The sequence below is a fragment of the Myodes glareolus genome, chromosome 4, assembly GCF_982192425.1.
Source record: "Myodes glareolus chromosome 4, mMyoGla1.1, whole genome shotgun sequence".
NCBI classification, from domain to species: domain Eukaryota; kingdom Metazoa; phylum Chordata; class Mammalia; order Rodentia; family Cricetidae; genus Myodes; species Myodes glareolus.
This window is the reverse complement of record NC_142029.1, coordinates 17145458-17216412: the sequence shown is the minus strand read 5'-3', so window position 1 is coordinate 17216412 and position 70955 is coordinate 17145458. Positions and strand designations below refer to the sequence as shown.

The 70955-nt window shown below is 50.5% G+C and overlaps 1 protein-coding gene across 1 annotated transcript; it reads right to left on the bottom strand.

Moving 5' to 3' along the window:
• Positions 1–12833: 12833 nt before the first annotated feature.
• Positions 12834–24788, bottom strand: Insyn1 (inhibitory synaptic factor 1). The gene is made up of 3 exons (XM_048423882.3): positions 23694–24788; positions 22550–23274; positions 12834–13687 (listed from the first exon to the last, which is right to left on the bottom strand). Exons 2-3 carry the CDS (start codon positions 22703–22705, stop codon positions 12968–12970), a joined length of 876 nt encoding a protein of 291 aa, XP_048279839.1. The 5' UTR covers positions 22706–23274; positions 23694–24788; the 3' UTR covers positions 12834–12967.
• Between the last annotated feature and the right edge of the window lie 46167 nt (positions 24789–70955).

Sequence of the window (70955 nt, the reverse complement as noted above, 5' to 3'; positions counted from 1 at the left end):
GAAGGAACAAAGAACTTAAGAAGAACTGGGTGGTGGTGGCACATACCTTTAGTCCCAGCATTGGGAGGAAGAGGCAGGTGGAATTCTGTGAGTTCAAGGTTATCCTGGTCTATAGAGTGAGTTCCAGGACAGGCTCCAAAGCTGCACAGAGAAACCCTGTCTTCAAAAACAAAAACAAAATTTCAGAATAGAAGCCACGGAATTTCAAATAAAAAGGACTTAACTATAGGATATTGGATGCTTTCAAAAGTCTTAGAAGAGATTAAATATGTAGCTTGGTTGGTAGAGTGCTTGTCTATGTCCAAAGCTCTGGGTTCAACTCCTAACATGATGACTCCAGCACTTGACAGGTGAAGGCTGGGGGATCATAAGTTTATAGTCACTCTGGTCTACATACCAGGCTTGAGGCCAGCCTGGGCTACACGAGACCCTGTTCCCCCAAAAGAGGAGGAGGAAAAAGGAAGGAAAAGGAAGATTGTTAGCTCTTAAGGAGCTTGAGGCTGGATCTCCAGCAATGCCTTCCAGAGCGCAGAATACCACAGAATGAACCAGTTAGAAGACTGCTACATTGGTGATGTAGTAGGTTGGGTACCAGTCCCCTAAGGTATCCATGTTGGAAGTATTAGAGTGTGTGGAGCCATTTTATAGGGCAAAAGAGATTCAAGCTTGTCCAATCTGAAACACAAGCTATTGTGCCCCAAGATAACTATGAATGTGGCCAACACAATAATAACAGACTTATTTAAAACATAATGGGATTTTTTTGAAATATTTTTTGTAAGTCGGTTATATGACTCTTGAATGTAAACTTCACAGAAGACATTATCATCAATATTGTGATGTCAGAAGGTTGGACATGCCTGTCTGGTAGATAAGAAGTCTTAAGACCCTGTCTGGATCATCCAGTGTGGGCCCAGTCTCATCATAAGTCTTCCTGGAAGAAGGAGGCAGGACAGAGGGACTGAAAGGAGAGCTGGGCTGAAGATGGGGGGAAAGGCCATTAGCCAAGGAATACAGGTGGCATCTAGAGCCTGGAAAAGCTATCAACGTGGATTTCTTTAAAATTCCCTTGAGAATTAAAGGGAATTAAAGGAATTTTAAAACATTCTAGAAGGAGCATACCTCTTCTTAGACCTTGACATTAGCCCAGCAGAAGGGTTGCAAGCTTCTGGTCTGCAGAACTGTAAGGGTTCATGGTGAATCATTACAGTAGCCAAAGGAATATGCATATGTGGGAGAGATCACTGGGACTTCTGAGGTTAAGAGCATGCTTCCACGGTTGGGGTGTAGCTCAGTTGGTAGGGTACCTACTGTGCAGGAAGCTCTGGGGTCAGTCCCTAACACCACATCAAACCAGGCACGGTGGTTCATGCTATCCCAGCACTTTGAAGGCAGAGGTAAGATGATCAGAATATGCTTCCAATCAGGAAGAGTAGCACCCACCTCAATTCCCAGCACTGGAGAGGCTGAAGACGAAGAGAGCTTTAGCCTGGTCAAACATCAGAGATCCGTTGCCTCTGCTTCCCCACACCCAGGTAATTGAGAAACACTACTTCATTTCTATGGTCAGTTTTGCTGGCTGAAAGTAGCCATAGGCAACCTCCAGCTCCATCTTCCAAACTTCATCATTATGTATCTAGTTGCTGGAACCCAGTTCACACACACAACCTCAGCTGCAAGGGAGCTTGGCGTGTTTAGCTTTCCAGCCACACCATCAAACCATCTTGGGCAGTGGTTCTCAGCCTGTGGGTGAAGATTCCTTGGGGGATCAAATGACCTTTTTTCAGGGGTCACATATCAGATACCCTGTATATCAGATATTGACGTTATGATTCATAACAGTATCAAAAGTACAGTTATGAAGTAGTAATAAAAATAATTTTGTGGTTGGGAGTTACCACAGCATGAGGAACTGTATTAAAGGGTCACAGCATTCAGAAGGTTGAGAACTGCTGCCCTAGGGGCTCAGTGTGAATACCTTGCAGCAACCCAGCCACAGCTGTGCAGAGTCCTCTGTGTAGAGACAGGTTAAACTGTTTATCCAAAGTCCCTTAGCAAGAGAGTGGTGGGGACAGAGTTAGGATCCAGTTTGGGTTACCTTTTTAGTTACAGCTTCTAACTGCCACACATCACAGCAGAGGGGCAAGGGGCAGTCCCACGAGAACAGCTGGTCACTTTGGGAACAGTCAGAAGCCCAGAGGCTGTGTACAAAAGGCTACCCGTTAGAGGTAACAAGAACGGAGACCAGCAGAGACCGGGTTATGGGAAGTAACGGTGATCTGCAAGGTGCTGCAGTAAAGGCCACAAGGGACCACTGAACATTCTTTCATGCTTTTCTTCCGCAGGATCTTTTGAAGGGAGGAGAGAAACAGCTGTTTTGCATTTCGTACATGAAGAATGGTTTAAAATAGAAATTGGAGAGCTGAGTCTGACAGAATATTAAGCCCTGGCCCTCATCACACACCCAACTCTCTGTAGCCATGCAGTGAGCCCCGATTCTGATCACACACTGATCCAGGTCACACACTGTCCCTTGCTCCTGTTCACACCCTGACCCCCAGTCCTCCTCTCACTCTGGTACGTGTGTAACGTGGTCACTCACTGAGCTCTGAGCCTAGTTATACACTAAGCTCCAACCCTACCAAACATTAATCTTGAACTTCCCATACACTGTGCCCTGACTGTCCCATACTGAGCCTGGCCTTTACCCTCCACTGAGTCCCACCCTCGGCCTGACCCTGATCACTTTGGCCATACACAAGCCTTTCCTGGAACTGAACTCTTGCAACCATGCTGGAAGGCCGCGATGGCCCCCTAATGATGGAGGCCGTCAGGAAGAAAGATTCATGTAGTGCTGCCTTTGGCATTGCTGTGTCTGCAGCCCAGAGCTCACGTCTTTAAACAGTTTAAACAGTGTCAGCTTCTAGAAGGTGAAGGATGACTGGCCAATGCTTGCTTAGCATTTGATAAATGGAGGCGGAGCAGAAGCAGGAGGAGCATGGCTGAGAAAGGAGAGGAAATGAAGGTGAGTTCCTAGAATATTCAGCTTCTCTTTCCACTGGGATGGGGCATTAGAGCTCCCCAATAACCAAGTGCATATTGGGGAGGATGTACTTGCAGCTTGGGTGGTATGCACTCTGGCCTTTTACCTGCAGGGCCTCCAGAAGAGTCATGCTCCAGGACCTCACCCCAGGCCCATGGGGTCTCAATGATGGCGGGGCTAAGGCGCTGGCTCAATAGGGTAAACCAAGCCTGTGCTGGCATCTGCTGGCCAGGCCCTAAGAGGCACGGCAAAAACAGTAGGATTCTTCCTGTCAGAGGAAGCTGCAGATAGAGCTAGACCTTCTGACTGGAAAATATCCTGTCTAATGGCAGGTGGGTAAGATGTTCACGAAGCTGGGGCAGCGGAAGCGTTTGGAGTTGTAGGCGCTTGAGATGTCCCTGGCTTTCTGGGTCCTGTTGTTTTTATTTTGCCTTCCAGCCTGGCTCACTTGGGCCATGGCTGCCCACCTCTGGGCAGATGCCTGTCAATCACAGGTCTAGTAGGTTTCTGTTCAGTTCCTAAAGCCTTCAGGGATAAGAAAAGGTTCCACCCAATACTAGGTGTGATCCCCTACAGGAGGATGAACCCTTTCTAACCAACAGCTAGTTACAGTTCCCTGGAGTCCATCTCCTGGGAGACTCTGCTCCCGCCTTGCCTTCCTTCACTCTGCTGTGACAACTGTCCCCCTCTGAGCTTAGCTCACCGGCCTGACAGCAGCCACAGAAACTTCTTCTGGGATCCGAGCTCAGGACATTTCCTAGGACCAATGGGGTAGGGAGGCAGTGAGCCCGTGAGCTGAAAGCCCCTCCAAGGGTCTTCGCATGTAGCTTGTCATTGAGCCTCCACAGTAGAGCTGTTGCGAGATCTTGTGACATTAAGAAATCAAAGTTGCGTGCCAGGTGGTGGTGTCGCACACCTTTAATCCCAGGACTCAGGAGGCAGAGGCTGGCGGATTTCTGTGAGTTTGAGGCCAGCCTGGTCTACAAGAACTAGTTCCAGGACAGGTTCCAAAGCTACAGGGAAACTCTGTCTCGAAAAACGAAAGAGAGAGAGAGAGAGAGAGAGAGAGAGAGAGAGAGAGAGAGAAGGAAGGAAGGAAGGAAGAAATCAAAGCTCCAAGAGATTAGCAGGAGTATGGTGTAGGAGGAGGGCCCATTTGTTTGTCCTGGCCACCCAGCTAGCCTGCCCCGAAATAACCACACAGAAATTGTAATCATTAAAACGCTGCTTGGCCCATTAGCTCTAATTTCTTATTGGCTAAAGCGAGATGTCTCTGTCAGTCTGGTCCCAGTTCAGACTTGGGTCTCTCTGAATCTAGTATCTGGGACTCTAGCAGTGGGTCACATGTCTGGGACTCTAGCAGTGGGTCACATGTCGTCTGTAGCTGTCTTACCCCCTAGTCCAGGCTACAGGCAGCTTCTGACTCTGACCATGGGGAATCAGTTATTGTGAGTGTCATGATCTGGGATAGCAATCTGCTGGACCTGAATTATCATGGCACCTGCTCTCTGCATCTGAAAAATTGGCATGAATTCTAGCCAAAGTCTAGGGGTGGGGGAGTGGGAAGGTAATTACGGTCCTCTTGGGACCAGTCTGAGGTGAGAGTATGGGCCTTGTCAGTAGGTCCTTCTGTGATGGTTAGGCTTAGGCTGCCAAATTGGCCACAACACAGTCTCTCCTGCGACGCCTCAATGAGGAATTATCCAAATCAGGTTGGCCTGTATGTCTGTGGGGGGATTGTTTTGATTGTTTACTGGTTTGAGAAGACTCACCCTGAATTGAGTGGCACCATCTCCACGCTGGGCCCTGGGTTATCTGAGTACAGATAGGTAGTTGAGTACACAGCAAGAAAGCAAACAAGCAAAGGTCCGTTTAGTCTCCCTTTGCCTCTGACTGTGGATTCGACGGTTTAAGTCCCTTCTCTGTCTGCCCTGCAATGATGGGCTGTAACCTGGAATTTTAAGCTAAAATACACTCTTTCTCCCCTCTGTTGTTTTTACCAGAGTATTTTATCACAGCAACAGACTTGACAAGAGAAACAACCCTCTTCCCTTTCTATTTTCTGTTAGAACGTCTCCCAACCTCTATGTGTAGGGTGAGGATGCTGAAGGCATCTGAACCACAGAAGGATTCAGTATGAGGACACCCTAATCTCATATCCAGGGTATTCTGGTAGTATCCTTAGAGTTGGGACTGGATCTTTGCAGGTGTTAGGATCCCTAAGCTTCCCAACTCCTGGAGACATCATTATGTGACACCCATGGGGCACTGGGCTGAGGGTCATTCACATAGGACCCTTAACACTTAACAGTGAAGGAAGTTCTGATAGGGTTGGGACAGAGGCATAGGGGAAGGGGTATAGATTTGCCAGTGAGGTGTCTCAGACGGCTTTGGGAACAACCTTCCAGGTCATCAGCAATGTGGGAGTGAAAGGATGCTATGTGGACATGGACATATTTAACTAGTGGTAAATGCTATGTGGACACATTTAATTAGTGGAAGGATGCTATGTGAACATATCTAACTAGCAGAAGGATGTTATGTGGATGTATTTAACTAGCAGAAGGATGCTATGTGGACATATTTAACTAGAGGTAAGATGCTATGTGGACATATTTAACTAGCAGTAAGATGCTATGCGAACGTATTTAACTAGCGGTAAGGTGCTATGTGGATATATTTAACTAGTGGTAAATGCTATGTGGACACATTTAATTAGTGGAAGGATGCTATGTGAACATGTGATGCTATGTGGTTGTATTTAACTAGCAGTAAGATGCTATGTGGACATATCTAACCAACAGAAGGATGCCAAGTAGATGTATCTAACTAGCAAAAGGATGCTATGTGGATGTATTTGGCTAGCAGAAGGAGGCTATATGGACGTATTTAACTAGTCTTTGTCTGGAGCTTCAGAACAGACATCTCATGGGGCAAAAGCACTGGATTCAGCTCACATTCACTTCACTGCATCCCATCTACTCCCTGATGACTGGCAATTGCTTGGGGAATGAGTCGTCTACATGGCTGGTATTCTAGTGGTTGACAGAGTTACAAGGGTTTGAAGTGAAGTTTTTGTTATTATTGAAATTATTATTGTTGTTATAAGGTGTAAAATCATTTCTTAGCTCTGAGATGATGCTCTAAATTAAAAGAAAAATTTAAGAAGTCAAATAAGGAAAAAGTGAAAAAAAAAAAACCCAGCCAATCAAAGCTTCAAACTGGATGTGGCCCTCTGAAATTTCTACCTCAAAGGGCAGGGATTCAGGCAACATGGCCTCATGTGCTCTACTCCCCTCAAGCCTCAGCATGGCATTTCCTTCCTTTCAGGAAGTCTCCTAGAATCAGAAAGCCCTTATGACCCTGCATGGAGGGCTGGAGTCAAGGCAACCCGGCAGCTTGTTTAATGTGGGCTCCTGGGAACCTGTCAAGTTCCCAGAAGTGCACTACTGACTGGTTAGGTATGAAAACAACACACCAGTGTTGTCACATCTACTAATTCCCGCCCCCACCCTGGGAAATACAAACCTTTGTAAAAATTATCCTCAAAAACAAAAACCACCAGGACGTAAAACAGGTATACAGGCTTCTAGAGTGTGAACTCTGACCGAGGGGCAGAGATGCGCTCAGGGGGCAGGAGAGTTATCACGGTTCGCTTGGCCATGGAGTGTCTGAGTTCTAGGGGCTATTGGGTCCTCTGGTCATGGGGCAGGGGAAAACCACCATCCTCAGGCTGCTTCCAGGCTCCAGGGAGCACCAGGGGCTCTTAAGTGTGTCAGGAAGCCTGAGGGAAGGGCCTCCTGGCGAAGCTGAGCCCCTAGGGCAGATGCACACCCTGAGTGGGCACTAAGGACTCCATGTCTGGGGATCTACGCTTATGCCAGGCTTATCTCAGGCCTGGAGGGAAGTATCGATTGCCAGGGGCTGTTGTCCTACTCTCAGGCTCTGGGAACAATTCAGTGGGTCCTCTTGTTAGTGTCACAGGCTGAGCGCCCCTGGGAACAGTCTTGGAGCCATGTGGGAGTTCCCAAGCTGAGCTTCTGCCTTGCTCCTGACCATATTCCTCCAGGTGCCTCTGGGACTTTAGGTCAGTGACATCCATCACCTTCTGCAGGCCGCTTTGTGACACTCTGCAGACTCACCCATCCTTGGTGACTTTCCCTCTACAACCCTGAGGCTTGGGGCAAATGGACCTCTTCCTAGCTATGATGTCAGGCATCGTTAGTTTAGGGGACTTGTCCTTTAGGGGACAAGGAACAGAGATCGTACCTAGATTGCTGACTCTGGGAAAGGGGTTCACCAGGGTTTGGGAGCTCTTCTCGAGTCACCTATTAGCTTCTCATTACAGTTTGGATATGATACGCCCCCTCAAGCGGCTCATGAGTAGAAGGCTTGGTCCACAGCTGATGAATCCAATCACTGAGACGTGACTGAAACATGAGGGTTCTGACCTAATCAATGGATCAAGGCACGGATAGACATATGTTCTGATGACATTACCAGAGGCTGCTGGAAACTAGAAAGTGGGACCTGATTGGAGGAAGTAGGCTCTGGGTGGTGGTGGTGGTGGTGGTGGTGGTGGTGTGTGTATGTGTGTGTGTGTTGCTTTTGAAGGGTATATCTTGTATGTGGCCCTTTCCCATTTGTCTATGAACTGGATCCTCCGAAACTGTGAGCCAGAGTTCCCTCCCTCCCTTAAGCGTTTGTTTCAGGTGACTGTCACACGCACAGAGACGCGATCAACCTCCACAGTGGGCTCAGTCTTTGCTACCACCATTTGCCTGGGAAATTTCTCCAGTCTCACAGGAGCATTCCTGACTAGGACGAGTCTAGAAAACCCCACGGAGGTTGGGGCTCCCAGAGGGGCTCATGGAGCCCCAACCTTTCCCTTGGATCTAAAAGCAGCTAATGGTTGGTGAGGAAGGAAGGAAGATTTTTTTTTTTCAGTGATGTAGCCATTGGTAAATTTCCCATGCTCCTGTAAACGGACCTAATTAAACAGTCACACATGCACACACACAAGAAAAAAAGAAAGAAAGGAAGAAAGAAAGAGCATGAGAGCAGGAGGAGGATTAGCTGTGATGAATAAGGGGATCAGCAGAAGGAGGGGCCAATAGAGGGTACCAAGGGATTAATATATTATATATATTAATCAAAATACATTATATATGTATACAATGTCATAATGGAACCCACTATTATGTATAATTAACATGTTAATAAGAATTTTTGAAAAAACGAAATGAGAAAGAACCAAAAGGCATCGGGGCCCCAGACCTCTGTCCAAACCTCTTCCAAGGGTTGTACCTTGTTGTGAGCCCCGTCTGCCCTGTCTTCTGGGAAGCAGAGGTGGGCGGAGCAGCCCTTGAGTTTCTGTAGCACGTCTGAGATGACAGCAGGGAGGACTGATGGTGAGTCCCTGTCACAAGGTGAGCATAGAACTCCTGACCCTTGCAGGTCCCAGCAGAGACAGGAGTGACAGCAGAGCTTCAGGCAGGTATGGTGAGCTTAAATATCCCTGGCAGGGAGTCAGATCTGATCAGTATGGGGCTCAGGCCTTAAGCAATGTTGGCCTGAAGTCAACCAAGACCCTACCACCTCCTCCCTGGGGACCAGAGAAGGAGGGGAGGTAAATGATAATGGTGACTGAGGTGCAGGGCGGTCAGGTGGGCGGAGTCAGGCCCCACGAAAATCCCAGCTGGCTCATGTGTATCACAGAAACACAGCTCAGCATCCTGCCTAGCTGGCCTGTGGGGTAGAAAGATAGAATGCAGTGGTTTTCCAGGGCTTTAGTATACCCACAATTCCAAGGTGCTAACTGTGCCGTTTTCATTTATGCATTGAATGAATCCCGACTATCACGATAGTCTGCTGGATAACACTTGTCTTAGAGATGGGCTCTCCATCTCAGACTAGGCAGATGTTCTCCCTCCCTGTCTCAGCCCTTGCCAAGAGGATGGAGAGGATTGGTGAGAGCTCGGGGGGAGGGGTCTGAAGTTCCTACCATCTTTTCCATTTTGTGCCCCTCAGATTTTGCATTTTGCCCCATTTTTGCTCCAACATTTACTCTCTGTTTCAATAAGACCTTACTCTGTTACCTAGAATATGGTCACTCCAGCCATCTTTGTTTTCAAGTCCCAGCATCCCCAAATGACCCTCATCCCCCTGTCTAGGTACCCAGGGGTACCCCATTCCAAAGGAGGGGCCATAAACACTGTTCTCATAGGTTTCACAAACTATAGTAACATCAAGTTCCTGCTTTGTAGCTCTGAAAGGTCCTTTGTTCATTCGTTTCCCTGCCTGACCTGTAAAATGATGGTTGTGGTTAATCCATTTGCTCAATAAATAAGTATTGAACAACCTGTTCTGTACAGGGCCCAACTGGATCTGTTATTTAGTGTTGGTTAAAAGACATGGCCTGGTGCCTGGCATGCACCAGGTTGTCAATAAATGCCGGTTTTCTTACACAAGTCTCGGTTCTGTAAGGAGAAATGGGTAATAGGTGGAGGTGGGAGAGGTGGGGACAGAGAAAAGGGAATTCAAGAGGGGGTGTGGAGGGCTATACCTGCTGCTTCTTGGATTCCCATCCCCTAGCCTCTTCCCGTGTTAACATGGCCTGGCTCTGTCTGTTGTTGTCTTTGAATGGTATGCCCAGCTTTCTGTCCCTGGTTTCTTCAAATCACCTCTTTTCAGCTTCATAGTTGGCCCCTTGTTCCCACCTCTAGACAACAGAGACAAGGTTCTTCCTTGCCCACAGGCATTCAAGGACACTGTGGTGTGCCTGTCCTACCGAGGCGGTGTCTGCTGGAGGAGCCTCCAGCCCTGAGGATGTGGTTCTGAATGGTTTCCTCACCAAACTGGCTTCCCTGGCTTCTGACATTTTCTTCTTCTAGGCATCCTGGCAAACACCTCTGACTTGTCAAGGCTGAAACTTCACATTCTTCATTCCTGTCCAGCTTCCAGACACCCCACAGGGGAGACTCTCACAGGGCAGAGAGGGAGCTAATGTGGGAGTGTATGCAGGTGCATGACTGTACATGTATGTACACATAAGCAACATGAGATCTGGCAACATCTTCAATGTTGGCTGACTGAATGAATACACAGTGGATGTTCCTGTTGCAAGTGGGGGGGCTCATTAATACATTTGACAAATATTTATCAAATCTATGATTCATTCAGTTTCAGGCTGAGACAGGGCCTCTGACATACAGGTTGACAGCAGCCAAGTTCTCCCCAAACAGAAGGTTCACCAGTCTCCTCCTTCCAACACATTTCTTACCTTCCGAGGCTCACGGGGTTCTTGGGCCTCCTAAAGTCTATCCTTATGCCAGGACATACTTGAGTGCCGAGAAGCTGCGTTTGGGGTTGAATACTGGGTTCCTAACTCACATTGCATGTCCTTTAGTTGGTGACTTGACTTCTCAGAACCTCAGTTTCCCCGTATGGGGAAAGTTAAAATGACATACCTTGGAATTTCTGTGAGCAAGGAATGATAAAAGGCACATGCTTACACAACCCCAGTGCATAGTATGTGCTCATTAAATGGAGTTATTTATTATGCTTAGCCACCTCTCTGGCTTGGATCCCTCCCACCTTGTCCAGAGCACCCACAGGACAAGAAAGTGCACGCAGCAGGTGGCAGGCGAAATCCTACTTCCCTGGAGCAGACCTCTCCCCAGGAGAGAGCCAGACACCAGCCAGGCCTGGAGGCAGGGAGGAGTAGGAGGCACCGCTGACTGGTGGAGGAGGGGCCCAGGATGGCTTTGTGTGCTCTAAGGATGGGAGCATAGGCTCTGACGGTCAGAATGCCTTTTCTCCCTGGGTGCGCAGGGTCTGGGTTTCAAGTCTTAAGCCCTTGGCAATCCTATCCCTCTGTCAGTGAGGTCTGGATCTGGTGAGCAGGCCAAAAGCTTTCTGGACCTTCACCACGGTAAACCTATATCTAAAGCCAGGACACACTCACTCTACACGCCCACCTGGGCACAGGCGGCTGAGGTTGTCTATGACCTAAGACAGTCATATGAACCTGGGTCAGAGGAGGGATTTAAGAAGGGAAAAAGAAATCCCTCACTCGGGACTCTCAGAGATCCTGGCCCTGGGCCTCTTTCTTCCCCTGTGAAATGAGAACTGTTCTGTAGGTTTCATCTCCATAATGGTTGCAAAGATGAGAAAAACAGTCTCAACACTGCTGAGGGAAAAACCAGTCTCAGAGGGAGAATGGGATGTATGGGAACTGTTCAGCTCATGGAGGCCAGGACCTTGCTGGCCCCCTGGCGTGAGCTAGCCCCAGCTGGCCACCACTGGACTTTAACACTGGTGGCTGCACCACACTGACTTTGAAGGGTTCTGTCTCACCTGAGGTGGGACAGGTTTCATCCTGTGATACTGTAGGTCTGCCGGAGTCTCCAGCCGTGCCCTCATATTCCCCCTAGACTAGCTTGGGATTCGTCCCCACTCTGGGATTACACAGCACCTCCCCAAGCAGGGACAGCAGGTGCTAGCAGATTCTAAGGCCCCTCCTGGTGGGTTGTGGTTTTGCATTAATAGAAATGTGTCCCAGGAAGGCCTCAGGACCCAAGCTTTCAGCAGTGAACCAACCTTACCCCTCTGCTCCAGGTGGGGTAATGAGTCACGCTGTGGCCATCTTCTGGCCTCAAGTTGTTTGTAGGGGCAAAGCCATGTGCATGTGATACTTCTGACTCAGGATGACTCCTGACCCCATGGAAATGGCTTCTACTTGGCCCCTCTACCCTGGAAGTCACTGGAGATGTGGGCTGGCCCACAGACCACAGTAGGCATGTAGTGCCTCCAAATTATCTCCAGCGTGTACACTCACCAATTACTGAATCCCTGTGCCAGCTATGGAGGTGGTAAAGACTATCAGACCCATTTTACAGCTGAAGTAGAAAGAGTCCAAGAGGCAAATGGATTTGCCCAAGGTGATATGGCTGCTGTATAACAGAGATGGGCATAGCCTGGAAACTCTTTGTTCTTAGGGGCAGGAAAGCAGAGGCTAGGTGACCTTAGGCCACTTACTTCACTTCTCTGAACCTCAGCCTTCTCATCTGAAAAATGGGGCAATAAGATAATGCTACATGGTGTATTCAGCACAGCGGCCTGCTCAATAATGGGGAACAGTGACTAAGGACATTTGGGTGCTGTTGCTGGGGGAGCACATTGCAGAGGAAGTTCTGTTGTTATTCAGGACGTATTAAGGAGAGCTAAGGGGTTGGAAGCTAAGGGGTTGGAGCTAAGAAGAAGGAGCCAGTTGGAGACACTGGGTCCCCTCTCCCCACCGCCTGCCTAGTGTTGATGGTCACGTACATCCGTATCTTGGTTCCCAGCTCTGTGATGGCTGCCATCACAAGCCACAAACCTTGGATCCGCTCAGAGAATTCTGAACTCCAGAGCTGAGACTGGGAGCTGAATCAGAGAGGATTGGGTTCTCAAATTTGCTCTGTGGCTGCCAGCCTCCCCCAGGGCATGGTATCCCTCTCAGTGTTTGGGGCAATCCTAAAATGCAGGGTGGGGGAGGGGTGTGAGGTGGGGCTGCCTCTCTATGGAGCTCTGCCTGAGCAGGAGGATGGAGTCCTTTTGGGTCCAGTCACGGTGATGCCAACCCTGGGTTTTAAGTTCTTATATCCCTGCCTTAGCTTGTCTCTAGGACATGGCCCAGGCCAGCAGTCACAGACCTCTGTGGTGCTGGGGACTTGCAGTGGCATGGCAGGGTTCAGCTCCCTTTAGGAACCCTGCCATATGAAGGAGAGGGTAAACTTTGGACATCTGATTGTTTTAGGATGAGCTTTCTTGAAGGCTTTGGGGCCTGTGGGCCCGGATCCTTAGTATTTATGAATTTTATTATGACTGTTTGTTTAAATATATATATATTTATAGCTCTATGCATTCCCCCCTCCCCAGCCCCTAGTTCTTGCCCTTGGCTTTCTGCTTGGTGGCCGTATAGGGCAGCACGGTCTGCGTGCTCTTGTCTGATACTGTCTGGGTGCTGCTGTTCCTTGTGACCCTCCGGGTCTGTTCTGGAGCCAACGTGGGGCCCAAGCGTCGGGTAGTCAACGGAGAGCGCCTGGTTTTGTGGGGGGCTGGGGAGGGCTTGAGGGGGCCTGTGTGTGGCTCCACATGGGGTAGCTCTGGGGTCAGGCCTGCCTCCTCCTCTACCTCCTCCTCCCCGTCCCCCTCTTCATCATCACAGCACAGAGCGTGGTAGAGCACTTTGTCACTGAATCGTACCCTTTCCCTCGTCCCTGGGGTCCGCTGGGGTACCTGACCCTTTGCAGGGCCAGCACTGAAGGCCTCTTCACTGGAGGAATCTGGCGTCTCCACTCGTGGCCCGTTGGGGATGGGCAAACCACCGTTCATGAGCTGGTAGTCAGGGCCTGCGCCTGGCCGCGGCGCCTCAGGGCCATCCACAGAGTCCGATGGGGTGGAGACGTCCAGGAAGGAACAGAACTCCCAGCTGTCTGAGAGGATATCAGCTGTCATGAAGTCCAGGTGGCCCATGTCAAAGGGGCCGCCCACACCCGCCTTGTCACTGCTGGAGGTGCTGCTCACAGTGGCCGTGGTCCAGTCGTCTGGCTCCAGGTCAAAGTCAAAGTCAGAGGTGAGCTTGTCGATCTGACTCACCACCTGGCCAGGGAAGGGAGAGGAGGTGAGAGGGGCTGGGGCTGGGGCTGGGGCTGGGGCTGGGGCTGGGTGTGCCTGTGCCTCTGCCCTGCCCTGGAGACCTCCTGGCAGGTGACTCTGGAAGATGGTGGCTGAACTGAAATCACAGGTTTGTTTGCACTGTTAAGAGCCCACATTAGGGCTGAGAAGATAGCTCGGTTGGTAAAGAGCTTGCTTTATAAGCATGAGGACTTGGGTTTGATTCCTAGAACCAATCTTAAAAAAAAAAAAAAAAGCAGGACATGGTGGTGCATGCTTATAACCCTAGCCCCAGGGAAGTGGAGACAGGAGGATCCCTGGGGCTTTCTGGCCAGCCAGCCAAGCCTACTTGGCAAGTTCCAGGCCAGTGAGAGACTCAGTCTCAAACACACAAGGCCAAGTTGGACGAGGATGGACAGCTTGTGCTGTCCCCTGGAGGGAGGGGCACCGCCTTCCACCAGGCACCCTGTTCATTCACACATTCTTCTCTCTCAATACAGCTGCCGTTTGGAGTGAGGACAGTGTTGTGAACAGGGCTTCAACTTGTACTGATTGAGAGGGGGTCAGATAGAAGGGTGGAGGGACTCCAGCAAGCCTGGGGGCGGGGGGACCTCCCAGCTGTTGACTCTATAATGTGGTAGCTGGACCTGAAGTCAGGAGAGAAATGACAGGCTAGTCAGAAAGAAGACCCTGCCCAGCTTCACTAAAGCCTTCCAGACCCATCAGTTGGTGACTCACTCAGGAATCTCTTTCCAATCCTGGGGACTGGAACAACAGGTGTGCCGCACTGGCTGAGTCACCCTCCCTGGCTACCCTCAAGCTCTGGAACCCCCGCCTGCCTGCCTTGCCTTCCCTGCCCACTGATGAATGGAGAGCAATCTCAGCTTGTTGGGAAAAGGAAAAAAAAGCCAGAATTCTTTGGGAAGCAATAAAGAGACCATCCGCCCTGGCCCAGGGATGATTGTTAAAGCCACTCATGGGGCAGGCAGCTCATCTGTGGAGGTCACTGTACCCTGCTCTGCCTGCCCGCCTCCCAGTGACCCAAAGGGAAGCCCTTGGCCTCTGAGCAGGCAGCTCTGCCTGCAGATATACACTTGCCTGTGCTGTCGTGTGCACATATATTGGGGTAGAACGCCACAAGAGAGGGAGGCAGACTAGGCAAAGGCCTAGGTGGAGGGCAGAACATGAGGATAAAGCGAGCGGAGTCAGGCCAAGACTCAAACATAAACAATAAAAACCAGTGGGGGGAACAAGTGTCTGGGCCACAGAAACTCGGAGACAAAGACATCAGGAACTGTATCCAGCTCCCTGCATTTGGCTGGCATTATCTGCCTGGGCTCAGGGCGGTCAGTTAATAAGGTAACTAATCAAGCCTTAACCTGATACTCATTCCTGGGAACTGTTAGCATGAGCTGTTGTTCCATGTATGGGGCGGGGTAGGTGGCAAGCGCCCTGAGGTAAAAGAGAAAGACACTGCCTGCAGCATGTGGGCCAGTGGGAGCTGGGCTCTAGCTGCAAGTGACCTGTCCCTATCCCTCTTAAGGTCTGTGTCTCTACCTCTGAGTGGGTGAATTAGTTTACTTCTAAGGGAGACTCAAGGAATCTGTGTCTGTAAGAGTCAGCATGGGAAAGTGTTTAGGTGGTGGCTGCCCTAAGTCAGGGACAGAAGAAATTCTCTGCTGAGGTCTGCAGCAAATTGGAGGAGTCAGGACACACGGGGGACAGACAGACTTTGGGCAAGTCACATAAGATTGCCGGAACTCAAAATCATTTGTCACTGAGTGCCTGGCCAAAATCATTAGGGCTTTGCGGGCAGCAGTAGGGATGGTGGGAGGACTCAGGAGCCCGGGGGTCACAGTGACATTTCACACCTCGGATGACCTACGACCTATCAGGCTTTCTAGTCTACACTCATGAGGTCATCATGTTCCTTGATGTGTCTTGTTTTCAAAGGCACTGGCCTGGTGGCCTGGGTGCTGGGGCAACCTAAGATGGGTGAGAGCTGTCCTCAGCTGTTGCAGCCCCAGGCTAGGGGCGCCAGGAGGAAGCTGGAGTTGAGATCTCACAGTGTCAGCAGAGGCCAGGCTGAGCAGAGATTTCTGGCTTCTTGAAGCTCAGTAGGAATGAGCACCGTCGGGGCCCCAGGCCTGAGGGATAGATAGCAGGGATATCCCAGGTATGCCCAACAGGAGCCTAGAAGCTTGGGAGTCCAGACGTGTTCCTTTCAGTGAGGAAGCCCGGGCTAGCCTGTTCTACAGGCTTTCTCATTGGGTCCCTTCCCTTCTTCATTAGCATCCTCTTTTGGTTCTGCAGGGGATGTGGAGGAAGAGAGAAGGAGGGGGTCTTTAGGTCTGATGTCTGGCCCCTCCTGGCAGTGGAACTGAAGGCAGGTGATAATCCACTCCCCAGCTGTGGCTCTAATTCTGACATCCCTCTCCTTGCTCAGGGAGATGACGATGGATGAGCTATCACCATATTTTAAACTACAGTGTCAGGACAGCCAAACCTGTCCGTACCTGGGTTCCGAAGCTGACACTGGACTCCAACCCTGACTGTACTACTTTTGAGCTGTGTAACCTTAACCAAGTTACTCTGCTTTTAGCCTCTGCTTCTTCATCAGAGAATTCTAACATGCTTGAGAGCCGCGGTGAGGACTGAACCTACTGCCCCCGGGAAAGCATGCAGAACCATGAGAAGAGCAGCATCTGTCTCGCACCAGTGAGCGTGAGCACACACCAGGCCCAAGAGCAGAAGGGAGACAGGTTTTCACCTAAGGAATGCCACACTGATGGGCAGCTTTCGATACCTGTTCAAAATGATGCCAGGATATGGTAGGTGTGCCTTCCATGGCCCCATGTGCCAATACTGCCCATTTTGCCTGAAGTGTGGGTGTGTTCATTCAGAACAGAACTAGAAGGGGTCCATGAGGCCTAAGGCTGTGAGGCTCACAGGCAGATCTGGTTTCCCAGTGACTTGATAAATGACGGAAGTGAGAGTGAGAAAGAGAAGCCATGTGCCCACAGTATCCAGCTTCTGTGTAGGGCCATGATCAGCTCATAAACCCGCTAATCCTTCCCTAGTGTCTTGTTTCACAGGTCAATGTGCAGAGCAAGTATGGTACAGGCCCGTGCTACCTGCCTCTCTGCTCTGGCTGACTTGAAATCTGTGATTTCTCTCCGAGATTTAATAATCATTTTGCCTACATGTAATTTGGGATTGTCTTGGAGTGCAGAGAAATAATTATATACACAGAAGAAAAGAGGGGGAGAAAGGAGAAAGAACCAGAAAAATCTCTAAGCCTGGGGGGGGGGTCTAGAGAGACACTACCTGTGCTATTGCGCTTGCTGACAGGGAAACTGAGGCCAAGCACCTGAAAAGAGCTGAGTTAAAGTCAGAAGTGGAGTCCTGACTCCTGGGTCTGGCGTCTTATAAACAAGACTAATCTGTTTCAGAGGGGCCAAGAGTGGGTGCCTGGGAGGGAGGACAAGACTGAGAAGAACCTAGCTCCTGTTCCAAGAGTATCCCCAGCCTCTGTCTTGCTCTCAGCCTTGCCCACCAACAGGGACTTCCCACCAGCGCCGCCTCCAGGCTCTGCAGTAGATTTCCTCATCAGCATCAGGACCACATCACCCCTCTGCCTCCAACCCTTCCCTGTTCCTCAAACTTCTGAGCCTTCCAAGCGCCACCCCCTTTCCCCTCCAGCAAGTGGCCTCCCCCTCATCTCTGCACATTTTACAGAGCTGGAGCTCCAGCTGCCACTGGGCTCACCTGGTGTGCCCTCCCTCCCACCATCCATCCTCACTTCCTGGAAGAACCCAGCTGAGGGCGGTGTTGGTCACAGCTATACTTCTATGCGTGTATGTTGTGATGTGGTTGATGTCCGCCTCCCTACTAGACCCTAAGAGAGGGCAAGGCTTGGTCTGTTTCACCTACTATTGTGCCCGTGGCTTGACACAGATACTGGCCCACTCTATAAACACAGCTATAGATCACCTGAAAGAAGACTGGGAGGCCTCTTTGTTATAGACCTGGACATCAGTACTGGCTGAACTCCCTTCAGATGAATGCATGCATACATGCTTGTGTCAAGTGTGTGCGTACATGCATGAGCACATGTGTGCATATATGTGCATGTGTGTGTGTGCATGAGTGGGTGCACATCCCCTGAGGCCCAACAGCCAGTGCTGAGGGACCCAGAGTCCCAGACCCAGTGTCCCCACTCCTTCCTTCCCTCTTTCCCAACTCCCTGGGCAGCTGGTTACATAACTGGGGATCCTGCATTATTTATGACCACTGATTATTTTTTAATTCTGTGATTACATTGTTTATTATCTTCCTGGGGGGCTGTGGCATTGGGGAGATGGGGAGTGAGCTGACCATGATTCATGGCTCTCATCCTGCAGTTTGGCCTAATTGGCTAGGGAGCCTCTGTGGATCTGTCCAGAGGAGGAGAAGGCAAAGGGAAAAGGGAGGAAAGGAAGGCCTGAAAATAATAATAATAATAAAAAAAATCCACCCAAGTTGTATTGAGCTGCGGGTACCGAGCTGACCCACTTTGGCACAGCCCTGTGGTCCCAAGTTTTTCCTGCCCCAGCTGCTTTCTGGTAGGCCACACTTACTTAGCTCTCACCAGCAAGGTCTGTGGCTTTCCCTGCCATCTTTACACATGGAACCTGACTGATGGACAGCTGGGAAACAGGCTGCCACAGAGCCTGCTTTCTATGCAAACCAGGTTGCAGGACCCTCCACCGCCACCTCAGACTGAGGACAGGCTGTGCCTACCCCGTTCTCCTGAGGTTTTGGGGATATAGGGATGACAGCATCCTTAAGTTAGATTCTACTCAAGACTCACTGATGATCTGGGGGTACAGGTGGTCAATAAAGGATCACTTCTGAACCCCCATGGGTCAGGAAGAAACAAGTACATGTTCAAAGAGAGCTCAAAATCTGATGGGCCAAAGATGAGGACCCTTCACCATGCCTGAGGGAGCTCTGAGTCTGTGGGCAGCAGTGGGAACGGTAGGAAGGCAGTCTCGCCCAGAAATGTAACCAAGATGCATTAAAAATGTGTGGGCTTCTCGCTGACAGCAAACACGAGTTCCACACTCGGATGCACAGGCTCCATGGGACACTCTCCCTTGCCCCACCCCTACACCTCTGTCCCCCTCTGCTCTACTTTCTACTGGCTTCCTGATGATCCCGTACATTTCCTCCTCCCGACCCTGGTGGCACAGCTCCAGCCACCTGCAATGCTCTTCCCCCTAGATGCCTGCGGACCTCGTCCCTCATTTCTGTGCATCTGGGCTTTAAAACCACTGTAGAAGAGCCCCTTAGTACTACCTCCATCCCTGCAGTACTCTCTGGGCAGGGGATGGAACTACTTTTCTGCAGGGGACCTATTAGAGGTTTCTACCAGGCAGCCAGGACCTGGCCCTGATCTCCCTGCTTTTGACTAAAAAAGTTTATGTGACTCTAGAAAACAAGACTGTGCAGGGAAGTAACAATACCCCGTGGGTGGCAGAGCCCTAGCTCCATGGGAGAACATCTGCCTCACATGTATTAGGACCTAGGCTTGATACCTAACACTGCAAAGCAAAAACAAAACGGATATGGAGCTGGCTTTGTGCATATAAGGGAGCATAGAATGAGTTGGTATCTTCCTCTTACAGATGAGCCAACAGAAGCACAGAGAAGCAAAGTAACTTTCCGAAGTTCGCACAGCTCAGGAGGCAGCTGTACTAAGGACTGAACCAGAAATCTCTGGCTGTCTGACATGTGCTCCTTTCCCCTGGGATAGTCTATGTCTCTAACTGAGATCCATGGAATCTGGGGAGCTTAGGGAGCCCGCTGTGATTGGCCTGGCATCCTGGGGTATTGGGGAGCCTGGGAGAAATGAGGGCTAATTAATGTCTGACTATCATGTCACATCCCTGGGCAGTTCAGCTTCAGCTTTCACAGTATGTTTGCATTCCTTACCTCACTTTGTCCCCACCCCCGACCCAGGGAGCTTCAGCGTGGGTTGGGAGGATGGGGAGAGGGAACTCCAAATCCTCTGGAAGTGTGAGAAGGTATTGGCCCTCCTCCTTCATGGGAAGCCTCCAAAAACCTTGCAGTATCACTGGGAGGGACGACTCATCCTCATCCATAGCCCATTCAGAGAGGAGCAAAGGGAGACTCAGGGAGCAGGCTTTGGTGGCTTTCCTCTTCTGGTTAGTTTCAGGCTTTGTGCTCAGGTGTGTGTGTGTGTGTGTGTGTGTGTGTGTGTGTGTGTGTGTGTGTGTCTGTGTGTGTGTGTGTGTGTGTGTGTGTTTGGAATCAGAGGTGTGTCAGGCAGGGAAGAGGAGGTACAGGCAGGAGGGTGGTGAAGAGAGGACAGAGAATGGCAGAGCCTGCTCTTTGCTGCCTAGCTCCTTCAACAAGGTTCCTGTGCAGTATCCCCGCCAACCCTGTGTGTAACTCTAGTCTCCATACTCCAGAATTTGGTCTGAGCTGGCGGAAATGAGCAGGTGCGGCCCAGGGAGTTGGGTATGATGAGGGAATAGGGGCTTGTTCACTTTATCATGGGCCTACCTGTAGCCCTGATGGCGAAACACCACAAAGGGCCTGATTGGAGCCAGACAGATCAGCTTTATGTCCTCCTGAAGGACCTAGAGCTACATTACAAGTTTGAAGCCAGGACCTGATATCCACAGATACTCCTGTCCCCAACAAACCCCAGCCCAGAGAAAGTTGGTTATGACAGCTCTTCTGCTTGGGTCTCCCTTCCTCTTTGCCTATCACTCTATGTACACATCTACTTTCTGGGGGACTAGGGAGCTCTGAGGCTCAACCCCCCACCCAGCTGGGTACCATTGGCAGCGGGCAGGCAGTGGCATACGGGGTAGACTCTGGTTTCCATAGCAACCTGCCAAAGTCTTGGGTGGAGACACATGGCCTACAGATGTGGGGGAGGGGACTCATCACTTTATCCTGGTTCAGACCTCTCCTGTGTACAGACTGTCACCTGGAGCTCTGGGGTGAGAGGCGCGGGAATCAGTGTGTAGAAAATGGAAGATGGGGGGCATTTAAAAAGCTCCACAAATTAACCCTGGCTCTTGGGCATCACATCACAAGCATCAAGCATCTTTGGAAGCTTCTGTCAAAATGCTGAGATTACACAATAGCCCACCTGCTGAAGCTTCAAATAGGCACTGGGAATCTTGAGATCCAGGCTCAATTCTGTCATGGGTGGGTTGTGCAGCCTTGGGCAAGCCCCTATTCCTCTCTGGACCCCAGTTTCTTCCACAGGAAGTGGACAGAGTTTGCCTGGACTAACTGTGAGATCCCTTCAAGTTCTGGATGATTATGCTGAGGGAGAAGAGGCAAGGGCCTACCCCACTAGGAGTTATACCAAGGCTGACTTCCAGGATTATAGACAATACCAGCTCTGGTTGGGGTCCCATGACCCTGCCTGAGACCAAGATTTTGGATAGTTCTCAAGGCCCCGATTAAACCACAGAGGATCCAGAATAAGACAGGGTAGGAGAGGACAACCTAATCCTTTGGACTCATGAAGTCAGAGGCAGGGTTGTTCAGGGACCTGTGGCCTTTGGCTTCCAAATTGTATTATGGAGTCTAGACCATAACAGCCCAGCTTACGGGCAGGAGCACCACCACCTCTACCTCTGCCTGCCTGAGGCACCCGCCATCCCTACATCTGGAGGCAGGACCTCCTGGCAGGTCTCATGAGGCAGACCTTGGACGCCCAAGGTCTACTCTAACAGGCCTGGCATCTCTGTCACCCTCCAACTCACAGCCTCCCTTCAAAGAAGGAACCCCTCTCCGAGTCTTGAATCAGGTCAGGTTGGAAAGCCACATTGCTTACAGCCTGCTCCATCTCCACAGCCTTCCAAAGCCCTCTCCCCCGATACGCAGCTGGTGGGGAATTTTGGGTTCATAACTCAGAATGATCCATTCTGCTTCCATCTCTGCAGGGGCCCTGGTTACAAGGAGTTGAAAGTTGTCTAAAGCCCACCTGGCTGTTGAAATGGGACCCAGCGGGCAAATTCAGGCCAGCGGCTCAGAACGCTGGTCATGCATTTTGGACTTGAACACAGCCCAGGGGGCAGGGTGGAAGACATGTGTACCTCATTACTCCAGCAATGTGGGAAGCAGTAATTAAACTGGGCTTCGATTAGAAAGCCAGAGGGGGCTTCTCGGTGACTTTTTGGTCTTTGCAAAAACCATCCAGAAGCATGCCTGTGGGGTGGGGGGGGCACATATGCATAAAAGATCTCTTCTTTAACGTCCAGGACCTCTGATCCCCACCCACACTTTCCAGTCACATCCTTACCCTAGGACAGGGAGGCCACAACTGGTTTTAACCCCCTCCCCTTTTGGAAATTAAGGTTCGGAGTATCTGTGTGATCCTGGAAGGAATACTGGATCTCAAACGGTGGGGATTGGTTAAGGTGAGCCATCCACACGCTCCTAGAGCCCTTGCTCAGAGTCTGGGAGGTAAATAGTGGGGTCAAAGGACAGCTCTGGTTTTTGAAGAATGTGTCCCACTAAGAGTGGAGTGGGGCAGATTTAGTCCTCATTGGACACCCTGAGTGCTAACGATAGAGCACTGGCACCTGCTCAAACAGTCACCACCACACGAAGGCCCCACCAGCTCTAGGGACAGTAATTTTTAGCAAAACAGACTTGAGGAAAGAAGAATGAGAAGGGTGGGCCTCTGTGGAACATGCCATGTGCACATAGCATTGCACACTCAAGCACACATAAATGTTTTGATGCTGAGCCCAGTCAAGCAGGGCTAGGGTCTGTGTGCCCCCCATTCTCCCCACCTTGCTGCCTCTCACTCACCTCCCTCAGCTCCTTAGCCACTTCTTTGAGTTCCCTCAGGATGCCTTCAAGTTGCCCGATGACCATCTTCATGCGCTGTCGAATCCGCTCTCTCTCTCCACCGCTGTTGGGGTCGTCACTGGGCTGCCCGAGGTCCGGGGCACCCCGAATGTTCATCCTTCACCACGTGGCCGCAAGCCTGCCCATACTCGCCCCAGCGGGGCACACGCTTTGCCTGCCTCCACGGAGCCCCCCTCGGCCGGGCAGAGCTCCACATTTTAACGGCCCCCCAGCCTACCCTGGCCTTGGGCGGCCCTCACCCAGCTCCTGCAGCCTGCCACTCGACCTACTCTGCCTCTGGGTGGGGGATGGAGCACCCAGAGGGAGACAGAGTCTGACGGGGGGGGGCGGGGGGTCAAGGTGAGGACACAAGAGGGCAAGGGGAGGGACCTTAGGGCCCAAGAACAGCTTCCAGGACTTGAAGAGCCTGTGGTGTACAAAGCTGATCTTTGCCTGAATCTGGGTGTGGAGGCAGGGGGATGATTCTGCAAGGACTAGGGTAAGAGATGCCCTTGGGATGGGGGAAGGCAGCAATCCCCTCACAACTCCTGGGCAGTTACAAAGGCAGAGGTCTCTAGATGCAGCCGAACCTGCAGAGGGACGGTGGTCAGGTTCTTCCAGATGTGGAGGGGGCTCCAGATGTGAACAGCGCTGGAGAGGGACTTGGATTGGAGGAGGGCAGCCCCCTGCAGAAAGAGCGAGCCTGGCGTCAGCCCTCCCAGGCTGCTGCACCAGCCTGCTGCTGTTGCCTCCCTCTTCTCCCTTGCCTGCACCCTCCTTCCTCGCTGGAGATTTATTTATTTATTTTTGTTTGTGGGGAGGGATGGTGGAGGCAGATGGTTTTCAGCACACCCCTCTTCTATAGAGAGAGCGGAGGAGCCCCTGATTTAGAGGCATAAGTCCTCAGCCTCCTCTGGGGCACTCTAGCTATGATCGTTCCTACCCCCAACCCCCCAGCCACCAACCAAGCTTGGCCAGACTGGTTCAGCACAGGGCCTCTCCAGTCCTCCATCCTTCTTTCAATGCCCACAGGGTGCCCTCCTTACCAGCGGACTCTTCCTCCCCCAGCCCCGCCTTCCCTCGGAAGCTGGACTCTCCGACTTACAGAGGATGGGGGCACCGGTCTTTCCTCCAAGCAGCGTCGGGGGCCGAGCCCCAAGACGAGGTTGGGGGGCCCCCAAGGCTCCCCTAGGGCGGACTTCTCTCTCTGGACCCTTCGGCTCCTGGCCTCAGGAAGGTCCTCCGAGCGGTGACCGGAGACATCTGGGCGGTGGGAGGGGGCGGGGCCTCTGCACTCCGGGGAAGAGGGCAGGAAAAATCTCCCACCACGCCCGCCAGGCTCCGGGTTGCAAGGGTCCGGTGGGCTCGGGGGCCCCGAGGCCACAGGTGACCCGGGCCGAGGGGACGCCGGTCGGGTCCGGGCGACAGAGCCAAAGTCGGAGGGCTGGGGAGGGCGCCGGGATCCCCTCAGCCCACACCCGGCATTCCCCGGGCTCCGCAGGGTTCTCGATTCTCTCTGTCCAGTCCAGTTCGGCGGGTCTGGGGCCCCTCCGGGGTCTGTCCTGCCCCTAGTTTGCCTTGCCCTTTTCGAGCTGGTATTGACAGGCGTCCGAGGTGCACTCAGTCGGGACCCAGAATGTCAGTGCTCCGGCCCGGGCGGCGTCCGGAGCGGCCGGAGAATCCGCTTAGCCTAGCCCGGCAGTCGGCTCGATCCACGATGAGGAAAGTCCGGATTCTTTCGAGTCCCGGGGGAGGGGCGGCGGCAGTGGTATGGGGGACCGGTGTCCAGCACAGCGGAGATGAGCGCACGAGGTCTAGGGACCTCGGCACGGCGTGGCTGAGCAGAAGAAGCAAAGGAGAGCAGAGGGGGTGAGCGAGGCGCCAGGGAGGCGATGGAGGAGGCGCGGCGGGCCCGGCCGGGCACACGGGGCGCGCAGCCTCCGCTAGGCTCCACCGCCTCCTGCGCGCTCGCTCACGGCTCCGCGCCTCGCGGCCCCGAGCGCCCGGTGGCTGCCGATGGGGCAAAGGAGGCACCGGGGCGGCTCGGGCCTCTCTCCCGGGCTGCTTCTCCCTGCCCTGCGCTACCCTCCCGGCTCCGCCGGCCTGGCCGGTTTCCCCCGAGCGCCGCCGCGCCCCGCCGGACTGGCCGCCCGGGCGGGCGCTGGCTCCCTCAAAGGCCGCCGGGCTCGCACGGCTCCGCTCGCTTCGGCGCTGGCAGGGAAGGGGCCGGCCCCGCGCGCCGGGAGGGAACTTTTAAAGCGACACACACGCCTCCCAGCGCCCGGAGCCGAGCGCGCGAGCCGGGGGGTCTCGCCACCCCAGGGTGCCGGAAGGACTGGGCGCTGGCGGGGCTGGAGGAGGGCTAGACCGGCTGCCGCCCGCTGCCTGGGGCGCACGGAGCCCGGGACTTGACTCCAAGTTCCTTCTCCTCCCTTTCACACAATCCCTTGGTCCTCCTGCCCCCCACTGCGGTGAGCTCCGGGCTTCCACTTCAGTCTCTTTCCCTTCTCTGCCATCATACCTCACCGCAAGCTGCCCCAAATCTTGTGTCAGTTCAGTAAATAGAATCCAACCAACCTTTACTGAATACCTATTTGTGTGCCACACTCTGGTTGAGAGGAAGGGGTTGGTGAATACCGGGGTGTTTTAGGTGGTTCGGTTCCCCTTGTTCTTCATCCAAGTTCTCAACAGTTTTTTGTTTGTTTGTTTTGTTTCGCTGGTTTTGTTGTTGTTGTTTCTTTCAGGGCCTTCAGTGGGCCTTGATCCCTGCTAGCTCTGTTGAGGAAGAAAAGTAACCCAAGAGGGCATTCTTGAGCAAACCGAAGGGTAGTGCATGCAGAACACAGGCAAGTTCTAGAAGCTTTGGTAGTAGCAGGTAAGGGGTGCCAAGGAAGAAGCACAGGCCAGCCACTCGTCCCCCACCCCTGAAGAGTTTTCCCAGGAAAGCTATCCTTGAGCTGAATCTTAACAGAGAAGTGGGAGTCTGGGTGACTGTGACCTGGGGGAATGGGGGGGGGGATCAGCTACCCAAGGGGAAAGGTGGGTGGAAAAAAGGGCTCAGGAGCAGAAGGAGGGGAGAACAAGTTTCAAAGTGGCCCTGTTGATGCCATTGGGAAGACTGCATGAAGTGGGACAGAGAAAGACTGAACCGGGAGACAGGAGGCCATAGTTAGAAGCTTGGAATTTATCCTGTGGCAGAGGGGGCCTGTGCTGGGGATTGCGGGGAGCCGGGTCTTATGTGCTTTCCTAGGCGAACTCCCACACTCCTGATAGTCAATGGTGGGCTTGAGGAGGCCACAACCAGCTGTCCAATTAGGAGGTTCTTGCTGCGCTTGAACTGTGGGAAGCCAGAGTAGCAGCAGAGATGTGGGGGAAGGGACACTGCTTGGTGAAATCATCTGATTTCCTTCAACCTGAACTTAGAGAGGCAGGGGGGGAGTCCTGTGCCCCTAGATCACAGGAGAGGCTGAGTAAATGGTTGTGTGTGTCTGGGTGGTCCGGCATGAAGAGCAGAAGTTTAGGCCATGCAGAGAAGGAAAATAGATCTCTGTTCTTAGAAGGGCTGGGGCTGGACAATGCTGGGCTTGTGGTCGTGGTTTTGGCTCATCCTCAGAGAAGGGTAGCTGTGCAGAAGTCACGTTTGCGGCTTCAGGACCAGGCTGGCGGCTTGGAAGAGCCCAGGAGTGAGAAAGGGAAGTAGCAGTCAGGGAGGTAGGACCAGAGCCCAGGGAATGGAGTTATGGACCCTGCATAGAGAGGCTCTGAGCCCCCAGCACAGAGAGGCCAGACACAACGGTGTCAAAGACTTCATCAGTGAAGGAAGGAAAGTGTTCATTGGCCTTCACATTTAGGGGGCAATTGGTGACTGGCAGGGACAATTTTCTCTGGTAAGAGTGTAAGTGGGTGAGTAGGGAATGACAAGATCCAAATTGTTGGGATTTATGACTGAATGGCTGGGGAGGAAGACATTTCAAAAGCTGGGCAGACAGGAAGTGGAGCCCCTGAATTAGAGAGGCAGGGAGGGCTGGGAACTTGGAGCTGGATGGAATTTTAAGGTGGCCCAGGGGATTCAGGTGTAAGTACAGTGATGGTGGTGTGGGTATCAATAGTTTAACTTGGCCTCTGAGTCCCCTCAGAGATTATGTTATGTTCCCATATAAAAAGCACCAGGAAGTTCCTCCTCTGTTGCCTTTTGATGGTACCTCGTTGTCTGGGCTGGGGACAGGTTCACCTGAGGAAGTAAGCTTAAATTTGTGACAAACTGCACTCAGTAGCACAAGGACATTTTATCTAGAGTCCATAGAGTCCATAGTTCATTGACATTAGGTCCATGGCATGGAAGTCACACAGTCCCAACCCTGTTTCTGCAGAAGCTATGAGGCTGGGGGACAGCCAGTACCAAGCATGGACTAAGCCTGAAACAGGGAAATGAGTCTCATCTTAGGCTTGGAACTATCTGCTGTCGGCCACAGTAGGAGTGATGCCCTGTACATGGGAGTGTCGAGAGCCTGTGAGGTTTCAGATTAATATTTACTAACTGATCTTGGCTCTCATTAGGAAATTCAGTGTGTGGGAAAGGGGAGGTGATATTTCTTTTGTCTTTGCTGTGGCTCCAACTATGCCTAGGACCCATCCATAGTTGGACTCTACAGGATATGCAGGGCCAGTGGACAAATCCCGTGAAGAATGGTTGGGCTGACTGGAGTCAACTGAGAAGAGCAGACTCAGAGAAGGTGTTTCTGTGTGGAGCTCTTGAAAGATCTGCCATAGAACGGAGGTACCGGACAGATGTGGGAACGTTCAGACTTGCTTCCCTGAGTTTTGGGGGATTGCCACTCTCACTTCCCTGCACACTCAGCCAGATGTTCTATCCTCTAGGCTCAGCTTTGCTCCCCCCACTGCCTCCTCCATTTCCTGGTAGTCTTCTCTAATCCTTTAGTCTACAGGAAGCTTTGTTTTGCCCTTAATCAAATACTTCCCAGTATGTTTATTTGTGTGCTAGGTGTGACCTCAAGCAAGTCATTTAACCTCTGTGAGTGGGGATAAGGGACCCATAAACATTTGTATATTTTTCTGAATTGGCTAGCATAGGGCATAGGGGTGGGAAGATTTTATCTTATTTTATTTTATTTTATTTTATTTTATTTTATTTTAACTGTCTCTTAGAAAAAAAGTGGGATAATAGCAGTACTCACTTCCAGGATAGTGCCAGGCCCCTGTAGATGCTCATACATGGTAGATAATATCAGTTCTTATTAATGTCGTCATGTCTGTAACTGTGTTTTTCTTGGAGGCTGCGAACTCCACGTGGGGATGTTTATGTGTGTCCTTCCTGTCTCTCACATGAACGGTGACAGCTAGTGGCTCCTTCCTCTCTTCCCTGATTTCCATCATCTCACTTCTGACATCCTCTTCCTTTGGGAAATGTCTCTCTATTGTCACATATTTGTGGTAGGTTGTCAGTTAAAATTTTATCCATCCCTGCTCTACTGCCATCAGGTAGACATGTGACTCAGATGGCATCAACCATAGACCCCATCCTCCAGCCACAATGGTTGGTCCAAGGTGTGGGCATAGTACCAACCAGACTCCTTCCCTGGTTAATGATAAGAGGAAGAGTGTTTCTTCCTGTTTAGATGAATGCAAGATGCTGTGGGCATCTTTCCTACCCATTGTAGAAAGCCAAGCAGAGCAAGAGAGAGGCGTGTAGAGAGGGTGTTAGCAGTCTTGAGTCCCAGCTATGGTCCTCAGGACCTTGACTCCTGTCCCTCAACAACATCTTTCCTTCCTACAACACTTCCATTATTCATCCCTCATAGTGGATCACCCAAAGTTCCTGAGGTCAACAGACTAGGAGCAGCTGCCCATGGCCATGGTGGAAAGCATGAGGACTTGGGAAGTTATTGTATCAGGGCATCTTGGGTTTGGGTCCAGGTATTGCATTTGCTAGCTGTGTGATCTGTGTTGTTTGAGTTTCTTTGTCTATAAAATGGGCAAAGTAGGGATGGGGAGATGGCTCAGAGTACTGAAAATGCTTGTCATGCGAGCATGAGGACCTGAAAGCCAGGCATGGTGACTCATATGTGTAATTCCAATGCTGGGGGGGGGGCAGAGATAGGCCCACTGGGCAGTCAGCCTAGTGTAACTGGTGGTTGCCAGGCAAGTGGGACATCCTGTCTCTAAGTAGGGGGATGGCATTCCAAATGTCCACTTTCCACTAACTGTGCGACCAAATCACAGTTCCCAAGCCCCAGTTTCCCTCTTTGTCAATAGTTTCCTGATAATCTCCTTGAGAACTAAGTAAGACAGTCCATGAATAGTACTCAGCACAGCCTTTAGCGGGCAGTCAGTACATATTAGTGGTGTTGGTTCTGGGATCTGGAAATTTTCCTGAAAACAATGCTGGGAATGAAAGGATCCACGCCAAACTTATGGGAAATGTTTAGAGTGAGGCACATATGAATCTTCAGAAAAAGCCACTTCAGACTGAGAGGGTCCCATCTAGCCCTCTTTGGCTAGACAATGAGGCTCATTTTGGGAAATGCACAGCCCAAGACATTCCCGCCATTTACTGTCTGTCATAATTTCCTCAACAAGCTTCTCAAGAGTTCCCACCCCACTACCCTGGCTCTGCACACCCTGCTTGCTCCTGAGCCTTCTGACCCATCTGTAGCATTGCCGAAGTGGAGTCAACCTCACCCAGCAGAATCTTGTTCTTGCCAAGACCAACAGGTACTTTTCTTCCTTTGTCCAAGGTGATGGCTTTGTGGTTCCTGGGCCTAAGGACTCTGCTTGCTCCCTGAGCCTTGTCTTCCGTGGAAGAGGCACGTGGGTCTGCCTTCCTGATTCCCATCCTGCCCCTTTACTGTTCCTTCATCCTGCTTCTCCAAAGGTCAATGGTTTCTGCATTCTCCCTGAGTCCTCTTCTCATCCCACTCATTGTTTTCAGGGCTGGATCATCCAGGTCGCCTAAGTTCTTGTTTGCTTGTTTTTTTCTAGACAGGGTTTCCTCTATGCAACAGCCCTAGCTGTCCTGGAAGTGTCTCTTGTAGGCCAGGCTGGCCTCGAACTCGCAGAGATCTGCTGCCTCTGCCTCCCGAGTGCTGGGATTAAAGGCGTGTGCTACTACCGCCCAGCTGCCGCTTAGGCACTTAACTGCATTTTTTTTCTTTTTTGAGATATGGTTTCTCTATGTAGTCCTGGCTCTCCTGGAACTCTCTATATAGACCAGGCTGGCCTTGAACTCACAGAGATCTTCCTGCCTCTGCCTCAAGAGTGCTGAGATTAAGGGCATGCACCACCAAGCCAGGATTTTGACTGCATTTTCAATGAGGCTGTCTCTGCCCACTGAACATTTCCGTAGTGATGACTTGCGACTGCTTCCCACCCAATGTGCCCGTGTCTGAACCCATTATTTCTCTCTTAGATGTGTCCTTCTCAGTCTTACCATCTCAGAGAATGGCTACCGCTCCATGAACACCATAAACTTAAGATGTTTCTATCCTTCAATTTCTCATATCTATGGAGTCACTCAATCCTGTTACTTCTACTCTAGTAATGGTAGTTACTACAACTACTTGGCATTGGAACTGCTTTCATCGTCTCTTTGTGGATGGCAGACTAGATCTTGTGTCTGTTAGCCCTTGTGTGAGTCCATGACCTCCTACTGGATCGTCCCGTTTTTCAGATTCATCCTGAGGAGGCTCCCTCTTCCTCATCAAGACCCCCAACCCTCATGCTGCAGTCAGCTAGCTTCCTTACATAATAACTTCGCTTTCTCTTCTTCCTTCCCTCCCCCGAGAGTCTCATGTATTTCAGGCTATCCTCAAACTTCCCATGTAGCCAATGACGACCTTAAATGTATGATCCTTCTGCTTTTACTTCCTTAGTCTGGGATCACAGGTGTGTGCCACCATCTCTGGTGTCTGCAATAGGGGGACTTGGACCCAGGACTCATGCATGTTAGGCAAGCATTATCTGAGTTACATTCTCCTGGCACCAGCTTTTTGGCCTGCACATTTATTACTACGTCAGGGCTTTCCTGTCCATCCAAGGTAAGTTCATCTCCTTAGTGTAGCATCGATGTCTTTTCAGGAGTTTGGTTTTTTTTTTTTTTTAAAGACAAGATTTTATGTGTACCCCTAGCCTGGAGCTTACTATGTGGACCAAGCTGATATCAAACTCACAGAGACTTGCCTGTTTCTGCCTCCTGGGTGTTGAGATTAAGGTGTGTGCTACTGTGCCCTGCAGGAGCTCCCCCTCGGCTGGCACTCCAGTCTAGCTGCCTTCTGTCACCCTTTGCTCCATGCTCCTGAGGACTGAGCTACTGGCAGCCTCTCCCTGCTCACTCTCTGCCTGAAACTCAGCCCTCTTCTCCACGTGCTCACCTGTTCCCCCAAAGGCCAGCAGCGTTGGCAGATGCATTGAACAATTTGCCCCATGAGCCAAGGCCTTCAGTTCAGTCTTCAATTGAACATTCTGCTGCTGTGAGTCAAATCTTTGTTAGAAAAAAAAATCTGAATTTTCCTGGAAATGTGGCTTTATCTTCTGATTTATAAAAAGTCACAGAGAGAGGGACCACAGCAGTGCCTAGAAGTTTAGCTTCCAAGTACATGGTGTGACCTGGTCTTTCTTATTTCCTTTTTCCCTTTTTGTTTGTTTGTTTGAGACAGGGTGCTATGTAGCCCTGGCTGGTCTGGAACTTGATATTTAGATCAGGTTGACTCCAGTCTCACAGAGATTCACCTGCCTCTGCCTCCTGAATGCTGGGATTAAAGGTGTGCACCACCGGCTGTTTTTTGGTCAAGTAGGTCCAGGCTGTTGCCTACATGTGAGTTTTGTTTTAGCCCTCATGCCTCAGAGGGGGAAATACAAGGTTTGGGTATCATGGTTGCTACCTACTAACCAGTTAGGGAGCATTTGGTAAATGTTTCACCCTAGCTTTGCTGTCTGCTTTTATGAATAGCTCAGCCAGGTTCTGCCACTTTCTCCAAACCTCCAGATGAGCCATAGTGATCCCAACCTCTTTTTCAAGTCACCCATTGGTGTTTGTGCCTCAAATGCTCCTGGAGGAGTTTTTACTCAGAGTTCACGGTCTTGCACGGGACTTGGCTGTTTGGCTGAGTTACGTGACTAGAAGACCTGGGAAGTCTACGCTTTCATTCTCTTTCACAGTTTTTCAGTTTCCTGTTAACTCTGACAACATTTTGACTTTTGATTTTAATATGTTTATGTACAAATATCTGCAGACAATTTTTTTCCATCCAATATATCTGAGAGACAAATTGCTCAATTGATCTGGGTTGGCTATTGTCAGTTTCAAGGTATGTTTTGTGAATATTGAGTGAACCACTAACCCATTTGTTTGTTTTAAACCTTTATTAAACAATATATTTTTGAGATGAACTAAGATGGAAAAAGCCGGGAGGCCGGAGCATGGTATGTAGCTCAGAGGAACCCCTCTTCCCTATCCTGTAGTTCGGGTCCTATCCTAGGGAGCCCTGTGCTGAACTCTTCCACATTGCTGAGCCTCAGCTTCATCTGAGGATGGGATGTGCAGATTCTCCAAGGAAAAGGTGTTCTGTGGATCACAGCCACACACATCGCCCCACCAGTCTGCTGGCAGCCCTGGGAGCTGGGTAGTTGTCATCCCTGCTCCCTTTGGGGCCCTCGTCCTCTGCTTTATTTCCTGTCTCCACTCTTCTGTCACTTAAACCTCCTTCTCTGTCTGTGTCTCAGCCCTGGCTCTGTTCCATCTGCATTTGAACCTGCTCTTCAGATTCTTCCATCTTAGATCTGCGGCCTCACCACCTCTCCCAGGGTTCTTGGCTTCCTGTGTAGTCAGACTTGCCGGGGAGTCACGGCATCTCTGCCTCTCCTGCCCCTGCTATCCTGATTCCTCTTCCTTCTGCAGTCCCCACTCACCTCCATGTGAAAAGTTAAGGTCACCTTGACCTCCAAGGCGCTCCATCCACAGGACACATTTGAGTTCACATTTGACTCTTCTTTCTGCTGCATTTGGACAATCGGCCGCACAGCTCTTGCCATCCATCACCTTTTCCTTTGCCGGAGGACATCTGGACCTACTGGGTTTCTCTGGCTCCAGGCTCATAGCTAATTGGCTCTCTGCCTGCTCATCTTTGAACTCCAGGGTTGTTTAGGGCTCAGCTCTGCATTTTTTCTCTTCCCCTTTCTTTTTCCCCTCCACACCCTCTTCTCTGGTGATAGCAGTGTGGCTCCTTTCAAATCCACATCTCCAGCCTTGGTTCTTCTCAGCTTCATGTGCCTTAGTTTAGTTGTTGAAGGACACTACTGTCCCTGCTGAACTGACAGATCCTGACTGATAAAGTTCAGGATGGTTAAGCAACTTGCTTGAGGTCACACAGCTCATCTGTAGCAGGCTCATTTCAAATACCTTTAGTTTTGGTGCCTCTCTTAACACACATGCGTGTGTCTTTATTAACAGTAATTACTCCTTATTGTCGCTGCCTGTCCAATGATGCATCTTCCCTGCTAAGCCACACTCTGTTAAGGCAAGGACCATACTGTCTTATTCATTCTTTCGGTTCCATTTTGGAATTCAGCACTGGGTGTATGCTGACTGACTTTTAGTTAACAAGGCTACCAACTTCTTTTCCAAGTCTAATTTCTTACCAAACGCCAATAAAATTCCTTAGCTCAGCTATGGATTATGTCTCCTTTTAATTTTCATTCCACCTTAAGTCTTAGGAAGAATCATACTAATAAAAAATAAGCTTGGCAATGGTGGCACACACCTTTAATACCAGCGCTTGGTAGGCAGCAGCAGACAGCTCTCTGAGTTCAAGTCCAGCCTGGTCTATAGGTCTAGTTCTAGGACAGCCAAGGCTACACGGAGAAATCCTGTCTTGAAAAGTCAAAATAAACAAACAACAACAACAATAACAAAAACCTAAGAGTCTAGAAATGATTGAGGCAAAGATAATTGGTTCTGCCACCATGGTCACTGCTCCTACCCAATTCTGCCCTTTGATCTTTCAGTCACTCTTGCTCTGGCCACTTCCCACTGTGGAATCCTAGCTGGGGCACCCCCACCCCACTCTTTAGAAAGCCTCCTTTGTGGAGGTGGAGCTGTCTCTCGGTTGGTAGAGCGTTTTCCTGGTGTAGGGAAGCTGGGATGGAATGTCCAGCACTGGATAAACCAAGGGAGAGAACACCAGCAATCCCAGCTCTGGAAAGGTAGAGGCCAGAGAGGCAGACGTTCAAGATCATCCCTTGCTGCATGGCGAGTTTTAGGCCAAGCAGGGCTATGTGAGACTCTGCCTCCACAAAAATAGAGTTCTCATTCAAATCATAGTTGCATATCTAGGAAATGGTCCCAAGGGGGCTGAAGTGGCTTAGTCATGATGGGGAAACAAAGGGCAAGTGAGAGTTCCAAGTGATAACCGAGGTCTGCTCGTTCCAGGGCTGGCAGAGCCTGACTGTGCTTTTGCACTTCCTGGGAGAGCTCGACCACCTGGCCCGTTATACCTGCTGGTCGAGAAGAGGAAGAGCAGGGGCTTCGGGCCAGCTTGCTGGGGAGCCAGGGTTCCCGTGGATGAATTGAAAGGGGGAAGGGGTGAGACTGAAGATGAACTCTGGGAAGAAGGGCAGGAGCCTCCGGATGGAACAGCGGGTTCTTGTCAAACACACAATTTAATTCTGAGGCTGTAGTCCTTGTGCCTGGGAGATTTTCTAGCTTGCAATAGTGTCATTTACAGATGGATTTGCAGCGGTGAATTACGAGTTTGTAAGCAACAGCTTCTCTGACGCCTTGAAGAAAAAAAGCTTATCCCTCTGTAAATTATAAATTCATAACTAACAGTGTTATCCCACTGAATGCAAAACAAATTCATTACTGACTATATTATTCCATTGAATATCAAGTGAATGAACTAGGCAGGGGTTGTAGGATAGGGGATGTGACAGGAGAGGGGACCCAAACAGTCCCCTCCTGCTTTCCTATTCTTTGTATCCTTTCAGAGACATCTGAAGTAACCCAGAGTGGAGGACCTGAGGTGATGATGGGACCATCAGTGACCACCACTTTGAACTCACACCTCTTTTCTACGGTGATGATCCAATCGCTTCAGTGTTAGCTTATGATTCTCTGGTGGGAACTCACAAGTGGAAGTTCTGAGTGGCAAGACCTCAAAGGGACATCTCTCCTAGAGTCATCCACACCGAGAGCCATGGGGCTACCATGCCAAGAAGAGAGGCCAGAGCCGGGTCTATGATTAAGTATCAGAGCAGGGACAGTCTCGTGTCTTTCCAAAACATTCTTCTCAGGATTCAGGCTTCAGGGGACTGAGATACCTATCTGGGTGCTTCTGGGTGGTGGGAACAAAACAGGCGTCCACAATATACAGACTTCAGGGCCTGTGGGGGAGGAAAAGGCATACTTTGTGATCCAGATTCTGTATTCTGATGCTGTGTCCAAGGTACAATTAGTAGGCCCTGGATTTTGCTCCTTGTATTATGATTATTTTGGAAAATAGGAAAATATAAGTAAAACTAATACATATTATAAATATATAAAACTAATATATATGTAAAATATATATCTAACCCATAATTTTCTCAATTGAGTTTTAATGGAGCCAGCTTTAGGGTTAAATCTGAAACTCTACTCATGCCTCAGTTCTCATGGGAGAATCATTCATTCAGGAACTTGGGGCTGGGGATTTAGCTTAGAGTTGCTTACTTAGCATGTTTGAAGTCCAGAGCCTGATGGTACATACTTATGACCCTAGCTCTCAGGGGATGAAGGCGAGAGGATTGGAAATTCAAGATCATTCTCAGCTACAGCGAGAGAAGGGTACTGTCTCAAAGAAGGGAAAGAAAGAAAAAAACCTCAGCGTTTGATAGACCTAAAACTTGGTGTGGGACAAGAGATGGGCCATACTCAGCTACACAATTAACTTTTTCTTTTCTTTTTTAAAGACAGGGTCTCACTGTGTAGTCTAGACTGGCCTTAATGGAGCTTGCTATGTAGATCAGGTTGGTCTTGAACTCACAGAGATCTGCCTGCCTCTGCCTCCCAAGTGCCAGGTTTAAAGGTGTGTGCACCACTGCTGGGCCACAATCAACTTTTGAGAATGAGAAGGTGTCTATGGATTGAAAGCTTCTCTGTACTCCCCAGCCCATCAGGAGTTTCCTGGCATCTACCTTGGTTTCTCTTCTCTCTTCTCTGATGGTATTGCCTCTCTCTGTCACCTTCCTCAGGAGCAAAGAGAAGTCCCTCTTATCTCTTATAAGCTTAGAATTCTGATACTGGCATAGGTCTAAACAGTTGACCCAAGAATTATTTTTCCCCTAAAGAATTTTCTGGTGGAGCAGAAAATTCAATGCCAGCTCTTAAGATAAAATATTTTAACCTTATTCTGTGAGTGTATCTATAATTTTTGGAATAGATGTTCTACACGGGAAATGTACCTTTATTCATTAGCACTATCGAGTCAGCTTGCTTGCTTCTGTGTCAATAGATAGACCTATGTTTTCTGTTTTAATGGCTGCATATTAATCCACAGGATTTCTTTAAACTTCTGTTGCTGTACATTTAGGCTGTTTCCAATTATTGCTATTGTAACACCCACACATCATCTTTGCACAGTTATCTAATTATTTCCTTGGTTCTTAGAAGTGCAGGGTCTAAGAATGCGCTTTCTGGAGGCTTTGTCATATTGGTTTTTTTTTCCCCCAAAAGTCCATGGCAACTTATACCCTATGAGCAGCTTCTAACATATGTGCCCTAGCTGTGCCTCAGCCCAGTCTCTGAGGTTTAAAAGGAAGAACATTATGACCATTGTGGTAGAACAGTGGTAAGTGGTAAGAGATTCCCTAAGGATGCAGGGTCTCGGGAAGCAGGAAGGGGAGCCACAAGCCCCAGCTTCTCTTCCCAGACCAGGTTCTTGCATGGTGTCCATGTGAAGGTTGGAACTAGACTGGCCAACTTTAAGAGGAAAGACTGTTCTCCTTCACATGTTGGGGGGCAGGGATGAGTAAGGGGTAGTGATGGGGGTGACATGTGATCTTGATGTTGTGACATTCGTGGTGGTGATAGTGATGTTAACTGTGGCAGATGGGAGCAGGTAGCCATGGTAGAGTTCACAAGCACAATGTCATCGATAGTGATGGTGGTGGTGTTGCTGACCGTGATCAAGGTCATGGAGTCTGAAGGGTGACCTGGTAAGGGTGAATGCGACATTGTGGAGAGGAGGTGTGGTCTTGGTAAGCTAGTAGTTATGATATAGCCATGTTGGTGAGGGTAAATTATGGAGATGTTGAGGTTGTTAGTGGTGACAGTGGTGGTAGACCCGGTGGGATCAGAGATGGAGGTATTGATACAACCATGAACCATTAGCCATGGTGTGAGAAACAGTGAGAAGCAAGAGGTAGAAAGCATGGTGCCTGCCTGGTCACCATGGCAGAGAGAAAGGGGTGGGGAGACATGCATTGCACAGTGGTGCTTGAGAGACTTCCTGAGGGTAGTGTTGGGATGCTATGGAAGTATAAAAGTGGCTATGAGCCAGGGCTTGCACATGGTCCAGACTCCGGTTTCCTTTCTCTTCTCCTGCTCCTGCCTCTCAGCAGTTCCCTGAGTCTCTTCACTTAATGGCGTTGCCTGGGAAGAGCTCTTTCTCTGAATCCCCAGGTACAGCAGGAAGCCTGCTGTGCACTGTGCGTCTGCACAAAGCTCTAGGACTCTCTCCTCGGGCAAGGACGTCTGGAAAACTTTAGGATGTGGAAGGCACATGTCTGAGTGGCCGGCATCCTAGGCACCAAGGGGTTACTCTGTGCCCAGCGATGGAGCTCAGGTTTTCCTCAGACTGCCCCCTGCTCCCCTGCAGAAGCCACTGGAGCCAAGTAGGGGTTCATTTTGGGGTGGGGAGAGTCTTTTCCCCTCCCATTTAATGATGCTAGTGACCTCAGAAGGTTTCCATGGTGACAAGACCACGAATCCAGGGGGACTTGGTGAAATAGGTCAAATAACCGCCCTCGGAGTATTATCCTACACACTGGGATTGGGGAGAACTCTGTAATCATGGAGTTTGAGGGGAAGGATAGGGATAAGAGCATGCTAGACTGGGGCTCAGAGAAGGGCCTGCAGGAGAGTCCTGTGCCCACCTTTGCTACTGTGCCCATCTGATGCTCTCAGAAGGCTCCCTGTGGTGGTGTCATGGAGCTGAGTGTGGCCCCTCCTAGGAATAGCTGACTGCCACAGGACACCTACAGAGGGTAATTCCCAAGAGGAAGAAACACAAGTGGCTGGTTCTTAGACGAGAAGGCAAGGCTAGCAGGAAACAGCAGAGAAGGGGTGTGAAAGCCAAGGAGGCTGGCCTCGGGTCGGGTCGGGTCTGGCCATCTCAGGCTGGGTTTTCTAAAGAACAGCTTGGGAACACGAGCAGTGGGATCCCCGTGACCAGGTTTGATCCAGATGTGCACATCTGCACCCTGAGGTTGTGGATTGCCTGGGACGTGATCAGCAAGGACAGTGATAAGGACATTGGCAGTGCTGATGTAGTATACCCCTCCCTTCTTTCCTTCCCCCCTCTCCACACCGCTCAGTGGCCATGACCTCCTGATGGCTTCTGAAGCCCTCTTCTGCTCCTCAGTGCTTTGTAGCTTTTAGGCTGAAATGGCTTAGGTTGCAGGCTCTCTCTGAGGGTAAGTGATAGAAACCAGGATTCGTCAGTTTGCAGGAGCCTTGTACTCATGTCAGGTCACACTCCGCATGCTGTGTGTGAGTTAAAGTCTGCAAACTTCATTTTCTAAGTCGGGCCCTAAGAACTGGGCAGCTGCTTCTTTGCAGCCCTGATGGCGGGAGAGGCATGCTGCCCAATCAGGGTCCTCTGCCAAGACCTGGAGGCAGAGGACCGGGCGTGAGTGTCTGCCATCAGAGAAGCCTTTATGTTGGCTGAATGTGTCTTTACAGAGGAAAAGACCTCTTGGAAAAATCTGCTTCAATGCATCCAGGGAGCAAGTCCTGGATTCATGGCTGAGACATGAATGTTCTAAGCAGCTTTTTTTGTTTTTAAGCTGGAACCTCAGTTATTGGGGGTCTGAGCCATGCAGGGAATGACAGGTCCCCATCATAGCCTATAGACCAGAGCCCCCAAGTAGGCACAGATTGTCCCTCGGTGATTCCAGGCTCAATGGACCTTCTGGAACTGCTGCCTATGTCTCAAGGACCGAAATGCTGTTTGCCAGGGCTGCTAGGAACCAGTCCCAGGTCCTCCCCTCAGGGTAGCTCCAGGTCAGACCAGGGAAGATGGTCCAAGACACCCTTCTTCTCCTCCTTTCTTTTCTTTCTTTTCGGATTTTAGACAAAGTCATATATGGCTCAGGCAGGCCTCCAACTCACAGTGTAACTGAGGGTGACCCGGATTTCTGCTTCTCCTACCTCTGTCCTCTGAGCAGTGGAATTGCAGGTTTGTGTCCCTATGGCCATTGTGTGTCCACATGTTTATGTGTGCACCTACCTGTGAAGGTTAGAGGACAATCTTTGGTGATGTTCCCCAGGTACCATCTACATTTTTGTTTTTTGAAACAGGGTTTCTTCACTATGTGGAACTCATTAGATAGCGAGACCCAGGGATCTAGCTATTCACCACTGCTGGGTTATAAGCACAGGGCCATCACAGCGTTCTCTCTCTGTCATGGTATTGGGCCTGGGGATCAAATTCATGTCCTCATACTTAAAAGGCAAGCACCTCACTGACTAAACTATCTCCTCAGCCCACATGCCAGTTTAACAGGGTGTTGGGATTCAAACTCAGGGCTTCATGATCCTAGGCAGGTACCTTACTTACTAAGTGAGCCATGTCCTTATTCCTGTTTTTCATTTGGTGCTGGGATGAATACAAGACCTTGCTTGTGCTAAGGCTGAGCTCTATCACTGAGCCATACCCCAGCTTCCCACCACTAAGCCGTACCCCAGTTTCCACCACCGAGCTGTACTCCAGCCTCCACCACCACTGACCCGTACCCCAGCCTCCACCACTGACCCGTACCCCAGCCTCCACCACTGAGCCGTACCCCAGTCTCCACCACCGAGCCATACCCCAACCTCCACCACCACTGACCCATACCCCAGCCTCCACCACTGACCCGTACCCCAGCCTCCAATACTGACCGATACCCCACCCTCCACCACTGACCCATACCCCAGCCTCCAATACTGACCGATACCCCACCCTCCACCACCAAGCCGTACCCCAGCCTGCACCACTGACCCATACCCCAGCCCCCACCACCGAGCCATACCCCAACCTCCACCACCACTGACCCATACCCCAGCCTCCCACAACCGAGCCATACCTCAGCCCCCACCACCGAGCCGTATCCCCACCCCATGGCTTATTTTTGAGCCTTGAATGCCCCTTTAGTCGCATCTCTATTCATTCTGGAACTTTTTTTTTCTCATTTCTTAACGTTTTCCAACTGGGTTTTGCTGGTGTATTATTTTGACACTGGCCATCTTCCTGACCTCTTCTCTACTCTGTTATTAGTTTTTCAGTTGATTCTCTTGAGTTTTCTGAATAAACAATCCTATCATGTACAAATAATGATAGCAATTTCTCTTCCTTTTCAAATGTTACGCTTCTTTTTCTCTTTTAATGCAATAATGTATTGGCTTAAACTTCCAGAACAATGTAACATAATTATGGTAATAGCAGGCTTCCTTGTCCCACTGTGACTTAAATATGAGGCCCCCCAATAGTGTTTTATTACTAAGAATGATGCTGATGTTGGCTGCAGTTGTATTCTTTTTTCAACATGTCAAGGAAATTTTTATTTGTATTTACTGAGTTTTAGCCGAGTGGATGGCCAGTTATATTAAATTCATTTCTGGTGTCTGTTAAGGTGATCACATAACCTTTCCCTTTCTGATAACTGATGTGATTAATTACATGGCTCTGTTTTCTAATATGTCTTTCCCATCATTTCTGGCACATGTCTGTGCAACGGAGAGGAGAGCCATCGACCCGGAGTCAGGGCAGGGAATTCAGGTGGGATCTGTGCTATGCCTGAGTCCCTGGGGCTGCCCTGTCCCCTGGTTCCAGAGTGGAATCTCAGGAAAGTACATTACAATGCCCAAGGCGTTGACCTGGGTCTCAGGGGCAGGATTGGGAGAGTTGGTCCCAGAGTGATCTTTCTAAAGTCTCACCAGGCCAGGAAACTTCCCTCAGAGGCTCTTTGCTGCCTTGAACAGAACAGAAGACCCAAGCTCTTGGTCACTACCTAGTCCCTTTACATACAGCCTTTTCACTCATCTCACCGCAGCGTCTACCCCCAAATGTTCAGAACTCGGGGGCAGGTGGCAAATCTGGGCCTCCTCCCCAGGCTCTGACCCTCTCATGGAGAAGCTTCCCTGCTGGAATACCTTCCCTCCCTCCTTCCTATCCCTGCAGGAGGGGACAACCTAGCTAGAGGATCGAAGTCCCTGTGCCAGAGGTCTCTTCGGTGCTTCCCTGGGTAGGGTGCACCCCGTATTTCAGGAGCCCCAGGGAGCTGAGGATTATCCTAATCCCTCAATTCTGTCGCTGAGCTCAGAACCAGCTCCAGGACAAATGCTCAACCAGCCCCAAGTGGAACACACTGTTTCCAATCGTGTTCACATCCGGCTCGCCTCCCGTACACAGGGCAGTGACTGGCCACGCTCTCTGTCTTGGCTCCAGCAGCAGAGGATCCTGGGAGGCCTGAAGCCCTGGCACGCAGCTGCAGCTCCCTAGAGCCTCTTTAGAAAACGCAGCCGGCCTTGTTTCCTCCTCATAAACAGCGACTGAGCACAGCATCAGGCCCCAGGGGAGACTGTTCCCCCAAAGCTGCTGCCATTGGAGATGCGTTGGGGCGGGTGGTGGGCAAGTGGGCCCAGGAGGAACCAGATGATTCTGAATCATGTCGAGAGGAGCAGGAGGGGGTATAATGGCTGCGTCTGAATTTTTAGGTTTGCAGTACATTCTAGAGATTGGTGTCTGGTCTACCCTGTTTTCTTTCTTCATCTCCATCCAGCCTCAGGCTAGTGGCCTGCCACCTCCTTCCAAGGTCTTCTCACCTCGACGATGACTTTTCTGTCTTTGCCATCACTCAGCAGCTAGCTGGAGCAGTTCAGTTCTTGGGACAAGCTGATATCCAGTGGAGGACTGTTTGGTGGCTAAACCTGGAGTGGGTAGCTCAGGCCAGCTCAGGCCAGCTCCCTCTTCTTTGTTGACCCCCTACCTCAAGTGTAATGGCATCTAGGGCACCAGCTTTGGTCATGGACTTAGACCTTAGTTGCAATTCTAGCTCCACCCCTCATTATGTGACGTTGGGCAGGATTTTTGTCTTTTCTTCCACCTCCCTGAACTTGTCTCTTCATCTATAGAACAGGGTGTCCACCTCTAAGGCTGTGAGAGTTTCATGAAGTGACCGAGTGACAGTAAAGCACCTACTACAGGGCCTGACACATAGTAGGAGCTCAGTTAACTTTAGTTATTGATCTGTAATATAGGTCATGGAAGGCTGGCTTTCTCACACATCCTGCTTTGCCACTGAAGAAACTGAGGCCTAGAGAGAGGCAGGAGCTGAAGTTACTGTGTTCTTTCCTTCATCTGTGAGGCCCTAAGTCAGAGAGAGGATCCACTGGGAGGCAGAGCATTCATTGGATTTAAAGCCCCGGGTCCGTAAGACCTTGAGTCTTTGGCTGCTTCTTCTGTACATGCTAGCCATGGCTAATTGGTCTAACAAACCTTTACCTTGTGCCCTGCGAGTGTCCGTCACAGTTACGTGCCCTTTGCATTATAATAACTTTATATGATCAATAACATTCGGTACATATTAATTTCAATTCTTCTGACAAACGCACAGGGGAGATGCAATCATTATTCTGTCTTAGAGATGAGGAACTGGAGCAGCTCCATAGTTTTCCCAAGTTCACACAGTGAGTGAGGATGAGGGTCCCTGTGGGTAGGTACCTCACTGATGAGGTTCCAGCCCTTGCATGTATCCAGGTCAAGCTCTGTGATGGGATCATAGCAAGTGACAAGCACCTAAACCTTCTAATGGTAACGTGGGTCACTGGAGACATTCTTGGGAGTTCTTGGCAGCCTAGGACTTGGTAGCATAGAACATCAATTTCATCTTTTTTTTAAGGGTCTTGCGTGGCCTAGGCTGCCCTCAAACTTGCTGTAGAGCTGAAGATGGCCTTGAACTTCTGATCCTCCTGCCTCCACATTCCAGATGCTGTGATGACAGACATGACTGACAGGACTCACTGTCCTGCTTTACGTGGTACTGTGGGTCAAACTCAGGACTTCAGTGTATTAAGAAAACTCTCTTCTGAGCTACAGTTCCATCCCGGCTTCGCCCTACAAATGCCAATCACGGAGGCCACGTTTCAGGCCATCGCAAGTGTTTCCCTGGAGAGAGGACTGTGGAAACTCGGAGCAGAAGAGCCCTTTATTATTCAGAATAGCCGCACTATTTAATTTACTATTAATAACAGCTCTCCAGTCAACCTTCTCTTAAGATGTGAGAACGGGAGAGATGTCCCTCCCTTCCCGCGCCTCCTCCCTTCTTTTCACGGAGTACTGTGGACTCAGTCACGAGAACATGAGCTGTTTGGGGGGTTGGTGTGGGTGAGATGGAGGCCCAACTGACACAGCCAGCCCAGCTTCCATCCTCCTGAAGAGCTTGCTCTGTTGCTTTCCCTGGTTTCTTTGAGGGTCACCGCCTTTCTGTGGTCAGATCTGTTAGCTGAGGGGAGCATGTCTGTCTTGTAGGCTGAGCAGGAAGGTCACCGTCTGATCTGGAAGCGATTCTACAGCTGAAGATCAGAGAAGGCTGTTGTCAGCCACCCTTGCCCTCCTGAGGCTGAGAGTCGGTATGTGCTCAGAGGCCACAGGCAGACAGAGAATTAAAGTGAGTTCCCAAACTATCCTGTGGGGACTTATGGGGCCTGGTGTAAGAAGGAACATGTCCAGCGTGGGACAGGGCCTTTAGAGGGAACTGACCCCAAGACAGACAAATACTTGGCCCAGCAGTTGGAAGATTCAGGGGCACTGAGACTAATGCCACCAGAGAGTGGGGGGGGGGGGTCTGTCCATTTCACCTACAGCACCGTTCACTCAGCTCCACTCAGTGTCCAGAGGCTGGGAACATGCGGAGCTCCTTAGAGGCAAAACACAGTTGCTGCCACCATAGGGCAGTGTTGAGGCAGAGTCACTGTGTCTGGATAGACACGAGGGCCAAGCAGAGATTCTCCCCCAGGGTTGAGCTTGGCCAGTTCATACTCATTAAGGTGGCATACCAGCTCTCAGTATGATTTGAACTTGACTCACAGCAGCCTGCCATAGTCTAGCTCTAGTGTGATCTTGGCTGTGCCAGCTGGCCTACTGGCTGTCCTGCTGGAAGATAAAGGTCCTTCACTCTCTCTTTTGACTTACCCGGCTATCGAGCTGTCCCCAGGGAAAGGGTTGTTGTTAACATCCTGCCTCTCCTCTCATCCCTGGGATGTAGCCAGGCAGCCTTATCTCTTCTGTTTTGGACCCTTCCATGCCCTGGCCATCTGTAGAGTGGGTGAATCCTAGACACCCTTGTGGGGGGGGGGCGGGGAGGGGTTGAAGAGTATGCTGTCACACCATGCCGTGGGCTGGTTTCAGTCTGCTTGATGTAACACTGGCTTTTTTTGCCAAGCCAGAATCAGTTTCTTATACCTGCTCTCTCTCTCTCTCTCTCTCTCTCTCTCTCTCTCTCTCTCTCTTTCTCTCTCTCCCCTAACTATACCTAACTATACACACTACCAAGCAGAAGGAAGCCTGGCTCATTGTGAGGCCTTACACTTTATTCAAGGAGCAGTCTCGGGTGTCTGAATGGAGGCTTGAAGACTCCGTCTTTGCAATTAACACACTGCTGCAGTATTATTAGCCTCTGATAGGCAGGTCTGCCTTCGCCAGAGACTATAAATATGTGGGGCCAATGACTCAGCAAATCTGTTGCTATTTTTCTTGCAGGTCCGTGTGGATCTGTGTCTGTGTACACCATGGCCCCATCTCCCTGCAGCTCCCATGGCTAGTAACCATGGAAACACAGTCCTCCCCAATACCAACCATACTCTGCTGACAAACACTGGGAGTCCCCCCAGCCCCCTCCCCACCTCAGGGAAGGAGCATGGACCTCACCGGTTCCTGGTGAGCAAGGGATGGGACTGAGGGAGAGTGACATTTGCTCCAGGGTTTTGTAGGTTCCAGCCTGACCTCCAAGTCCTTCATCTGCTGGTTTGTGGTCAAGGCCTGGTCACTTGCCTAAGGCGAGTGTTCTGTGCCCTAGTGGAATTGAGGGTGGCAGGGCAGTTCATGAATGTTGTAGGCACCGAGGCAGGGGAGCTGGGGATCAGGTGTAGCCGTGGTGGTGAAAGTTGAGGTTCATCAGTGTGGGGTAGACACTTGGAGCCTTATTTCTCTGTTGAGAGAAGCTGTGGAAGAGAGTGTGACAGGCTTCTAATCTTTCCTCTTTCCCTCCCCACCCTCCCTTCCCCTTCCATCAATTTCTCCACGAATGCTCTCGTTCATACTTAACTGTGTTTGTGCCTGGCCCTGTGCTGGCTGTGTGCTCCCTGTCATGTTGGATCATTCCTCCTTGGGGACCACCGGCTTGAAGACAAGACAGTTTCTTGAATGATTCTTGGGAGTCCTGGAGATCAGAGTAGAGCAGAGCAGTGGGCATGAGAGAGTGACTTCTGGGGGCCTGAAGCCCATGGCGTATGTCTTGAGGATGGGGTCCACCAGGTTGGGGGGGGTGCAGTGTTGAGTATGGGGGCGGATGAGTGAGAGACACCTGAAGTTCTAAGTCTGCCTCTAGCAGGGGCCGCCTAGTTTTCTGACTTGTGAATGGGGTTGAGGACACTCACCTGGTTAGTCTCTGCTCCCAAGGACATGAATATTATTGTAGTAAAGAGAGGTCAGGACTGTCTTTATGTCCCCTGCTTTCTTCCATCAGGTCAAATGAGGGAGCTGGACTAGGTGGTATGTAGAAGCTTTCTCTGCTCACAGTTTCTCCATGTTTAGTAAGAAGTGACTTCTAACAGGCAAGGAGTTCAGGGAGCTGGACTCACACTGTCAATAGCCACCATTGTTGGGAGCAACTTGTTTCTCCCAGCTTTAGGGGAAGCAGGGGCCGGACCCCAGCTGTCACCTCTGAGGATCTCATCCTCTCCCTGGAGCTCCCCCAGAGATGGAAAAGCCCCAAAGCCAACAGCCACAGCTGTGCTGTTCCCCTTCCTACTCTTCTGCCTCAAGAGGGAAGAGACGTGCAAGTGCAGAGATGTGAGGACCATCTGGTCAACCCCTAGTCTCCAGGCCACTCAAATCCCAGTTCTCAGATCCCTTGGGGGCCTGAGTATCTGACACCACTGAATCTCTCTTTGCCAGCTCATAGAGAAACCCAGCTAATTAAGCCAGTAGTTCTCATAAGCCTTTTACAGGAGTTGCCTAAGATCGTCAGAAAATACAGATATTTACATTACAGTTCATAACAGTGGCAAAATTACAGTTATGAAGTAACAACAGAAATAATGTTCTAGTTGGGGTCACCACAATGTGAGGAACTGTCTTAAAGGGTCACAGCGTTAGGAAGGTTGAGAACCACTGCACCAAGCTGATGTGGAACTTCCATTGCTATTTCCAGATGGGGAATCTGAGACTCAGAGGGCTGAGAATCTGGTCCCAGGTCACACAGACACAGGGCCAGGGTCAGGACTTCAGTCCAGGCCATCGGTGACCTTTTATGCCATTCTGCAGCACCCTGACTCCATGATGAACAGTGATGGCTGCACAAGCACGGGGACCTGAGTGTGGAACCCCAGAATCCACATAAAAACCAGGCACGACAGCCTACTCCTGTAATCCTGACCGTGGGGAGGCAAAGACAGAAGATCCTGGGGGTTTCTGCCCAGTAAGCCTAGCCTAATCGGTAAACTTCCGATTCAGTGAGAGACCCTGTCTCAAAATACAAAGTGAAGCGTGATTGAGGAAGGTACTTGACAATGACCTCTGACCGCTACACATATGAGCACACCTACATGAATTACACCATGTCACGCACAGAGAATAGTATGCATGTGATTGTGAACCGAAAGCTTGTAGGGCCATATCTGCAGGAGAACATGCATTCAAAACAACTCTAATTTGATGCCTATATGGTGTGAGTTGGGGTGCAGATTTACCCCAGGTGGGTTTGGGGAACTTGTCAATTACAAAAGACTGTATCTGTGTTTCACTTAAACAGTGAAAACAACAGACACAGGTGATGGATTCCAGGCTCCATGAGTACCAGGTGGGGCTTGGTAGGCAGTGATCTTCAGAGCGGGAAATTCTTCAGACGGATGTTACTGTTATGGGTGAGGTCACTTCAGATCCTTCCTCTGTCCTTCAGTAATCCACAGAGCAGCTTCCATACCCGTTTTAAAGATGGGAACTCTTACATCTAAAGACAGCCTGGTCCCAGCTAAGACTCCTGGTGCCAGTGGATACATAGTCTGAATGGGCCATCCCTATGGTCAGATTGATGACTACTCTGGTTGTCATTGGAGAGCCTTCATCCAGTGATTAACAGGCAGATTCAGAGACCCAAGGCCAAACACTGGGCCCAGCTTGGGGAATCCTGCTGAGGAGAGAGAGGAAGAACTGTAGGAGCCAGGGTTGGGGTGGGGTGAGTGGTGGGAGGAATGGGAGGGAGGGGCTGGGGGTGTCAGGAACATTGGAGGAAACCCCACAGAAACAGCTAGCCTGTTCAGAGTCTGAACCAACAACCAGGGAGTCTGTATGAGACGAACCTAGCCATTTGCATATATGTGACAGTTGTGTAGCTTGCTCTGTTTGTGGGACTCCTGGTAATGGGAGCAGGACTGACTGTACCTGGTGCTTTGGCTGGCTCTTGGGAACCTTTTCCTCATGCTGGATCGCCTTGCTCAGCCTTAATACAAGGGGAGGAGCTTGGTTTTATAGCACCTTGATATGCCATGCTTTGCTGAAGGCCATGGGAAGCCTGCCCCCTTCTGAACTAATATGGAGGAGGGGTGGTTTGTGGGGAGCAGAGGGGAGAGGGTAGGGAGTGGGAGGAGAAGAAGGAGGGGAGGCTGTGGTCAGGATGTAAAATAAATAATTATTATTATTTTTTTTTTAAAAGACAGCCTGGGTCTGAGATTAAGCATTCCACGGCTGTGGCTTAGTTGGTTCGTGTGCCTGCCTAAGGAGCAAATGCAGAGACCCTTGATGTCTTCTGATGGTTCTGGCTGTGACTTAACACAGTCAGTCCCAGGCTCACAGAGCTTTGGTTTTCCTGTCTGAAAACTGCATGGGTGCAGCTTCCTTGAAGGGTCTTCGTGAGGGTCCAGTGAGATCCAGTTTGCCAGGTGGCCACTGGGAGTTGGGGACTCTATTTAAGCACCACAATTCACTTTCTCTTTCTTCCTTTTCTTTGTCCTAGGCATGCCATTTTGGATGCCTAGGATGTTCAGTGAGGCAGAGGCTTCAGCCTGAATCCTGGCTTGGCTGTGTAGAAACAACGTCACATGTGGAGCACACAGGAGTCATGTTAAATGCCATATACTCAAGGCTCCAATGCCACCCTATTATTTTTCTCACTGTGCAGATGAGTCACAAGGTGACTTAGAGTTTCCCCCTTTCCTAGCAAAAATTTCTTTCTCTTCTTTCTTTTCTTTGTCTTCTTCTTTCTTTCCTCTTTCTGTAAATTAAAATTGGTCAGATAAAGCCTCTAAGTCTGGAGTATTTCCTAATAGCAGACTTTTTATTAATTCAATCTGAAGCTGGGTGTGGTGGCACACACCTTTAATCCCAGTGCCCTGGGGGCAGAAGCAGGGAATGCTCTAAGTTTGGGGCCAGTCTGTTCTGCTGTGGGAGTTCCAGGACAGCCAGGACTACACAGAGAAACCCTTTCTCAAAGTAAAGCAAAGCAAAGCAAAGCAAAACCAACACCACCACCACCACCAATAATAATAATAATAATAATAATAATAATAATAATAATAATAATAAAAATCCCCCAAATCAATCTGTTCACATGTTTTGGGGTAATTCCTGTTTTCTACTTCTTCTTTCTGTTTGGTAAGTTCCTTCTCTCATGAAGGTGAGAAGAATTCCTACCCAGCGGGATCATTGGGTAGAGACACTGGGGGTATGATTCGTACCTACTCTGTGTGTTGATAGGTCAGCTGCTCTGTGCCTGGAACACCGCGGGTCTCCTCACACTGCTTTTGGGTGCCTAGTGCCACTTCTCTCCATTAGAGCTGAAGAGGGCCAGGGTGCAAGCCAGAGCCTCCTTTGTTGTAGACTGGAAGTCTGTGTCCCCTACAAAATTCACATTTTAAAATGCTAATCCTGGGGCTGGAGAGGTAACTTAGTGATTAAGGGCTGAACTCTTCTTCCAGAGGACCCAACTTCTATTCCTAAAGCCCTCATCAGGTGGTTCACAACTGCTTATAATTTCACCTCTGGAGGAACACACACACTCACACGCATAAACCCATAGGCAGACATACCATATGCATATGATTAAAAATAAAAATTTAAAAATTGCTAAGCCCTAATGTGACAATGTCAGAAGGTGGGGCCTTTGGAAGGTGATTTGGTTTTGGGCCTCAATGAATGTGATCTGCGCCTACTTCAAATCCCAGCGATGACAAGACGGCTCAGTGGGTAAAGGTACCGGTCGCAGAGCCTGAGGACCCGATTCCTCCTGGGTCCCACACGGGAAAATGAGAACCAGCTCCCGCCCTTTGTCCTCGGATCTCCTGCGCTTTATCACGTATGTGTTCAAATGCCTGAACACACACACTGAATGCTAGAAAAAGAAACCCTAGAGCCTTCTCCTGACCCTTTTGTCATGTGACCACAAATGAAGTATCTGTTACATGAACCAAGAATGGACTCCTGCCCCTGCCCCCAAACTGGGAGATATCTATGGTCTTTGTTTAGGAAAATTGATCCATGGCATTTTTGCTATATTAACCTGAACTGACTAAAACTCTTTTAAATTTAAGGCCTAAACTTTCTAAAGCCCCTAGGAGATCTGAATGAAATCTGTAGGTTGCTATCCATATGCTATGTGGGGGCATGCTCATTTAACCCCTGAGAGCCAGGGAGTAGGTAAGACCAGCCAAATCACATTCCTGGGCTCAGCAACTTCGGCAGAATCAACTTAAGGAAGGAAGAGCTTGTCTTGTTTCATAGTGGCAGGAGTGTTGCAAAAGGGGGGCTCTGTTTGTGTTTACAGGCGCATGGAGGCAGCAGGCCACAGGGTACCCGCCGGCAGCAGCAACAAAAGGATGGATATTGGTGTTCTCTATTCAGTCTGGGATCCCCCTCCATGGGATGGTGCCACTCACATTCAGGGTGGGTCTTCCCAGTCACTTAAACCTCTCTGGAAATGTCTTCACTCACACACTTAGAGGGGTGTCTCCTAAGTGATTTCACATCCAGACAAGTTGGCAATGAAGGTTATCATTACCAGGAACTTCTCTGGGCAATAGCCCTCTGACTGGGTACAGCCAGAGGGGTGTTCTCTAGTCTTGCCTCCCCCTTAGTCTCCAGCTCTCATATCTGGGTCCTGGAGGAGATCTCCATGAACTCCATGATCACTTCTGCAGCTGCTAAGCCTTGGCTATTTGGAACCTTCATCAACTCCATCTAGACTTAGGCCACTGGCCAAACCAGGTACAGGGAGGAGACAAACTGTAAAGATGAGAACGTCCGCATTTGCATCCTCACCCCTGCTCCATGGAGCTGCCTCATGTTAGACATGTGGCTAGAGAACTCATGCCCGAGGTCAACTTTTGGGGGACCATTTATGAAGACCCATGTGTCAAGGTATTCAAGGTAGGCCCACCACTCTACCTCAAACTGGGAAGTCTAGGGAACCCTTCACACACCCCAGAGAAAGGCGTGGGGACCAATGACAGCATGCTAACCCTCCAGTGTATACGGTAGAAGCCCATCTTGAGGCAGAGGTGTACACACAGGTGGCACTGTGTCTTTGGTCCTCAGCAGTGCTATAAATGGTCAACGGTTCTATGGTGCACAAGGGGAAAGTATCTAACCCATTCTGGCCATGGGGTGAAAGGTAGAAGTGACCTTCTGGGTTGGGTCTTGATGGGTCCACAGAGCTAGGCCAGACTTCTGAAGAGGAGGAGGGGACCACAAGGTCCCTGAGTTCAGTCTGTGTTAGAAAAGTCCCCCACCGCGCATGAGTAAACAGGATAACTCTGACTTCGGGGTGCGCAATCCTGGGCTACCGTGCTGTCAAGGCCTCTCTCCATCTGGCATGGAACAGATATCAATTAACTGGGCCCTGGAGACTGAGAGCAGAGCAGAGAGACCCTTGGGTAGACAGCTGTGAGGCCTGGCTGTGTCAAGTGCTGCTCCTGCCTTGGTGGAAAAGGACTGTAACTAGGGCCACTGGGGGTCAAGCCACTTTGTTAGGCCAGTGTCTGAAGTGGCCTGCTCTAGGGACTCGAGGGAGGTGTGTAGATGTTTGTGGGCAGCCACTCAGGAAGGCCTTAGGCACATAGTCTGAACTGAACTGTATTAGCCTCACGGTGTCTGAGAACTGGGCCTGTTCTGCTTGTCCCCTTTAAGCCCTCCTCTTTATCTTCACTGATGTCATTGGGCACACTCTCCACTTCCAGGCTTGGGTCCCAGTGATTATCTTCCCATCTGGTCACTGAGCAAGTCTGTTAAGGTTCTTCTGAACTTGCCTGTGACTCTCCCATCCAATTTCAGAAGCATAGCGGATCCTTTCTATGTCCAGGGGGAAATGCTCAAGAATGGAACTTTAGAAAGTCAGTGTGACTTGGGCAAGTCAGTCAACCTCTCTGGGCCCTTAGTGACACCTTGTGGCAGTAACTGCTTGAAACCAAAGTGCTCAGGTTACACACACACACACACACACACACACACACACACTGCTTTCCTTCCACCACGCCCACATCTATCTCCCTGCAACACAGAGGACAGCCTTCCTGTCCACTGACTTTCCAGTACTAGTTAGTGTAGATGGTAACAGATCACCCCAAGGCCGGGATTTTTTACACATTTGCCTTCCAGTCTTAAGGATTAATCCTACTTGGTCCTCTTACCAGCTCCAGGACATGGAGGACATATGTGACCATGCGATGTCCGAAAATATGCAGAAAGAGAGCGTCTACACTCAAGCAAGGCCTGGCCTGGTCTGTCTATTTCTGTGACACTGCGGCCGCCCAGGAAGGGTTCCCTGTTTGCTTTGGTGTGCACCATGCTGTGTGCCCATGTGTGTGACTTGTCATAGGGAACCTCTTCTTGGTGTTCCTACAGTGAGAGCTTCAACCCTGACTGCAGCTGGGAGGAGCACCCTCCACTGACTTTGGGATGACGGCCCGGCCTGCTTAGTTGGCAGCACTCGGTGCCCTCCGCCTCACAATCCTGCTGTGCAGACCTGCTCCTTCCAGAGATCTGCCGGCTCCCTCGGATCTAAGGAACCCCCTCTTCCAGAAAGTGGTTCTTGATTCGCAGGGGCACCTAGAAGACACACGCAGATTAAGAAGGGCCTTCCAGGCCGCTCGCCAAATGCTAATGGTGGAATTTTAAGCTAGGTCTCTGAGATTCAGAATATCTCTTCCACACTGTGAATTTGATCACCACCCTCACCCCAGGAGGCAGTGGGGTAGGAACGACACATCGTCCTGGGCTGTCCACGCCACTACCTAGCCATCTGGAGACGGATGGCCACAGGGAGGGCTAGGGCAGGGTAATCTGTGACCAGGGCTTGGGGACTTGGTTTGGGGCCTGCAATGGCTGGCTGGACTCCACCTCATCAAGAAGATTAAGGGTAATTGAGTAGGGCTCTCACAGGCGACTTGAAAGTTGGAGGTTGGCCCAAAACCTGCCTACTAAAGTGAGCTCATGCCAGGGATGTAAGAATTCCCATCAAAAGGCAGGAGAACATCCAGGCATCCTGTGGTTGGGGGAGACCTGTGGCGACCAGAGCAGGTCTCTTCTGGCACAGCTTGGCTCTTGATGCTCACCAGTCTGTGGAGGACCCTTCACCACCACTATTGTCACCTTTGCCATCTCACAGGGGGAAGAAAGTGAGGCTCACAGAGGTACTCCTGAGTCCCTGAGTCAGGGCAGCCTATTGAGGTCAAGTGCCATAGCCAAATGACTCTGGGCAGAGTTCCCCTTGCCTGGCTCTAGGAATCACCTTCCTTATTTGAGTCAAACAGAGCCAGGAATAAGGGCCTTGGGTTTGAAGGATCAGGCCAGGCTGCATATCAGCCCTTTCCCCACTCCCTCCTAGTCTACTGTTCTTGCAGGTACCTGCAGAGGCCTGAAGAGGGCGCTGGATCTGGATCTGGAGTTTCAGGAGGTTGTGAGCAGCCCAGTGTGGGTGCTACCAACACTGGTCCTCTGTAGCAACAGCGAGCACTCTTAGCCACTGAGCTATCTCTCTAACCCTACAACACGGGCTCCTAAGCTTTCATTACCTCACACTACCTCGCACTACCTCCGGGACCCACTGCAGGCCTCCCTGCTGCCCTCCTCCCACTTCACCAGCCTCACCTTCCCTGTTTTCCCACCATACGCTTGCCTCTCCTCTCCTGAGATTTCCTGCCACCCTGTGGTCCTTTACAGTTCCCTTTGCACGAAGCCCTCCTGTGTTCATTTTGTAAGTGGGGCATGTCGCAGAGAGCTGCGCCGGCTTCTTAACCTTCATCTTCATCTTCACATCCTTTTGTCGAAATAAAGGGAAGAAGAAAGGAAACCCTCTTTCCAGCTCCCAAGGCGAACTTGGTCCCAGTCCTGTGTTCTGTTAATTGAAAGAGGAGCTCGTGGCCCATACTCTTTCTTTGAGCTTCCCCGTTGCGGGTCCCGACTCTCTGAGCCCTAGGGCCAGGACCCCAGAACCCTATTCTGCACCACCTGCATGCCCTGAAAGGCTGGGAATCTCTCTTCAGCCCAGGGAAACTGAACCTTTAGCTTCCAGATTTGTGTGGCGGGTGAGGGTGGAGCCAACTAGGCCCCGCCCCCTTTCCAGGCCCGGTGAGAGTGCTCATTATCTCCCTGACATGCCAGCCAGGCCTTGGGGTAAAGTCAGCCCCGGCTTTTGATGGGAGACAGATTTAATTACCTTCTCAGGCAGAGGGCGAGGATAATGAGGAGCCAATGGAAAGCTTGGCAAGGCAGCTCACCCTGTGGCCCTAAGTACTTGGCCTTCCCACCCCTACATCCAGCCTTTGGGGATTTCCGGTGAGCAAGACTCTGGACTCCCAGGCAGCTGTGGCCCTTGTGTGATGCCGCCACCTCTGAGACTGAGTCGGCATAGAGTACTCCCACCCAGGGTAGAGGGATGGTCAGTCTTCTGTAGCAGCAGCTTGGAGTCCTGAGACAGATGGGAAGCCAAGAGACAGATGCAGACAGCGGGCCTTCTGGATTGTATGAGACCTGAAAATATGGGTGGAATGGGAAGTTAAGAACAGAGATCCCGCAGGGGGTGTGGCAAAGCTGTCCACGCTCACCCAGAGGGCATCTCTGCCTCCTCCAAGCAGTTGCTTGCTCAACCTGGTGTTTTCTTTTAGGCCCCGGAGCTTCCCTCTGAGTCTGCTCCTAAGTTCTTACATTAGTGAGACTAGGAATCCTGAGAGAGGACCCCAATTTCCCTGGTAGATCCACTGAGGTTCCCCAAAGTTTCCAGTAACGCTATCACTAGACTTGGGAACTTCACAGAGTGGTTAGGCCCTGGGGTGTTCTTAGATTCTTATTGGCAAGAATGAAGAGGAAGAGGGGAGTCGGGGGTGGGGTGGGGGAGGACAGCAAAGGATGTGTCCGCTTGACAATGATGAGGGTAAAGTTTGGGCAGACAAATGAAGAACATTCTTGTGGGGCCCATCCTGGATTCTGGGTTCTTCCTTAAGGGTGACACAGGGTGTCTTTCTGCTCCTTGACTTTTCTGTCTTTCTCTTAGAAATGCCGGCATACTGGGTTCCACAGCTATACGCCAGGTTCCCAGGGGAATGAATGAATAAGTCCGTGTACCCTAGAGAACGATGGTGGAGCACGGCCTGATGGTGCTTCTTCTACCTAGTTCTCTTCACACTTCCCCAAACTATCCATTCATTTCACTCGGCATGCTGTTCCTTCCCAAAGGGGCAGCTGGGAGGGCAATCAGGTGATGGGACACTTAACACTGCAGCTCATATGGCCAGGCAAGAATTGTTTCTTTTTCTTATTCCTAGGCAAGTTAACTCTTATCTTCCAAGTCATAGTTTCTTGATCTATAGAGTGAGGCTTGAAACAGTGTCTCAGGATTGTGGCATGAATTTATAAAGGAGAGACTGAGAGAAAGATAATGTATGTAAAATGCCTACCATAATGCCTGGCAAGGGGCAGCACTCCCAACTGCTAGCTATAATGATGGTTATTATTATTAATCCTATTGGGCAGTGTTTTTCCACCTTTGAAAATTTCAGATTCCTTTTGAGAGAAGCCCACAAGTCTCAGACTCCTGTCTTCTACCGTACAGGATTGGAAATGTCAAAGACACCAAGGGTTGTAGGGGGCGGGGAGTGGGGAGAGGGGGTGGGATCTAAGAACTAACTGGAGAAAGCTTCCCACCCAAAACCATGGCTCACGGTGAGCTGGGCCGGGGAAGGTATTCTAGCTGCATTTCTGAGTGTGGTCCCCTCGGCACAGAGCGGCCACTTGGGTCGGGCTCCCCTCTTCTCGGCTGCCGGCAGCGTCTGTTGGATCCCCGCCCAGCCTTTCAGCTAGGGGAAGCGGTGACTTTGAGCCAGAACGGAGGAAGCGCTACCGAATACAAATACCTTTGGACCCTCAGCTCCCAGCCGGCGCTATTCTCATGCTAATGAACGGAGTCGGAGTTCGGGGGGGGGGGGTTTGAAGGGGAAATTGCCAACAGAGGAACCCAGCCCAGCCCGTCCTGCTTCTCTCTTTGCCAAGGCTGAGACCTCCAGGGTCATTTTCAGCACAACCTCCTCGTGCCCAGCTCCAGTTCTACCCCAGCGCCCCTGTAGTTCTGCGAGTCCCCTGGCTGGGTGGCCTGCATTGTTCGGGGTCTATGAACTGGACAGTCCCACTTGAATCCAAACAACAATTCATTTGACAGTGATAGCTGCTATTCACATACCCTTCCCCAGCCCTGGTGTTTGGAAGAGTGCACTGAGAACCATAGCTATTTCCTACAACCCTCATCGTTCAGTCTGCAGAAACAAGAGCCAGAAAGGACAGCAAATTGCCCAGGCCTTCCCACTGTGATGCCAGGCTCCAAATACAGATGTGTGTACTCAGGGCTACAGCTGTACCACACAGGCCTTAAAACTTTGGGGCACCAGTTTACATCACCCTGTGACCAGGAGTTGGACCTATTTTATTAATGCCTGATCTTTCACCCAGACCTGAACAACCCCTGTTTTAGTTCAGTGAACTCCTACCCACCCTCCCAGGCTTATATTGCTTCTATCTCTGCTACATAAAGCTGTCCCCAACCCCCCAAACTCCATTCTCTCTTCTTGTCCAAAACTCAGTTGCGACTCTGCCTCCTTCCCTAGGCTGGAAAGTGCTTAAGGGACAGTCCCCGCCTGATTCACAATGCAACGGCCAGCATAGGGCCTAGCATTCAGCCTGCTTCAGGAAATGTTTGAAGGGTGAGCCACTGACTGAGGAGGATGGTCCCAATGGAGAAGGCTGTGATCTCCACTTCAACGAAGGGGGAAGGCACTGAAGTGTATGTGTCGTTGTGAGCTCTCAGCAGCACAAACTTCACTGGCCCATTTGTGCTGGCAGTGTCTCCTCAAGCACACCTTAAGACAGGTCACTTCAGGCCTCAGGGCCTTGTCTAAGGCCAGGGAAGCACTGACTCAAAAGTAATTGCAGCATGGCTGTGCAGGGCAGACTGCCCTCCCCTCCCTTCTAGGGGAGGAGGGGGGGAACGCAACTGCAGGCATCTTGTGTGTACTTCCTGTCAGAGAGGTCCAGCCCTGTAGCGAACCAGGCTCTAAGCAGCGGCACATCCAGCATCCCAGAGGCAGCCTGCCTATTGTCACTTCACCGTGAGTCATGCATTAGCCAGGCATCATCAGTGAGTGATCCGGCATCATGCCCCTCCCCAGAGAAAGAGTGACTTTCCTCAGGTTGCCTGAGTCACAAACACCCTGCTCCCCTACCTCTGTCACATAACACAGAGGTGTTAACTGAGCCTGCTTCCTTGAGACCTTCCATCCCCTCAGCAACCTTTAAAAGGAGTCATGCTGCTTGGCTGATGGGACTGAAACTCTTCAGACCCTGTTCCCCACTGCCACCGGCACCATTAATAAACCTCTAGCCTGTAGTACAGCTTGGGTCAGCGTCTCCCTTCTCTCCTTTTTCTTCTCTTCCTGCCTAAAACCTAACGCTCCTCAGAGGACTTCTAAATGCATCCCACTCCACCTTGGCCAATTGCTAAACTGCACACTCTCTCAGCCCTTTCCTGAATTTTCCACCCCACTCCTGGCTTCTGAGGGGTCTCTGGGTTGTGAGAAGGATTCTAGGGGAGGAGGCTTTTGCAGGGAGTCATGTCCTGAAAATCATCTTCATAGCCCAGGAGAAGGAGGGCTCACTGCCTGGCTGGTGGTGCTGGGGTAGGATGAGGAGAAGAAAGTCATTGGTGTTTGATGGGAAACTCATTTTGCCTTAATTGTATTGTGCACATTAAACCAGAAACTATGAGAGTGAAGGCAGAGTAGGAAAAAGTGCTGGGAGGAGTTCGCAGGGGAGGAGCTGAGGTGGGGAGGTGTCCCAGACATCTTTGGGATGAGGGATTGAGCTTTAAGGACCTCTGGGCCAGGCAAGGATGTCTCCCCCAACTCTTTCAATTTAAAATTTTATTTTTACGTGTATATGTGATGTGCATGTGTGTGTGCATGCAAGCTTGCGTGTGAGTGAGTGTATGTTCAGGTGTAGGTGTGTTGAAGTTAGAGGTTGGTGTTAGGTATCTTGGTTATTCTCTACCTCTTGTATTGAGGCAAGGTCTCTCTCATTTGTACCCAGAGTTTGTTTGTTAGTTAGGATTTGGTTAGTCTAGCTTTCTATCTTGCTCTGGGGAGCCTCTGTCTGCTCCCCAACACCCCGCAGAGGACTGGGCTTAAATAGTTGGGCTAATGTTCCAGCCCAGCATTTATATGGATACAGGGATTAGTACCCAAGTCAGTGCTTTATCCACTAAACCAACCCTCCACCCAACTCTTGCCAGTTGGGCCCGGGGGAGGGGGGTAGTAGGTAGGATGCAAGAGCCAGGTCTCTGTAGAGTCTATTAAGAGTCAGGCATTGTGGCAGGCCTTCAGCTGGACCTCCTCACGATAGTCTTTGGAACCCTTGAAGCAAATCGTTGAGGCGGACACTCTAGCTACCCCAGTTTCCTATGAGAGACCTGTACTGAAATGGACATGTCTTTCCCAAGGACATGCAGTGATTTATCAGCTGCGCATGGTCCAGAGAGTTGAGCCTGACTTCTGCAGTGAATATGGAGAGGACAACTGAGGCCAGGCCACTAGGGATGATGGAGAAGCCTTTTAGATAGCCCTGATATACTGATGTAAGCCCCATCCGTGCAGTTGGAGAAGTCCAGAGTCCTATTTGTCAGATAGGGCTCTCAGAGGACCAGAGGAGCAAGGGATACTTCTTGGAGGAGTATGTTAGGACCTCTGACTGATCTCTTGCCCTCTTGAGAACCATGATGTCACCTCTGCACACCAAGAGCTGGTCCCGTCTTGGGATGACAAAGGAGGCCAAGGTTTAAGAAAACAAGCAGCTATAAAGGTGACTGAGTCTCCCGGGAAAGGGGTTGAGCCCTACATTCAGTATAATAGTTCTCCCCTCCCCACCTATGTCTTCTACTCCCAGGAAAGAAACCATGGGGTCAGCACTGCCTTTCTGCTAATCCAATGGGGTGTCCAGTTGGTGGGCGGCAGAATGGCAGGTAGACACAGTTTTCCCTGCCTATTCCTGTGCTGTGCCAAAAGCCTCACTAGAAACCTAAACCTGGCTGTGCCATCTTGGTTCTCAGGGCCTGTATTCTCAATACCAGCTTGGCTGCTAGAAGAGACACCTATGGATTCTGGGCCTCCATCCAAACTCTGAATGGCCCCTGCTCAGCATCTCACAATAATCTAAACTTTCCAAGTCTTTACTGGAGAAGTCATGGTCTAAGCCTGTCTCAGAAGGCTAACGACAACTATTTGGTCAACTAGTGGCGGGACTGAAATATCTTGGTTTTGAATGTAGACTTCATCAGGACTCAGACTCTGGATGGAGTTGGGACTCACTCTGTGACCAATGCCAAGGCTTAGGATGTGGTCAAGATCAGAGCTCAGTGTGTGGCCAGAGTCAGGGCTCAGTGAGTGACCAGGGTCAGGGCTCAGTGGGTGACCAGTGTCAGGGCTCAATGGGTGACCATGTTTGTTGATGTGTGGTTAGAATCAGGCTCAGTGGGCAACTAGGGCTCGTTAAGAGACCAGGGCTCAGTATATAACTAGGATCAGGACTCAGTGTGTGACTAGTATCAGGGTTTAGTGTGTGATCAGGTTCAGGGCTTGCTGTGAGACCATTGTCAGGGCTCAGTGTGTGCCCAGAGTAAGGGGTCCGTCTGTTGTGATCATCCTAGTTCAGCCCACAGCTGTCACCAGCAGCCGACATTTTCAGGGAACTGACTTTCCTTAAAGCCAGATTATAGGGTTTTGAGCATGGCCTGCTAGAGCATGGTGAAGTAATCCTCAAGAACAGTGGTTCACAACCTATGAGTTGTGACCCCTTTGGGGTCACATATCAGATAGCCTATGTATTAGATACTTACATTGTGTTCATAAAATTAGCAAAATTACATTTATGAAGTAGCAACAAAATAACTTTATGGTTGGAAGTCACCACAATATGAGGAACTGTATTAAAGGGTCACGGTGTTGGGAAGGTTGAGAACTCAAGAGCATGGGCTGTGGAGCAACCCAGACTGGGTACTGACCCTGGTTCACACTTGCTAGCCTTCACCTTAAGCAGTGTCCTGAGCCTTAGTCCACACCTTGAGTTACCTACCTGTAAGTGAAGATGATGTCTTGTATTTCCTTGATCCACTTTGTGCTGCTCTGAGACTAATTTTGAACAGTTTGGAAGGCTGTGATATCCAAAAGTGAGGGTCTGACATCTCCAAGACTTTTCCAGCTACGTTGACATCCCATTTCAGTAAGTGAGAGGGAGGGAGAGGACAGAAAGATCCATTTTGCTCTTTTATTGTTATTTTATGTGTATGGGTGCTTTAGTTGCATGCATGTCTGTGTACATGTATTCCTGGTACCCCGAGAGGCTGGAAGAAGAGGCTGATCCTGTTATTAGAGTGACAGACTATTTTAAGCCACTGTGTGAGTGCTGAGAGTAGAACCTAGGTCCTCGTAATGGCATCCAGTGCTCTTAACCACTTAGCCATCACTCTAGCCCCCATTTTATCCTTTTAAAAGGAACCCACTAGCAGCTGGAGAGATGGCTCAGCAGTCAAAGCCCTGGCCATGCAAGTGAGGACTGGGCTCCCCTGAAACACACATAAATGTCATGTGGTATGGGGGTCTGCCTGCTGGTTATGCCAGCTTTGGAAGGCAGAGGTGGAGAAAGCCCAGGACAAGCTGGTAGTAAAACTAGCCATGTCAGTGAGCTCTGGGTTGAGAGACTCTGCTTCCATGAATTAAAAGGGAGAGCTATGGAAGATTCATGGTCAACATTAACATGTACTTGTACACATGCATACTCACACATATTAAGCACACACACACATACACACATGCACATCACACACACACACACACACACACACACACACACACACACACACGAAAATGGAGAAAGAAAAAAAAAAGAGTAACAAAAGGAATCCATCCCCTTGGAAGCCCTGATGTGGTGACAGAGCTTAATTTCTACATGAACACAGGGTTTTCCACCTCCCCATCACTTCTCATTAGGCCTCATTCCTAGCATTGCTGCTTGGGGATTAAAGCTTCCGACATGGGCTTATGGAGATGCCTGTGTAAACCATGCCTGAAGGTTGGAAGGGCATATCAAGGTGAAAAGCTGGGGTTCAATCCCAGCTCCAGTGCGTACCTAGCTGGAGTCCAGGAGATGCTGAAGACCCTGGGCCTGACCACTTGCCACCCAGCCTCAAGACTGCCCTTGCTCACTGTAATACGGCCCGAGGGCCACTTCCTCTGCCTGCTGGCAGGTCCTGAGAGACTTTAGCTGGAGACAGGAGGCTAGGAGTAGGTGAGTGTACCCAGATTTAAGTGTCTTTTGCAGCTCCACGGCCCTGGTTCCACAGAGGCAGGTGTCAGGCTTTCCCAGAGGTCCCTCCAATCCCTAGGCTTTGGGATTCTGTAATTGACTTTGGCATCCTCCAGCCAGCTGCACTCCCTAATTTACATGCTTTTCAAGAGTGTGGAATTCCAGCACCAACCTGGCCTCCCTACCCCGGCCAACAAGATGTGCACCTGTTCTCCACCTTCCTCGGGGAGAAATGAAGACAAGTACCTGGCATTGCAGCGGTCATGATAAGGACGGGGAGGGTCCAATCATCAAGGCAGGGCTGTGGGTGTCAGGGAGAGGCTAGGGATGAGAGGCAAGGCCATTGATGTTGGGTGGCATAGAGGTTATCCTGTCAGAGACCGAGGCTGAGCTCGGTGATTGTAGCAGACCCAACTAGCAGAGGCAGCATGGATTCCTAGCTAGTTCACAGAAGGTCCATTCCATCTGAGTGGCCTCAGGCAAGTTCCTTAACCTGTCTGTGCCTCAGTTTGTTTCTCAGCAACATGGGTTGCTGTGTGTATGTGTGCGTATATGTGTCTATTTGAGCACATATTTGTTAACTATTCTTATCTCCAGGAGTGTGCACCAAGGATTTCTGATTTCTCACTTTCATTAATAAAATAATGATTTAATACAATTTCAAATGTAAGTACATCAGCATGTTGATATAAGTTCATAAACTGAAACCAAGTCTATAAAATTATTACTGTAAAAGGATAAGAAAAAGAATAAAATTCAAACAGAAGTTCTAGTATTGTCCCTACCCTGAGGGGTCCCTCCTTCTCTATGGACTGGTAAACAGCTTTATAAATTGTAGAAATTCTTTCAGGGTGGAAGGGAGAGGAGAAGCTGGGGGCAGTGGCGGGGTGGATGAAGGGACACGTGGGAGCCAGGGAGTGCTAATGTAGGTGATTAAATCATTTGCAATAATCCATTTGGAACAGCAGCGGCATCTAATACGGGGCGTGATGACGGCTCCACAAATAGAAAGGTGGCCAGGGACGCAGCTGGAAGCACATATTCCAAGGGCACGGGGTGGGACCTGAATTACTTCCTCCTGCCCAGGTAACCCGTCAGGCCCTGCAGCATTCAGCACAATGATCAGAGCTGCTCCTTCCAGGGGCCTCTGTCTCTGAGTCAGTTTCTCTCCTCGTGGGAAGTTCTCGCCAATGGCTCTTTTCTCCTCCATTTCCCCCATGAACAAGTTCTTAAAAATCTTTTAAAAAAATCTTCTCTTTTTAACCTTTATTTATTAGTGTGTGGGAAGGGAGTATACATATGTGAAGTACATGTGTGAAGTGCTTGTGTGAAGTGTATTTTGAAGTGTATGTGTGAAGTAGTGCATGTGTAAAGGGTATGTATGAAGTGTCTGTGTGAAGTGCATATGTGACTTGCATGCATGATGTGCATATGTGACACATATGTGTGAAGTGCATATGTGACTTGCATGGGTGACATATATGTGTGAAGTGCATGTGTGACGTGCATATGTGACATGCATGTGTAAATTGTGTATGTGAAGGGTGTGCATGACTTGCATGTGTGACATGCATGTGTGACATGTATGTGTAAAGTACACAAGTGACTTGCATGTGTGACATGTATGTGTGAAGTGCATGTGTGACTTGCATGTGTGACGTGCATGTGTGATTTGCATGTGTGACATATGTGTGAAGTGTATGTATGAAGTGTATGTGTAAAGTCCATATGTGACGTGTATGTGTGACATGTATTATGAAGTTCATGTGTGAAGTGCATGTGTGAAGTGTATGTGTTACGTGTATGTATGGAGTGCATGTGTGACATGCATGTGTGAAGTGATGTGTGACATCTATGTGTGAAGTGCATGTGTGAAGTGCATGTGTGATGTGTATGTGTGATGTGTATGTATAAAGTGCATGTGTGATGCTCAGAGGACAGTTTTCAGAAATCAGTGGTTCCTGGGTATTGAATTCAGGTTTTCAGGTCAAATAGTAAGGACTTTCACCTGCTGAGTCATCTCACTGTCTCCCACCCCAGTCCAAGCAGTCAATGGCTATGCACTAGCCTGCCTCCCTTCTGTCCATGCCTCCTAAAGCATGCCTGCCGGGTTTTACATTCTGGAATCAGTTCTCTCTCTCTCTCTCTCTCTCTCTCTCTCTCTCTCTCTCTCTCCTTACCTTGTCCCCTTTGGAAGCTATTTCTGTCTTCATCTCTCCTGTCAGCCCAAGAGGTCTGGGTGGAGTAGATCTTCTCTTACCTTATGACTGCAGGAATGGGCAGGAGTGTGTGCTGAGAGCTGCTGTGGACCCAGGCAAGTAGGCCACAGAAGAAAGCACAGAGATCCTGACAATACCAGCTGAACACTTGATTCAGCTACACTGAGACTCAGTCCTGTTTGTGAGGATATTCAGTCCCCCTACCCAGTTCTGAGCTGTTCAGTTGTTTTTCTGTAACCAGGTGCACCTGTTTTACTCGTCCTCCTGTGACTGTAATGTTCTTCCCTCTGAGCTGCTCCTACCGAGCTCACTCCTCCATACTGTCTCAGCTAGTCAGTCCTCGGCTTGACATAGGAACCTCGACAATGTGGCTTCTTAGGGTCCTATGACCTGCCCCGCCTCACCAGCTTGACCCCATTCCCTCCTTCCCTCATTCCTCCTTTGTGCTACACCAATCTCCTTGCTGCTTCTCCGTGACAGCTGAGCACTCCCGCCACCAAGCCTTTGCCCTCGCTGTCCTTTCTGCTCATCTAGCCCCCAGGCCTAAGTAACTCTCGGGCTCTCTCCATCATGGCTCTATCCCACCAGTAAGCAAATTTGCCCTCTGGCCCAAGGATGGCACTTCTTATACCCACATCATTCCACTCCTGTAGTTCAGCGCTTGGTGTTAACTCCATGGCTCTCAGCCTTCCAAATGCTGCGACCCTTTAATACCATTGGTAACCCCCAACCATAAAATTATTTTTGTTGATACTTCATAATTGTAATTTTGCTACTGTTACAAATTGCAATGTAAATATCTGATATGCAGGATATCCGAAATGAGACCCCCGTGAAAGGTCATTTGACCCCAAAGGGGTCGCTACCCACGGATTGAGAACAACTGGTTCCTGTTACCATCCACTGGCCAGCTAGCTAGGACACCCCCACAGGCTAGGCCTTCGTTGTGTCTACTGTCCCACTCCAGAGCCTAGGACCCTCCTCCATTCCATTCTCCTCCATTCCCTTCTCCATATCCCCTCCTCTCCTTTCTCCTCCCTCTTTTCCTTCCTCTTCCTCATCCTCCCCTTCTTCTTCCTCTTTCTTCCCACCTCCTTTTGTCCTTTTCCTCCTCCCTGCTTTCACCCCCTTTCTCCCTCATCTTCTTCCTCTTCCATCTTACCAGTTTAATGGCCGATCCCTGCCACCTGGCCTTATAATGACTTCTTGGGAGGGAGCTTTCCTTCCTGTTCTCAACCTTGCCTGACCTCAAAGCAAGTCTGCAGAACGAAGGATCCAAATGGGGCTGGCGGAGAGAAGCAGGAGGGCCTGGTAGCTGATCAGGCCGCACCTTCCATGATACCCAAGACCACGTGGAAGGAGCAGACAGTTAATTTGCTCGCTAATTACCAGCTTCACCATGGACATCCTTGGAAGATGCATCTCTCCTAATTGAAACAGCAGGGTGGATTGCAGGCTCTAGGCAAGCATTCTTTGCCTTTCCTGGCAGGAGCTAGAGGCAGGCAAAGGTGTTTCATTAGAAAAGAGTTGGGGGGTGGGGTGGTCACAGTACCTACTGACTCTAGATGTGTTATTTGGAGACCTGCAATTTAGATGCACAATGAAACTGCTGATGGGTGATGACCTCATCTGGGAAGCAGAAGGTTCCACATCGGGCCACTCCTCCTGTCCACAGAGAGCAAGAGACCCTCCTCTCCTTCCTGGAAGAGAGAATCTTGGTTCATGCACTCAAATTCAGGGTCTTAGGGTTTACTGGGCATGTTGGCAGAATTCACACCACACCCTCTTTATCCATGTCCCCGTTTCCCCCTTAGTTTTCCAGATTGCAAAATGATCAGTTAAAAGACTACATTTCCCAGGATCCCTTCCAGCTAGAGGTCACCAAAGATATAGCAGGGTGGATTTTTAAACAGATGGTGTAGGGAGGATGCGGGGGTGGGGTTCTTTTAAGTTAAATATATGCAAATGACATATTTCGTGGCTTTATTCTTGCATCTTGTCCTGGTATGGCTAGGATGGTCAGAACTTAACATCTTGGGGTCGTGAGGTTGAATGTTTACTAGAATGGGGATGCCATCATTCTAGAAATCTCTCTAGAAGGAGCCTGGATTCCTGATAAGTGGAACTGTTATATCACTGTGAACTATTTATCCCTAGACATGTTTTGTTGGTTTTTATTTTGGAAACGGGGTTTCTCTGTTTAGTTCTAATTGTTTTGGAGCTCACTCTGCAGACCAGGCTAGCCTAGGACTCAGAGATCTGCCTGCCTCTGCCTCCCAAGTGCTGGGATTCAAGGCATGCGCCACCATGGCCCAGCTAGATTTCTTTCTTTTTTCCTTCCTTCCTTCCTTCCTTCCTTTCTTTCTTCCTTCCTTCCTTCCTTTCTAGAATGATCTTTTCATATGATTAAGTCACTGCAGCTGGGTTCTGTCACTAGCCAATGAGCTCAAATTCTAGAAAGTGCTCTGACCTTTTGAGGATGTCAAAGATTGGTTGGGAACCAATGTATGGGGTTTGGACCCCCTATGTATACACTACACATGCACACTATTTTGCTTATGATTTAGTGTGGAGAAGACTGACCATCTCTGAGTAAAAGATTACACCATTGCCTTAGTCTGCAGCCCATGGCCTGGGTCACTGTTGTTTACTGCTTTGGGGCCTCTGGGAGCAAACTTATGACCTGACAGGAGGTGTCTATTTTATTGACAGCCCTTTTGCTTTTATTACTGTTAAATTAAAATTCTGCATTGCATAATAGAAAAGATAGTAGACTGTGTCCTTGCCAAGTCCTGGGGGACACTGGATTCCCACAGACTGGTTGTCATCAATATGGATGACACCCCTCTGGGCCTTAGGAAGGGCTGGGCAGAGTCCAGATGAGAAGATAGAAGAAGATGGACAGTAGGATGGAGAGGACTTCCTGCAGGTGGGAGGAGTCATAGTCCAGAGGTGCCCACTTTGCCCAGCTAGCCTTGAGAGAAGGCATGGACCAGAAGGCTGGGTTGGTGATGAGACTGTTTCCCACAGGGGGCTGAGCAGGAGTCCAGCCTCATATGAAGACAAAGGGATCATAGCATACCAAACCCTAATAGGAGATAGAGTATGAATTCACAATCTTTCCCCTTGAGAACAACAGAAGAGCCTCATCTACCCAGCAGGATCTGAGACCAGAGAGCTCAGGGCCACAGTCGGGGCCAGGATGCCAGTGGTCTGCACACATGCCTCTTTATGGGTGTGTGTCACACCCAGCAGGATCTGAGACCAGATTGCTCAGGGCCACACTCGGGGCCAGGATGCCAGTGGTCTGCACACATGCCTCTTTATGGGTGTGTGTCACACCCAGCAGGATCTGAGACCAGATTGCTCAGGGCCACACTCGGGGCCAGGATGCCAGTGGTCTGCACACATGCCTCTTTATGGGTGTGTGTCACACCCAGCAGGATCTGAGACCAGATTGCTCAGGGCCACACTCGGGGCCAGGATGCCAGTGGTCTGCACACATGCCTCTTTATGGGTGTGTGTCACACCCAGCAGGATCTGAGACCAGATTGCTCAGGGCCACACTTGGGGCCAGGATGCCAGTGGTCTGCACACATGCCTCTTTATGGGTGTGTGTCACACTCAGCAGGATCTGAGACCAGAGAGCTCAGGGCCACACTCGGGGCCAGGATGCCAGTGGTCTGCACACAAGCTTCATTGTGGGTGTGTGTCTGTGAGGCTGTGGAAGTTGGCCATTTGCTGCCCTGCCTCTCTGAAGAGCAGGTGACCTTGAACTCAACCTTCAGACCTCACTCTGCCAGGGGTATCTCTGGCTGTGTGCCTTCTGCCACCCTCCCTAACCCCCTCCCCAGACCCCCAGGCTCTGTGGCTATTAGAGTTGTCAGGAACTGAGGCTCCGGAAGACTGAGGATTGGTACTGGCTCCTCCTGCCTCAAGGAGAAGTTGCTCTGATGCTGCCAAGGGTCCCTCCTCCCATGGCTAACCGCTCTGAAACGCCTCCTCTTCCTCTTGTCACCTGTCCTCCTTCCCTCCCCTGTCCCCCACAGTGACAGAGGTCAGGGAGACATAAACAACTCACAGTTTCCAATTAATTTTTAATTGCCGCTTGAAATTCTTAATTGCAGCTGAAACCCTATCTCTGATGGAGGCCTGGGGTAGGGGTAGGGTGGGGGTGACCCAGTTAGAGGTGCTGAGCCAGTAGGGGAGGGCCAGAAGGCAGCCTGGTTGGTGACCCTAGGAGCCCCTAGAGTCTCACCTCTGCCTCTGTGGGCAGGGGGAGCGGGCAGAGGCCTAGGCTCCAGCCTGTTCCCTGGACAGGAAGGCAGAAGTAGCACCACCCGTCAGTGTCACATTATGGTAGCAGTGGAGGGTCCTTATAAGACAGTGTGGCAAGTTGTCCTCAACCAATCAGAACCAGAGGGGCCTCAGGAGCTTCCTGGGAACCCTTCTTGGAGATCAGAGCAGTGACCACGTAACCTCAGCCTTACCCAGGAGGCCTGGACTCCTGGTGAAGCCTTGAGGTGATGGCATGGAAGAAGGATGAGCAACTGTCCAGTCTTCCAGGGACTGAAGCCTTTCCTGGGTCGTGGGACTTCTGACGCTAAGTCTAGGAGGGGCCCAATAAGCCAAACTGGTTACCCTAGGTCGGATCGCCTGCCCCCAACACACCATCTGTTTGGGAGAATGAGGATCTGCCATGCTCTGAGGCTCTGCAGCCAGGCTGGCTCTCCGACCATAGGAGAGGCCACTGTTCTTCTTGCCCACACGGCTCCCAGCCCTGGTCTCCCCAACTACACCTGATGTACTCTGCCTAATGCTCCATATGCCAGTTACTTGCTGCAGGCAGTAGACATGAGTTCTACTCCCAGTTGCGTAGATAACCCCTTATCCCATATGGTATAAGGCTTGATCTGGGCCTCAGTTTCCCCTTCCTCTAGCCCAGGGCTAGCCTGTGTAGCATAACGATGTGGCCAGGCCAAGGAGCTATTTGAATCAAGAAGGGCCTAGGGGTAGTTAGCCTGTTCAGAGGTGGTACGATCTAGCCCCGTCACTGGCAGGTACGAGACACCACACAAACTGCTGAGAGCAAGGCCCGCTGTAGCCCTCTGTTTGTCTGCCTCCTCCAGACAAGCATTTGCAAACTTTGGGTTAAGACAGCTGGTTCACCATAGGCGCTAGCACCTGAGACTTGACAGCTAGCGACAATAGAGACCTGTGCAGAACAGCTTGAAAGTCGGCTGGCGTCGCAGGGCGGGTGGAGTGGGAGCTGGGGCCAGGGTGAGGCAAAGGCTGTGACTGCTGAGCAGTCAGGAGAGGGGCCTGGCCAGGGTCAGGGACTGGAGAAGCAGGAGGACCTGGGGAGGATGGGTTTTCCTGGGGAGCTGGGGAGCACATCATGGCTAAACCTCTGTTGAAGGACTTTGTGAGTGAGCAGAGGCCAGAGTTGGGGCACGAAGCAGAAATTTATAGGCTACCAGGCACAGCCACCATTCTGGGCACAGAGGGCTCTGAGGAACACACCACAGCTGAACACCCCTCCCTTCCCTAGATGCTGCCATCTCTCCAGGGACATGGTAACTGCTCCCCTCCTTGCCTCCTCTCTGGAAGACTCCCTAACTATCACCAGGCAGCTCTATGGTAAACCTAGAGGTCTGAATTCCAATCTAGTCCAGGAGAGCAGCCTTAAGTGGATGGGGAGACACTGTTAAGGGGCTCACTTCAGCTACTGCTGGGCTGCTGGAACCCAAGTCTCTCTAGTTAACTTAGTCCTGTCACTGAGGCTGGCGCCTGGGTGACTCACTGACCTGGCCCTTGGACATAGGCCACCCCACCTCCCCACTCTGTGATTCTTTTGTCTGAGCAAGTGACTGCACCCCCGCTTGCTTGCTCCCCCTCTTTCCTCTGGAAGGCTTCTCCTTCTTCCCCACTTCCTTGAATCTAAGGATCGCGTGAGTCACTCCACTTTGAGCTGCCAGATGCCAGATGCAGTTGGGCTCAGAGAGGAAGCCAAAATTTTTCCCGTTATTTAAACAGAGCCCTGGGCTAGTGGAAGCCCCTAAGGTTGCCTCCCCTGCATTTCTTAGGGAGGTGGGAATAGCTTCATAGATAATGCTCTCCCGTCTTCCAGGTTCTGGCCTAACTGCCCTCTGAGCTTGGGAAGCTTGTCCTCCTGCCGGGATGCACGGTACCAGGTCAGCTCACTGCAGACAATGGTACCCTCAGTGAAAACACCCATCCCCAGGCCACTCAAAGCTCTTTGGATCCAAGACTAGGCCAATCCCCAAGACATCATCCAGGGAGAGCTTCCTCTGTCCCCAGCTTCATGCTGGTGTTGTGGGGGAGACAGGAAAAAATAAAGAAGGGCCTCGCCTTCAAGGAATCGTCAGTCTGTTTAGAGAGGGAGAGAAAAAAAAATCATACGAAATAGTGGTTCCTATTTCTCTTCTTGGATCTCCTTCCAGACACGACTTCATTTAATTCTCACAGCTCCTCCACGTGAGTGAAGAAAACAGGTTCTGAGAGATTGACTCATCCAGGGTCCCGGCTCCAGCAGTGGGCTGAGCCCTACCCCGAGACCATCGGTACACAAAGCCTTGCTGTTGTTTTTCTCAGTCAGTCTAGGGAGGACACAGAGAAAGTTCCTAGGAGAGGGAGCCCAGCAACCTCTCTCCCTGTCTTCCTCAAGTGAGATGTGGCCTCCAGGCTGTCCTGGAGCTCCTGCCTCAGTCTCCCTCCTATGTGCTGGGATAACAGGTGCACAGCACCATGACGGGCTTGGCATATAGTTCCTACAATCCACTTTGGCGCATGCTGATGCCATGGAAGGCCCTGCTTCAGTGACCAGTGGGCAAGCATTATGGACCAATCCTGGCAGGGTCCCCTGGGGCCCAGTGGGGACAGAAGACACAGCAGAGGGAAGAGAAGACACCCCTACACTCTCATCATCTGGCTCATAGGCAGCATCACATGCTCAGACATCTTCTTTCTCTGCTGACTGACTGGCACCTCAAGACCGCCAATCAGGTGCCATCCATCTGTATCCTTGGCTCTCACGCAGAAGTTGGCACGTAGATGCCCAGAGAAACTGCACCAAAACACTTAGGATGTGATGACCACCCGGCCCAGATCTTGGCAGTCCAAAGTTGGATACGGGGCTCTGGGCTAGTCTCAGACAGCCCTAGATCTCCAGGGTGGACAGAAAACGGGGAGGAGTGACACACCTCCTCCTGGGCTCCTAGCGTGTAATCAGTGAAAGCTTGGATCTCTTGCCCTCCCTTCCTCTCCCACTCGATCACTTCTCTGTAGAATGAAGCAGTTGCAGACTCTCTATTGGAGGGAAATATCCTGCTCTAGCAGACGTATTCCCTCCATAAACTTGCGTTGTGTATTTGATCGTCTCCCATAAAGGAAGAGATCCATCTTTCAGTTTATGTTTACAACTGTGTAACTGGAAAACAAAATCGATTCTCTCTCTCTCTCTCTCTCTCTCTCTCTCTCTCTCTCTTTCTTCAGCCGAACTCTTCCCCTGACCCGTGGAGTCTTTCATCTGGGCCAAAAGGCTGATACCCAGAACTTAGGGCCAGAGACTCCTAGGTAGGTGGGAATGGCCCCAGCTTCAGGCTGGCTATGAGCCTGGCATAGGCGGACACAGGAAGGGCTTTGTGATTCCTCTATGGTTTCCAAGCTCTCAGCCAGAAGGCAGGGATTGGCTAAGAGAACATGGCATGTTCTCTCCAGGCTGTGGAGAGGAAGCAGGAGGCAGGGTCAATCTCATTGCCCTTAGCAGCC

What these genes read in the sequence shown, in the direction of transcription:
- Insyn1 (XM_048423882.3), bottom strand. Translation starts at nt 22,705, where the DNA reads ATGAACATTCGGGGTGCCCCGGACCTCGGGCAGCCCAGTGACGACCCC. An exon ending in TGGCTAAGGAGCTGAGGGAG is followed by an intron (nt 13,688 to 22,549) that starts GTGAGTGAGAGG and finishes TTCCCTGGCCAG; the next exon opens with GTGGTGAGTCAGATCGACAA.